Consider the following 60,948-nt stretch of genomic DNA (forward strand, 5'->3'; position numbering starts at 1 on the left):
TCTAGGATTCAACTATGGAAATGTGCTTGTTTTCACTGTTTCTTACTGAATAAACAAGAACATAATTGACTGGAAACTGGGAAAATGCTTTCCCCATAGTTTAGTTTGCTCGTGTCTATCTTCCCTGTGATCCTAGCCCGCCTCAGTCTTTATAGCATACTGCTGGTTCTATCCACCCAAGAAAGAGCACAACTCTGAAAAAAAAAAAAAAAAGGTCTGGAGCCAAAGCCAAAGTAAAGTAGATATGTGACTTTAAAATCATCCCACCAAATAAAGAAACAGTGCAAATATTCATTCATTAAAAGACTATTGGGGCGGCTAGGTGGCGCAGTGGATAGAGCACTGGCCCTGGATTCAGGAGGACCTGAGTTCAAATCCAGCCTCAGACACTTAATACTTACTAGCTGTGTGACCCTGGGCAAGTCACTTAACCCCAATTGCCTCACTTTAAAAACAACAACAACAACAACAAAGACTATTACTAGGAAAATTTCAACTCAGGTCTTAGTCTTTTTTTTCCACTAACACATTCTCATCAAGGTCAAATTCTAGCACCATCCTAGTCAGATATTCATGTCCCTACCCTCAATCCATATTTTCAGTTAGGTCACCCTATCCCTTATCTTCTTTAGGAAGCAAGTATGTTTGGATCAAGTGTTAAAATTCTGACTCTGTTTTTAGAGGAAAAAAGAACCTCAAGCACGGAAAGAAATAGATGAAATAAAATAAAATATTTTAAAATATTTAAATAAAATAAAATAAAATGAAATAAAATATTCCTAAGTCAGTATGTTCCAAGCCTACTTTAGACATTCATAGATTGTAAGCATTCTGTCAGCTCCCAATCCTTTTCACCTTTAACTCGCATTCAATACTCTCCTGGAGAAGGAAATGGCAAACAACAACAACAACTGCTGCTGCTGCTACTCCCAGTATTTTTGCCAAGAAAACCCCAAATGGGGTCTTGGAGAGTCAGACACGACTGAATAATAACAACAAAAACAGCAGCAGCGGCACTCTCCTTTTAGTTCCAATATGACCTATTACCTTTCCTATCCAGGAGAGGTGCAACAAAGGGGAACAGAACAATTGCTGAGTCATCAAACAGTTATTCAACACTGACTGTGTTTCAAGCACTGTACTAAGAACTGGGGGATATAAAGGAAAGTAAAAGACAGACCCTGCTCTCAAGAACCTCATGGTCTAAAAGAGTGATGCATTTGGATTGAAACCCTACCTGTGCAATTTATTAGCTGTGGGACCTCGAGGATTGAGAAAAGGAAGATTTGGAAATAGATCATTTGGGCTGGTGGATTTGGCAATCGGGGATAAGTGACATGCTCAGGGTCACACAGCTAGTAAATGTCTGGGGCTAGATTAGAACTCAGATCCTCCTGACTCTAGGGCTGGTGCTATCCACTGCGTTATCGAGCTGCCCCCTCAAGAGATCATTAATAACTTTGGAAAAGTGGTTTCAGTTGCGTGAAGAGGTTGGAAGCTATATTACAAAGGAGTCAGAAGTGGGTGAGGGAAGGAAGCAGAGATGAGTATAGAGAGTTTTGTCTGTATCTTTTTCCTGATTTCTGGCTCTGATAGGGAAAAGATAGAAAGGATGACTGCTTGGGGGAATGGTATAATTTATTGAGTATTTTTTAAGGACGGGAGATTTGGCCATGTTTGGAGACATCAGGGAAGCAGCTAGTAGACAGGGAGAAATGAAAGATTAGAGAGAGAAAGGATGATTTCAGGGACAATCTGCTGGAAAAGATGTGAGGAGATGGGATTGGGCATATGTGTACAGGGGTTGGCCTTGCATGTGTTATCAGAGTAAAGGAAAACAACACAAGGGCTGACATCAATGGAGTTTGAATCATTGTGAAGGAGAAATAAAGAATAATAAAGAGAAATGTTTTTCCCTTTAAGCATTAAAAACTTTTTTAATGGTAACCATTTTGGTGAGAAATTCTTACAATAAGTTACACACTTGTATGTCTTCTTAGTAGATGCCGTCGGCTTAATTTCTTCTATAACTAGGGATCTGTGACGATTATCTATTGCTGTGCTGTGGTGCAATGATTCCCTTTGAGATTACTGAGACCTCTGTATATTTGCTCCAAGAGTGAGTGGCATGTCTGGTCTTCTCTCTCCTTCCTTCTAGCTGCCCACCTTATGTCCTCCATCTCCTAATGGGCACAGTGAGTCCCCTAAAAGAAGGCAGCCGTGGTTTTCCATCTGTCCTGAAGTAATGATTTCCAGCTGTGCCAGCACGAGGCAACCTCCATCTCCTGCTGCCAGTGTGAGCTCCCGACTGGAACGTGGAGACTCTGGTGCAAAGAATAGCAATCTTCTCTCTGACCTCAGACCTCCCATCTCCCACTGTGCTTGTCCCTTGAGGGAAGAGGAAGAGGAAAGCTGATGGGGAGCGGGCCTTCTTTCTCCTTCTTTGCAGATTTGACCTCTTGTCTCCTGCTGTGCCCTTTTCCCGTCTCATCTCCACCCTTTGGAGGGAGCAGTGGTAGTGAAGCAGGGCCTCCCAGCTAACTATTGTCCTCCCATCTCATGCTGCACTTGCCAACTCAGACCCAATCTCCAGCCTCCGTTGGAAAGAATGGGACCCTCCATCACTCAGTAACCTCTTTTCCTTTGAAGTTTATGCTATTCACACCAGCCATCCAATCAATATTCTGGTAGTCATTGTCTACAGACCCCGCAGGTCACTCCTCTTCTCTCCTCAATGAGTTCAGTGTGTGGCTCCCAAATCTTTTGTCTGCCCCAACTCTTACCCTCATGCTAGGGAATGTCGCCATCCATACTGACTCTCCTTCAAATACCCTACTCCCCTCCCATGAGCTTCTCCTCTACCCTACCCCAGCCAATGGAATCACATCCTTGAACTTCCCATCACTCACAAACATGCCATCTCCATGTTCCAGAATTCTGAAATCCCCTTATCTGACCATAGTCTATGGGCCGCCAGGTAGCACAGTGGAGAGAATGCTAAGCCTGGACTCAGGAAGATTCATCTTCCTAAGTTCAAATCTGGCCTCGGACACTTCCTAGCTGTGTGACTCCGGCCAAGTCACTTACCCTGTTTGCCTCAGTTTCTTCATCTGTAAAATGAACTGGAGAAGGAAATAACAACCCCCTCCAGTATCTTTGCCAAGAAAACCTTAAATAGGGCCTTGAAGGGTTGACTGAACAACATTGACCATAATCTCTTGACTTTACACTACTCCCTCTGCCTTCCCTTAGATGACCCTATTCTTCCTCTACACCATAACTACTATGACCCCTCAAAGCTCCTGCAGGTCATTTCCCCTGCACAGGTCACTCTCTCCTCCTTTCCCCATTTGACCCCTTGGTGGACCAATCCAGCTCCACACTAGCCTCCCTTTCTGAATCCCCTACCCCCTTCTATCATTTATATACCCCTTATATACACCCAGCCAAGTCTCAGCCTTGGATCACTCCCATCATTCATCACCTTTGTACTGTGGTAAAAAACGGAAGTTTGAGCTGAATCATTTGAGAGTTGAGTGCATGCTACTGAAGTGGCTTTTGAAGGACCTCCCTTTTGGGGAGGAGTCTGTGACAAACTTCTGGCACGCCAGCTTAAAACTGAGGGTGGAACAGAAGTTCTCTCTCTCTTTCTCTGGCTTTTCAGCTTAGCCGTGGGCGCACGCGTTTGGTGTTCGGCTCTGGTTCTCGGCCTGGCGGGTAGTTTGGGATTCAGTGAGTTTTATAAAGGAATATAGACTAAGCTTAGATCTAAGATTATTCATTTGTATTTCTACTTTCCTATTTCCCTAATTGGTATCACCTTTTGTTGTCTAATTAATTCCCAAGCAATAAAAACTAATCCCTCACTGATTAAAGCTCAGAGGCTTCTTTTTCTTAGTAGTCTGTGAGATATATAAGGGAAAAGTTAAAGGGGGAGTTTAATGCTCGTATATCCAATTTTAAATCTCATAGTACCTACAGACATACTGCTGAACGAAGATGGAGGAAGGCAAACCACCATTCCAACTGGGTCCACTACCGATTTGTGTCACCCAACCTCCAATGAACTCTCACTGCTGCTAGGCAATCCTACTGTGCCCTCTTCTTCAACTCACTCTCCCACTCTCCACCCAGCTTCTTCTGGGCCTTTCTCCTTCACCACGTGATGAAATGGCCTTCCTCCTTACCAGGGCTAACCCCTCCACCTGCTCAAGTGATCCCCATCTATCCTGTCTACTCCACAGATTGCCTCCTTCATCATCCCTACTCAGATTTTCAATTTTTCCCTTTCCATTGGCTGCTTCCCTCCTATCTACAAACATGCCCATGTCTCACCTAGTCTGAAAAAAACCCTCACTTGACCCTTCTATGCCCACTATCATCCTATCTCTCCTGCGCTTTGTAGCTAAACTGCTGGGAAAAGCCACCTACGATAGGTGCCTCCACTTTCTCTCCTCTCACTCTCTTCTCAACCCCTTACAATCTGGCTTCTGACCTTATCATTCCACCAAAATCACTCTGTCCAGTTGTCAATGATCTCTTGGTTGCCAAATCCAGTGGCCTTCTCTTAGTCATTATTCTCCTCGCTCTCTCTGCAGCCTTCGATGCTGCTGAACATTCTCCCTTCTACGTTTTCAGGATGCCTTTCTTTCCTTGTCCTCCTCCTACCTATCTGATTGCTCCTCTTCTGTCTCCTTTACTGGATCCCCATTCAGATCATACCCTCGAATCTCAGGGCCCTCTCCTCCTCTCCCTCTAGATTACTTCAGGTGGTGATTGACTCCCATGGATTTATTATCATTTCTATTCTCAAATCTACATTCCCTGCCCCAATTTCTCTGCTGACCTCTAATCTCATACCTTCAGTTGTAAAATGGATCTCCAACTGGATGTTCAACAGACATCTTAATGGGGCAGCTAGGTGGCACAGTGGATAAAGCACAGGCCCTGGATTCAGGAGGATCTGAGTTCAAATCCAGCCTCAGACACTTAACACTTACTAGCTGTGTGACCCTGGGCAAGTCACTTAACCCCAATTGCCTTGTAGAAAAACAAACAAAAAAATAGACATCTTAAGCTCAACATGTCCCTAACTGAACATATTATCTTTCTCCCTAAACCTTACCCATCTCCTATGTTGCCCATTAGAGTAAAGGATAACACCAATGTCGTAGTCTCCTAGGCTTACAACCTAGGAGTCATCCTAGATTCCACACTGCCTCTCACCACCTATATCTAAGTTGTTGCTAACGTCTACTGAGTTTACCTTTGCAACATCTCTCCAATAAGCTTCCTCTTCACTGGCACTGACCCCATCGCCTCATGCCTCGACTATTGCAATAGCTTATTTATTGGTCATTGCCATGAATCTCTCCTCCTGCTAATTCATCCTCCATTCAGTCACTAAAGTGATTTTCCCACAGCACAGGTGCAATCATGTCACTCCTACTGAATAAACTCCAGTAGCTCCCTATTGCCTCCAGGATCAAATACAAAAGGTTCTGCTTGGCATTCAAAGCCCCTTCTATTTTCTGGTTTCCTTTCACTTTCCTTCTCAATACATTCTCTTTGCTCCAATGAGGAGATTTAAAGCAAAATGGGGAAAAGAAGGTAACCATGGGGAGGAAATAGACCAGTGGTGGGATATATAATCAGACTTGGGGAGGTCCTACCATAAAATATCATCTGCAGGAACTGGCATCATTCTAGGGGGCATGATGGAAAAGGGAACTCCATGGGGCAAGCTCTACATGGCAGTAGCAGAAACTCCCTAGTGAGAGTCCAGAATGGATACCATGTTAGTTTTAATTCCATGAGGAATACAGATAATAGAGAGACTAGATAATTATAGAGAGCATGAACCAGAGAATAAGGATCTAGAATATACAGAAAGAGAAAATGGATAATTGAGTGAGAGAAAATTTCTCTGTAAAGGGGTACAATACATGAAAATTTTAAAGTTACTGAACAGGAATAGTTGAAGAGGACAAAAGGAAAAAGGAATTTACTTGACTGAGAGGAAAAGGTGGGGGGGGTTAAGAATTAAATAATTAGGGCAACCAAGTGGCACAGTGGATAAAGCACCAGTCCTGGATTCAGGAGGACCTGAGTTCAAATCTGGCCTCAGACACTTAACACTTACTAGCTGTGTGACCTTGGGCAAGTCACTTAACCCTCACTGCCCTGCAAAATAATAATAATAATAATAACAACAATAACAACAATAATAATAAAATAATAATTAGATAAAAGCAGGAAAGAAAAAGGAACTATTAAGTAAATCCCAAAGGGAAAAGGGTAATAAATTTGACAGGGTTCTGAGGGTGAGAGGAAGAGAGGCAGTGGGAATTGTAAGGAATTAATTGTGATTTGGGTTTTCTATGACCCCATCTTTGCTTCATTATGGTCATACTGAAAAGATGTAACCTTGAAAAGCCAAAGAGAAGATTGGTGTGTACTTGAAGAGATTATAGAACAAACAAAAGGAACTCTGATCAGATTTGTCATGTATATTAGGTGGGACTGAATAACACAAAGAACATTTACTGAGTCAAAGTATCTAACTAGGTACTCAAACCCCACCTAGGAGTTCCCCCACACCCACATGAGCCTGGCCAAATTATAATGGGGACAGCCCAGGGGGGATGTTGAACCAATTGGAGACTCAGCATGGCTAAGAACTTCCCTTCCTGTGGGAGAGGCAGGAAGGGGAAGAGAGAACCCCGGGAGGAATGGGAAGAAAGGTAGCGAGAGAGAAGAGCTGGTGGTGGTTGACCTGACCAAACTGGGAGGCACTGCACAGCTGATTCTCCTTGGAACTACAGATTCCAGGGGGTGGTGAGTTTGTGTTATTGAAGCGAGGCTGGCTCTTTAGGCCAGCTGAGCTGGAAGCAAGGTTAGGGTTTGAGTCAGTTTTTATTCAAGTCAAGCTGTTCTGAGTAGCTGAGGAAGCAGAACTTGTTCGAGGTACCTGGGGGCCTTTTTACCTTAGAGATTTAGATTCTAAATCTGGGAAAGAGGTCATATCTTTCCCTCTCTCTATCCCCTTTCTCATTATCCCTGGCTTTATTAACTTCACTTGTGTTGTAAATTTGTTCCCATTAATAAAACCTGATTTGTTGTGTGGAAAGGGGGCTGTTAATCTCCTTTCTTATCAGTCTGAGAGAAATAACTAAAGAAATGCCAGTTTGGAAGAGAGGAAACTCTGGACCTAGAAGTCTCCCATTATTTTCTGAACCCCAATATTATGGCAAGCTGCCCACTTAACTTTCCCCATACTGAATTTGGCCCTAACAGATGGCAAGCCAGCCAGGAGTTAACAAACCTGGTGGATCTCTTTAACCCCAACACTGCCTCCCTTATTTAGTCAATCTCCCTTATTTTTAAAAGCCTCTGAAAGCCTTACCTCAAGTACTAGCACTTATCTTGCTGATCAGATTACCTTTTGTTTGTTCTCTAATCTCTTCAAGTACACACCCATCTTCTTTTAGGCTTTTCAAGCTTATATCTTTTCAGTATGACCATAATGAAGCAAAGATGGGGTCAAGGAAAACCCAAATCACAATTAATTCCTTATAGAATAGAACCACCTTTAAAAAATATTAAGCCACAGTAACATAAACTATAAACTCTGTTTATAGCAAAAAACATAACTTGAAAAAATCCTAATATTAGAGATAGATGGAATTGGATTAAACAAACCAATAAAATGAAAAAGTTACAGAAGGCATAAGAAAATAAACCCCTACAATTTCTTGCTTACAAGAAACGCATTTTAAAAACAAAGATGAGGGGCAGCTAGGTGGTGCAGTGAATAGAGCACTGGCCCTGGATTCAGAAGGACCTGAGTTCAAATAATCCGGCCTCAGACACTTGACACTTACTAGCTGTGTGACCCTGAGCAAGTCATTTAACCCCCACTGCCCCGAGCCCCCTCCCCCCAAAAAAACAAAGATAAATACAAAACAAAAGTAAAGGGTTGTAAAAAACTTACTACACATTAAGTGAACCCAAAAATGTAGAAGTTACAATCATGCTATCTACCAAAGCCGAAAAAAACATTTTTAAAAATTTAAAAAGCATAAACAAGGAAATTGCATCATGCTAAAAGGAATCATACACACCAAACCAGTACCAGTAATAAATTTATATACTACAAATACTTTAGTATCCAAATTCATAACTGAGCTACAAGAAGACATAGATAATAATAGTAACAGGAGACTTCAAAAACTTCTCTCTTAGTTTTGTATGTCTAACAGAAAGATAAACAAAAGGGAAAAAATGAAATTGAACAAATTGCTGGAGAAACTAGAGTTAAAAGACCTATGACACCTTCTAAATGGGACTGCAAAAGAATATACATATTTCTCAGCACCATGTGTTATTTTTACAAAAATTTTTACAAAAAAAATACGAGCAGAAATATTATAAATGTAAAAAGACAGAAATAGTTAATACATCTTTTATAGAAAAGAGCAAAATGAAAATAATCATTGGATCAGGGACCACAAACAAAAGATACAGCCCTGAACCGAGGCTTAAAAATGAATTCTCAAATACACAAAAAGGCAGGGGTGATGGCAGAAGTCAGGGAGAAGTCAGGTAACAGTGAAGAAGATGATCTGGAGCATTATAGACAGAATCTACCAACACCCTATCTATGGGCGAATCAGTGTTTTTTTGTGGGACTACATTACAAAACCGGAGGGTGCATGAAGAGGGTAGGGTGTATAGAGGAGATAAGGGGAGTATGTGGTATACCCAGGTCAAATGAAGGGGTGGGTCAAAGAACAAAATGTAGAAACAGTGAATGATTACATGAAAAAAGGATAATGATCAAATAATATACCAAAATTTCTAGGATGCAACTAAAGCAGTCCTCAGGGGAAAAATATCATCCCTTACAAACATATATTAAAAAAGAGAAAAAGAGAAGATTAGCAAATTGAATATACATTTAAAAAAAATAGAAAACCAACAAATAAACAAACCTAAATTAAGTACAAAAAAATATTTAAAATTAGAAAAGAAATAGATAAATTGGAAATAAAAAATAGAAATAATAAAACAAAGCCAGCTCTCCAAAAATACTAATAAAACTGATAAATCCTTGATTAATCTGATTAAAAAGAGGGCAGAGAATTAAATCAATAAATTAGAAAATGAACAATGTGAAATCTCAAAAAAAATCAAAAGAAATTAAAAGAATAATCAGAAGATATTATGCACAGTTATATGCTAACAAAACTGAGAATGCAAAAGAAATATAGGAATACCTTCAAAATATAGAATACCCAAACTAACCAAAGACTAAATAGAAATCCTAAATAACCCAATTTCAGGAAAGGAAATAGATCTTCTTTTAAAGGAAGTATCGGGGGACGGCTAGGTGGCACAGTGGATAAAGCACTGGCCCTGGATTCAGGAGGACCTGAGTTCAAATGTGACCTCAGACACTTGACACTTACTAGCTGTGTGACCCTGGGCAAGTCACTTAACCCCCATTGGCCCACAAAAAACCAAAACCAAACAAAAACAAAGGAAGTATCAAAGAAAAAACTCCTTGTCTTGATGGATTCACAGAATCAACAAGTAGTACCCACACTTCACAAATTATTCTCAAAATTGAGGGGAAAAAGCACCCTACCAGAAGCCTTTTATGAGACAAATATAGCCACAATACCTAAACCAGGGAAAGAAAAAATATAGGAGAATCATAAACCAATACCATTAATGAATGATTTAAAAATTTTAAACAAAATTCTGTCAAACAGAATACAGTGATTTATCAAAGAAATTACCCATTATTACCAAGGGGTGTGTTTTACCAGGAATGCAAGAATGGTTCAACATTAGGAAGATAATCAATATAATTAATTACATTAAAAACTAAAACATTCACAACCACGTGATTATTTTAATAGATGTAGAAAAAAAACCTTTGACACAGTATAGTACTCATTTGTGCTTTAAAACTCTACAAAGAATAAACATAAAGGGTCTTTTTAATATCACAAGTACCTACCTAAGACCAAAATCAAGCATCACATGTAATGGGTATACAATAGAACATTTTCCAATAAATACACGAATGAAGCAAGTATGCCCATTCTCCCCATCATTTTAAGTATAATTCTGGAAATGTTAGCAACAGCAATAATATAAGAGAAAGAAATTTAAAAGCATAAATATAAGGAAATAAGAGAAAAATCTTCCCTTTTGCTACTGATATGATGATACACTTGGAAAATCCTAGGAAATCAGAAAATATACCAATAGAGACAATAGCATCAGCAAAGTTGTAGGCTACAAAATAAACCCTAAAAAAAAATCAACAGCATTTCTACATGCTAATAACAAAACACAAGAAAAAAAATAATAGAAAGGTAAATCCCAATCCAAATAACTACAAAATGCATAAAATATATGAAGACTGAGCCATTAAAGGACAAAAGACTTGCACAAATGCTAGAGGAATATTCAGTGCTCATGGCTAGGCTGTATCAATATAATAAAAATGACAATACTACCAAAATTAATTTATAATTTTAATGTTACACCAAATTACTTTATAGAACTTGATTAAATAATAATAAAATTCATTAGGAAAGACAAAGAATCTAGAATATCAAAGGAAATGATGGGGGGAAAAGATGAAGGGGTAATAGCACTTCCAGACCTCAAACTATATCATAAAGCAGCAGTCATCAAAACCATCTGGTTTTGGTTAAATAATAGGCAAATCAATGAAACAGACTAGACAAGGGAGAATAAGAAACAATGAACTCAATAACTCTATGTCTGATAAAGTGGAAAACACAAATTGCCTAGGAATAAACTGCTGGGAAAACTGGAAAGCAGTCTGGCAATAGATCAGGTTTAGATCAACACCTTATACCATATCCCACAATATATTCTAAATGAATACACAATCAAATTATTTTAAAAATTAGATCATATACCTCTCAGAGTTATGGGTAGGAGATATATTCTTAATGAACCAAGCAATAGAGGCAATTGCAAAAGATAAAACAGATAACTGATTACATGAAGCTGAAAAGCTTCTACACAGACAATATTAGTGATTAGAAGGTAAGTGGTCAAATGGGGGAAAAAATCTTTGTATTAAATTACTCTGATAAATGTTTGGTATCTAAGATATAGAAACAATTTATACATAAACATATGTATGTGTGTATATATATGCATATATGACTAATAGTTATTCCCTAATAGATAAGTGGCCAAAAAAGAACAGTTCTCAAAAGAATTGCAAAATATTTATGTTCACATGAAAGACTGCTTCAAATTACTAATAAAAGAAATGCAAACCAAAACAAATGTGAGATTTCATTTCGCGCCCTGAAAATTAGCAAAAATGACAAATGGGTCATGGAAAGATAGACACACTAACACATTGTTGATGGAGCTGTGAAATGGTATAATCATTTTAGAAGGCAATTTGGAATTCTGCAAATAAAATTACTAAAATATCCCCTTTGAACCAGAAACTCCATTACGGGCCTTTTACTTAAGGAAACCACACATAAAAAGAAAGTCCAGGGGCAGCTAGGTGGTGCAGTAGATAAAGCACCAGTCCTGGATTCAGGAGGACCTGAGTTCAAATCCAGCTTCAGACGCTTGACACTTATAGTTGTGTGACCCTGAGCAAGTCACTTAACCCTCATTGCCCTTCACCAAAAAAAAAAAAAAAAGGCCATAAAAAAAGAAAGTCCACATGCACACCAAAATATTTATAGTATTGCTTTTTATAATAGCAGAGAGTTTTTAACAAAATATATGCCTGTTGACTGGGGAATGGATAAACAAACAGTGGCACATGAATGTAATGGAATATTACTGTGCTATATGAAATGTCTAGGACATATGTGACAAATACAGAGAAGCAGTGTAACGATTGGAATGACGCCACCTGCTGGAGACTTACTGTAGGAAAGCTCTGCCATGAGGAGAAGGTGTCTGAGGGCAAGCCATGTGGCTTTTCTTTGGCATCAGGAAGTGACGTTTGCTTGTGGGAGGAAGAAGGGTTGAGGTTGGCTCTCTCTCTTTCTTTCACTAGGACTCTCATGGAGAATGGAGCAGGAGAACTGTAGCTCCCCGAGATAGATAGATAAATCTAGACCTTTCTCTTTCTCTTCACCAAATTCATATTCTCCTTAATAAATGCTTAAAAGTCTAAACTCTTGCTAAAGCTTATAATTTATTGGCGACCACTCATTAGATATTTTAGACAGACTAGCTAGAATTTTAGCCACTTACAAAAGAAAGATCTACATGAACTAATGCAGAGTAAAATAAGCAGAACCAAGAATATATATAACGACAACACTGTAAATGGAAGGAACTACACACAAAAAAAATCAAAAGTGAACATAATAAAATGATAAAGATCAAGCATGATTCAAATGAAGAGAAATGACACCCCCAATGCACCTCTTTTTGGAGGTGAGGAGTCCACAGATATTATGCATTGAACACATTTTTGGACTTATGCAGTTGTGTTTTTTTCCTCTTTGAAAAATGCTGTTTGTTATATGGGATGGTTTTCTGGGAGGAGAAGGGAGGGATACTGGAGATACCTATGATGATATAAGACTTATGAGACATCAATTAAAACCCCTTTAAACAGAGAAATCTGGGACTACAAATCACTACCCATAATCTGTTTAAGTCTGGGACTAAAGAGAAATGGTGGACTACAAATTTAACGCACGCCAAAAATCTTAAGCAATGAAGGTAACTGAATAATTCAAATGTACTCTCTTCTCTGCCTTGGTTATGTTATATCTGAAATATTTGATTCAGTTTGGGCTATTATGCTTCAAAATGGATACCGAAAAGTTAGGGTGTGTTCAAAATGGTGACCAGGATGTTGGAGGTACTCGTAACCATTCCATATGAGCATCAATTGGAGAAACAGGAGACGTTTAGTCTGGAGAAGAAAAAATTTAGTTGATAGGTATGTTCTTCCCTATTTCAAAGATTTTCCTTTTAACATTCTTCTCCATGTTAAAGATCTTCATAAAGAAGAGGCATTGGATTTATTGTGTTTTGTCCAAAATAATAAAACTAGAGCCAATACCTAGAAGATAAAGGGAGGCACATTCCAGATATTTAGATATAGATGTGTATACATATATATTATAGCTGGAGTTTTGTTTGAAAAGCATAGTATCATTTCAATGGAAATATTAAAAAATATACATATATCTCAACATCTCAGTATCTTTATAAAAATAGAACATTTTTAGGTAGAGAAAAATTGTAACAAGGGAAAAATACTGAATATTCATATAAAATACTTAATGTTTCATATAAAAGGAAGCCTTTCCAACAATTAGAAATGTGGAAAAGTTAGAATGGCTCTTCTGAAAGTAGTCACTAGACAATCACTAGAAGTGTTTAAACAGATGATGGAGATTTAGCAGGAGGTTGTTGAAGGGAAACAAACTTCATGTAAGTTTGTAATAAATGACACCAAAGATCCCTTATAATGCTGAGGTTTTAGGATTTGGGTGAAAATAAATCTCTGTCATCATTCCATCCTAAATCTTAGCTTAGTTGATTTACTGTGAATTATTTTAAAGGATTCTTCTGTGGGACAGATAGGTGGCGCAGTGGATAAAGCACTGGCCCTGCATTGAGGAGGACTTGAGTTCAAATCTGACCTCAGACACTTGACACTTACTAGCTGTGTAACCCTGGGCAAGTCACTTAAAACTCATTGCCCCATGGCAGCTAGATGGTGCAGTGGATAAAGCACTAGCCTTGGATTCAGGAGGACCTGAGTTCAAATTCAGCATCAGACACTTGACACTTAACTAGCTGTGTGACCCTGGGCAAGTCACTTAGCCCTCATTGCCCCACTAAATAAATAAGTAAATAAATGAATGAATTAATTAATTAATTAATTTTAAAATCATATAAATAAATAAATAAATGAACAAATGAATGAATGAAATAAATAAATTAAATTAAAATAAAATAAAACTGAAAACTATCAACAGTCATGAAAAATAGCTCTAAATTTCTAAAAATAAAAAAAATGCAAGTCCCTATCCTTCAGCTTGACACCCTAGTTTTCACGTCAATTGGTAGAAATGACAATGTTGCTATTTTGAGGTTTTTGGTCATTGCTCTGATTTTTCTCTTATAACATGACTAATACAGAAATATGTTTAATGTTATTATGTGTATATATATATATATATGTAACCTATATCAGATTAGCTGTCTAGGAGAGGGGGGACAGAGGGGAGGGAGGGAGAAAAATCTGAAATTGGAAAACTTATATAAACAAAAGTTGAGAACTCTCTTTACATGTAATGCGAAAAAATAAAATACTTTAAAACTAAAAAAAAATAAATGACAATGGTAATAACCAACACTAGGTGGGCAGAAAGCAAACAGCTGATTGTGCTGCAAATTGGCCCACATCTTCTGAAAAACAATTGAAAATAATGTGAAAATAGCCTCTGACCTTAAAGTATATGCAAAGCAGTGGCATCTCTGGGTCAAAGGATACATGAGCATGTTAAAGAAAAAAGTCTTCTGTATTAAATATTCACCGCACACTTTTTGCAACAGCAAAAAAATTAAAAACAAAAGTAGATGCCAATGGAACGAAGAATGGTTAAACAGATTGAGATATATAGGGATGCATGAATAAAATAGCATATTATATTATGTAGTAAATGTTTTAATATTATGCCAATATATCACATATTAAAATATGATATTATTATTAAATATGAGTTATTCAGAGAAACCCAGGAAGACTCATGAATTGATGCGGAGTGAAATGCAACTACAGGTTAAACAAGGCATTCACAAAGCTTCCCTCCCTGGTTCCAGCTAAACACATGTGAGCTCAATGGTCAGGCACTTTGGGAGTAATAAAGTCAGCTGATTCTGGTCATGTGTGACTAAGCATTAAAGGACTCCTGATAGGGAATTCCCTTACTGGCTCCTGAGCAGAAAGAGATGATGACTCAGTGAACCCTTACAAGGGGAATGCCATCAATCCCTGACTCCTCTTTATTCCTTGGAATTTCTGTGTGGCAAGAAGCTCTCCCATGAGGAGGGAAGGAAAGGGCCACTTCTTCCTCCACCCCAGAAAAAATGTCAAACCACTAAGCCCATACCCTGTCCAGGTGAGTCAGATTCTGGTTTGGGGGCTGCCTTATTTCTTTCCTTATGTTGAGTGAACGAGTATTAATCCTGAGCTGGCTGTGTGCATCTTGTGTCCATCTCGACAGTCCTAGGTCCCTTGATCAGAGCTAATTGCTCATAAGTGGAAGTATCTTTAGCAGCTAATTCAGCATCTTAGAGCAAATGACCAGAAGACGAAAGGGATAATATAGAGATGACGTGATATGTTCCACTCATCAGTCCCACAAACTGCTTTAACTTCTGATGATGTCTTAGTCTCAACTTCTCAGCAAATTATTGCTGTTCCTTTTTTTGTTGTTGCTTAATCCAGTTTTAAGACAGTCAGTGCATGCTTGTCTTTTGTGTTTAGTGATTGTACACTGAATAACTCTCTACTCCATCCTTTCAGGAGGACCCCAGACATAAACCTTAAGCAATTTTTCTCCAGGGCACTGAGAGGGGACATAATGGGTTGAAGTCTCACCCAAGACTGAATTTGAACCAACCAATGTGCATGGGTCCAAAGAAGAAAGGAAATCTGAAGTGGAAGGGGTGTAAGCATAGTGTCTCCAGCCCCTTGGATTTGCCAATGGTAATTATTTAGAGAAGGAATCAGAGGACAGTAATACATACAATGAATGCCATTATGTGAATGAGAACACTAAAATAAAGCCTCATTCTTATGATCAATCTTGGCCCCCCAATTATGCTTCAGTTGCAGGTCAAATAAGCTTATCTACGGTCTTTGTTTATAAATACCTAAAATTTAACATTTTTGGACTAAACTAAAAAACTTCATTTCTTAAAGTCCAAGTTAATTTTTATCATTTGTTTTTCTGATATCTTTGGGACCGGGGAGTTATATTGTACTGAATTTAGGATACTAGAATGATATAACTGTAATCCCAAAGAATAGGAGACACTATGCACACTCTACAATACACTATCTTCCAACTCAAATTTTAGGTCAGGGTTACAAACATTAAGAAAGATTCAAACCGTACTTTAAGAGAGATTTTAAACTGTACCCATGAATATTTCTAAAATCTTATGGATATTCATTTTAAAAATTTAATATATTTCCATTAAAATATTAAAATAGAACAGCTCATGGATGCTACTTAAAAATCTTAAATGCATTCATCCACACAAAATCACATTTAACATGCAATTTCACTGCATTTCAGCCAAAATTTAAGACTAGGAAAAAATGATAGCAAATAAGAGTGATGTAGTCAAATTAGAATTCTCTTTTATGTTTAAACAAATTAAAATTATTATTTTAGAGAAAGTATTCATTAAAATATGTAAGTTTTAAATGGCGACACCAACCTTGGGAACAGGAAGCATTTTCTGCTTTTTTTAATTGTCTCTGTCCATGGAAAGAGAAATCCAGCCTTGAACAAAACTTAGGTAAAACTTTAAAAGATGATTTGGTTGTAGTAGCATAACTAGTGAAAATACTTTTTTTTTTTTTCAGCCAAGAAGGTACCTAAGTGATCAGCCTATCACTGTTGTGTCTGCTATAACCATTAAGCTGAGCAGAGTAAGATTAAAGTTGACACTTCACAGGATGCCATTTGGATCAAAAGGTCTAAAGAGGAAATTCACCTATTTCCTGTTTACCCAACAATACCCTGTCATATCTTAAATCAAACCATAATTACTTTTATCTAGATTCATCTATTTCAGTTAGTTCTCAAAGAATCAAACTTGTTATTGAAAGCCTACCCATATTTTCCCTTCATATACAGTGAAAATGGAAGCTGACTAATGTGTGCATTTTCAGTACCTATGAGCATTTTTGGGTTCTACATTTATAAGCATAGAAAAGCAAACATACACATGTACACGTTACATTAGAGATGAGAGACAGAAACAAAGCTTAAAAGTTCTACAACTCTGTTTATAAAAAACTAACCTTATCTAAAACAAAATACTCTTATTTCTTGTTGCACTCATTACTCGCTTTGCTTGTTACAAAAACCCTCAGTTCCATTTGCGTAAAACCACATCTAAGCCACACACTTGCAACTTCCCGGCTGAATCTGCTTTGCCTGACCATTGTTCTAATTCTCATACTTTGTTACAGGGGGCCAGGGAAGACATTATGTCAAATAGGAGAAGAACACGATGTCAACTAGAAGGAAGAACTTGTGAATCCCTCACAAATACACAGAACGGAAGGAATAGTCAACTGATACATTACACCCTTTCACATTCCAAAGCAAATAATAGTATTTACAGAAAAAAAAAAGAGTCAGATAGGAGTCACAGCTCATGAGCAATGCTCACTTAGCCTTCAAGCAATAAACCAAATGAATAGAGAAGAGGACAGGAATTTCTCCAATGCAGGGAAAACTGACCATAACAGGAAGCTGGGAGCTGAAGAGGAGAGATACAAAAAGGTTTTGTCCCAGGAATGAAGAAAACATCAGGTCAGAGGAATAAAGGACAAGGATCATTTGATGGGAAAAAACCTGGCAAGGACCAGAAGATTGTAATAATAGTCCTAAAGCACTATCATCCGCTGGAAAGAAGATAGGACTTTGGAAGAATGAAGTATCATTTCAAAAGAATGTATCTGTCTAGTCTACCACATTTACCTGAACAATTCCACTTGACCACAGCCAATTTTACCAAGTAGACTGTGTAAAATGTGATGGGGAGAGGGGAACTATCAAGCAAGGTCGTGTAAGAAGGGGAACAGACCACGGATGGCAGATGCTGGGGAGCCAAGGAGCCAACTGATAAAGGTGAGGTGTGACGAAAGAATATCAGTCTCCACAAGGTACATATAGGCCCTGACTTCAGGGAGGGAAACTTCCCAAATCAGCTCATCTAACACTCACATACACACAAACCAGATTTAAAGGCTTTGCTGCCCTAAAGTCATGATCTGTACCTCACATGGTGGTGGGAAGGGCACGAAGAGGAACAGATTGGGGGGAAAGGTGTGCCTTGGACTGCCCTAGAAGTTGTCGGGAAGGCCTGACACATGCTGACGGGGGAACCCAGGGCAAATCCCTCAAACTCTAGCTACTCCAGGAACCTCTCTCCAAGCCTAGAAGCCAAGCAAAGATCTCCGTAGGTCAGCCGCCGCCGCTGCCGCCGCCACCCCCCAAAAAAACAACCCTGTATTACAGTATGTAGTGTGTGTGATCTCAATAACTTAAACGAGTTCAATTATCTCAAGTCATCACATGATTCCTAGATGTGTGTGTGTGTGTGGGGGAAGGGAGGGTGTATAGATGTATGCATTTGCATACACAAACAGCTATAGACAGACAAATCTATTGCTATCCTTAGTTTACCTGTTGGGAGTTTCTAATTAAATTTCCTACAGGCATTTCCAACAACCTGCCTGAAACGGAACCTAACCTCGAGTCCACTGAATTTCCTTATGACCATGATACAGGAACTCCTCAGTTGGACATATAGATAGGCACAAAGAACAGAGAACTCCTCCCAAAGCCTCCATCTAATGGGAACTTCCAGGCCACCCATCTCCATCATCATCTCCAACCAGCAGCCTCCACTGCACTGGCTCCATCATCCCCTCCTCCCCACTCAGACTCCAGCTTCCTTCTGTGTCTTGCCCTCCCCTTCAGAGTGTAAGCTCCCTGAGGGCAGGCCCTGTCTTTTTGGTCTGTGCTATCCTCGCTTTTAGCACTGTGCCTGGCACACGGACTTCACAACTGGGCCCCAACCTTCCTTTCCAAGCATACTGAACATCACTCCTTCACACTCCATCTGTGCCATTTCTGGAATCCCCTTCTCGCTCATCCCATTCCTTAGAACCTCCAATACCTTAAAAACTCTGGTCATACCCATATCTTCCACATGAACCCCAACTCCTAACACCTTCCCAGCCCCCAAATCTCCTTGCATTTATTATATGATTTTTGCCACTATATCCTAAGGGCCTGGCACATACCACAAACCAGTATTCAATGCAATAACACACATCTATGGTGATCAGAAGAAAATGTAAATGGTTAGAAGTAAAAAGTTGCCAAGAATAAGAATTCTCTTTTAGGCTGCAAGAGGGTGATGATTTTAAAATGAATGCAAAAAAATAAATGCAGAAAGTCTACATATTGAGTAAAGTAATTGCTTTACTAAAAAAAAAACAACTATTGGTTCAATGTAAATTGACATGAATTTTTACAAATTTTCAGCATTTGCAGGACATTGCTGTTGTAAGACACTGATTTGAAAGCTGAACACTACTGATATCTTTTCTTTCTTTTTTTAAAACATTTTTACTCGTCAAAACACACCAAAAAAATACAAGTGTTTCTACATGACACAGAAGGTCACATGCTGAACTGTTCAATGCAGGAAGACTTCACGATCCAGGACCCATAGCCATGCTGCTGCAAGTATGACTTCAACAAGGTTTTAGCTTCTTGATAGGATCCAGACATGCACTAAGGAAAGAAAAACATGCCACATTAGAGGATAATCCAACAGAAAAAGGGGAGAAGTTGGTGACAGGAAATTTCAGAGATATTTCTGAGAACATTAAGATCTTTAAATAAACAAGATAAGTCTACCTACTTCTATTTCCATTCAAAAATACTTTTTAAATACACCCGTGCTCAGAAATATTTCTGATTCTCATTATAAGCATAAATCCTAAAATTACTCTTAGCTGGGTTTTAATCTGGTAAAGGCTGACTCGAGAAATGAGTCACTCCTCTTTGGGACATTTGGCCTAATTCTTTCTAAGGCCCGTGTGACTGGTGGTCACCAGGCACAGCTCATGTCCTCTGGCTTCCCCTAGGGCCACCACCAGCAGATTCATTCCCTCTTCACATTACAGAATGAACAAACAGAAAATTCCTTTAAGAATTTCCATTAAGTCCCACCCTCCACTCCTTTTTTTGTCCTAAGGGATCACAGGAGTGCTGACGGAAGAATTCTGAGCTCAAAAAGAAAGAAAAAAGGCATCAGAGCTCAAATTCCCCAGTGTTCAATGACTAACATACTTCAGATGCCACCCTACCCCCATCAATCTCTCTAGAATCCAATTAAAGAAGAAATATTATGGACATGTAATGATAGATGATTCTCACTAAAAAATAAGGAAAGGGACACTCTTAGGGTAATTCTCCACAGTGAACCACTCTCCTAAGAAAGAACTGCATACTGCCTTAGGGGAACTTTCTGCAATTATTTCTTGTAAAAAAGCAACCTTATGAAACTATGTAGCTACAAACTATTTACATTGCATTAACATACCCACCCCCAGCACAACTCAGAAAAGTAAATTTCCCTCACAACCCTGGGGAGTTCCAACAAATTAACTGGAGCTGACTACATCTGGGATTTTGACCATGGCAACCTCTTAAGGCATCAGTTTCATATTACAGATGAGAAAATTCAATGAGATAATCTTTACAGTTTCTTCCAATGATTTTAATGCATAGGAACCACATAAGCTTCGGTGATTCTGCTCATTACAATTACAAAAAGTTTTTAAAGATTTCCTTATATATATTAAGAAACACTTCATAACCAAAATTTTAGTCAAGAGGAAATGGGATGAAAAGAATTACATTGTGGATAGTAGATAAGTTTTTGAGTTTCCTTTTGGTTGAATCAGTCAGACATTAGAATCAAGTCATCACCTCCCAAAGTGATTCCAGTAAGTGAAATAAACTATAAGTCAGAGAAACTGAGTGACTACACTTACATTATCCATGTAAGAACTAATTAACCAAGTCCAGGTTTGCAGCACAATGATCATCTTAATATCTTAAATACATTTTCTCACTTTAAAAATACACCCGATTTCATCTGTAAATCCTCCAAAAGGGATTCATTCAAAGCCAAAGTGCATTCCTCTCCTTTAAAAAGGAGAGCTGAATCTGTGGATACATGCTCGCAGAAATGCACAAGCACACATGCAGCATGCACGCACACATTTTTCAGCAGTGAAGCATTGTGGAAATAAGGGTATAGCTTCCCAAGGAGACTTTCAAGGGCATCAAAGTTCTGTTGCTTCTGACATCATCTGACATTCTGTAATCTCTCCCCAACCCCCCCGCCCCCACCACCAAGATCCTCTCTCAGTCCTTAGTTTCAGAGAAGTCCTCTCCTGCTGCTGCTGCTTCTCCAATACATTCTCTGTCTCTTCATACTCTTCCCTACCCTTTCATGTAGGGATTCCCCCAGGATTCTATTTTCAGCCTTCTCCAAAGCAATTCAAGCATTTATTAAGCCCCTACAATGTCCCAGGCACCAGGGACACAAAGACATTTACAAATAAAGCTGCCCCTTATTGACTTTGTTCAGCTTCTCTTCTCACACCATTCTTCATGACTCCTGAATCTCTAGATCCAGCACTGGCCTCTCTCTCTCCTGAAATCCCATAGGACAGTGGTATGTGAATATCTGTCAGGGACCCCAAACTCTCCATGAAGCAACATGGAGTGGATAGAGCACTGAGCTGGAGTCAGGAAGTCCTAAGTACAAATCCTGCCTCAGACATTTACTAGCTAAGTGACCCCTGGGCAAGTCACTTAACCTTTGTTTGCCCCAATTTCTTCATCTGTAAAATAAGAGGGTTGAACTTGATCTCCTTTAAGATCCCTTCCAAGGATGGGACGTTTATACAAAAGCAAAGACACAAGAGATGGAAGATAGTTATCTACAGAAAACTCCAGAGGTCCGTTTGTATGAGTCAACAAACATTTATGAAGTACTGACTATGTAAGAGCCGGTGCTGTGCCCAGAACTGGAAATGCAAAGACTGGTAGAAAGTCCCTGCCTGAAGGAGCTTCCATTCTAATGGGGAAAGATGACATACAAAAGGAAGCCGAAAAGGGGAAACGTGGAAGTTTTGGGAGGAACTGGCCCATTGGAAGCAGCAGGAGCAGGAGCAAAGGGTACTTCTAGCATGAGAAGTGCGGGGCGGAGGTGAACTTCCAGGGTCAAGAGGTTTCTGCAGCATGTGTGACAGAGAAAGTCCAGCATGGACATGCAGCCTGGAGTGGGATGTGAGGGGAAGAAGTTTGAAATTAACCAGCAAAGGGGGCAGCTAGGTGGCGCAGTGGATAAAGCACCAGCCCTGGAGTCAGGAGTAGAATACCTGAGTTCAAATCCAGCCTCAGACACTTAATACTTACTCGCTGTGTGACCCTGGGCAAGTCACTTAACCCCAATTGCCTCACTAAAAAAAAAAAAAAAAATTAATTTGGGGGCAGCTAGATGGCACAGTGGTTAAAGCACTGGCCCTGGATTCAGGAGTACCTCAGTTCAAATCCAGCCTCAGACACCTAACACTTACTAGCTGTGTGACCCTGGGCAAGTCACTTAACCCCCATTGCCCCGCAAAAAAAAAAAAAAAGAAATTAACCAGCAAAGAGGAAGAAGCCAGGCTGTGAAGGGCTTTAGAAGTCAAAGGAACTTGCACTTGATCCTAGAGGCAACAGAGAGCCATGCAGGTTTCCTGAGGAGAGGAGTGCCACGGTCAGACCCTACTTTAGGAAAACCAACCAGCCATCTGTGCACAACATACATCTGTAATACTCCTGGCACACATAGCAAGCACGTAACAAATGATCTGACTGATTGTTTTGGGAACTGTGGGATTCCAGGATTTGTGACCACAGTGCATGAGCAGGAAAATCCTCATATTAAAAAGATGGGCTTTATAACCATTCCAAGTGATTTAGGATGAAAATGCTCCCCCTCCCGAGAGGGCCAACAAGCTCTGAGTGCAGAACGAGCTGTGCTTTGTTGTCTTTGTTTTGTTGGGCCTCTTTTTCTTTTCACAATGCAGAAATATGTTTTGCATGACTTCATAGGAATAACGGGCACCCTATTTCTTGCCTTCTCAATGGATGGGGGAGAATTTGGAATTGAAAATAAAAATTAAAAAAGATGAGGCTCATCTTGGGACCACTGACAGGGCTGCCACATTTCCAAATGGGACTGATCTGACCTCTCCTCCTCTTAAATTCTGTGCCCTTTTCTTTGCCCTCCTGCTCCATATAAATGGACTGAGGGATAGACTCAATGAACTGCCTCTTCTCTTGGCAGGCCTGTCTGGACAGCAAGCACTTTTTATCCATTTGGTAGACTGTGTAGCTTCTCTCTTTGAAGCAGCAGTCTCAGGTCTCCCTAAGGAGGGAGGCTCTACCAAAACTGGGGGATTTTTGCCATCAGCATAATGTCACCACCAATAAGAAGTCTTTCCTTCACCTGAGTTCTGCCTCTGTCCAGCACCTTCCATGGTAAGGACCAGCAACCACTGCTCCAGTGTATGCCTGCCCTGAACCCGACAACTGGATGGGGGTTAGGCTTATAGAGGAAAGTGACCTCATCTAAATACATGAATGAGAGATGCTTGGGTGGAAAAGATTCTGCAAGGTCACACTGTGCTTTAATGAGGTGAATGCTTTTTGGAGGGAAGCAAATACATGGCTGTAGAAAATGGAGAAAGCACGTGTATATTCAAAGAAATATGGGACAATATTATGTACAGATGCAGAGGGAAATAAGTAGAACTGAAAGAATAATACCAGGATAACAGTACTTATATGTGTGTGTACATAAGCATACACATATGTACATACATGTATATATTAGAAATCATGATTTTAGCATGACTTTTTGGCAATGTCAGACACCTTCAATGAAGATGAAAAAATAGCATAAGGTTAGCCATCACATCGACAGTAAATTATTTAACTTGAAATGGCTACAAGTCAAGACTAAAGTAGAGGGCGAATTGATTCATGACTTTTTGTTCAAAGATGACTGTGTATTCAATGCAGCATCTGAGGCTAAGATGCAGCCAAGTATGGCTTGATTCTCTGCCACCTGTACTAATTTTGGCCTGTCAATTAATACCAAGAAAACACAGGTGGCTCCACCAGCCAGCACCACACCATCCATACATGGAAGCAGCAGTCACAGCAAATGGAGATACGCTGAACTCTATGGATAAGTTCACTTATATTGGCAGTATACTTCCCAGGGATATATACATAGATGATGAGGTTGATGAAGGCATATCCAGAGCTGGCTTAGTGTTTGGGAACCTCCAAAGTAAAGGATGGGAGAGAAAAAATAAGAGACTGCCGACCAAACTAAGGTCTATAGAGCCGTTGTGTTGGACTCACTGTTGTATGCCTGTGAAACCTGGACAGCCCACAACTGTCGTGCCAGGAAACTGAATCACTTCCATTTGAATTGTCTTAAGAAGATTCTGAAGATCACCTGGCAAGATAAGGCACCAGAAACCAAGGTCCTTCTCTAGCTGAACTGCTAAGCATTCGAACTCTACTGCAGAGAGCACAATTCCAATGGGCTGGCCACACTGTTCAAACGTCAAATGTGTGTTTGCCTAACAGACTATTTTATCTTTTTTTTTTTTGGGCAGGGCAATGGGGTTTAAGTGACTTGCCCAGGGTCACACAGCTAGTAAGTGTCAAGTGTCTGAGGTCAGATTTGAACTCAGGTTCTCCTGAATCCAGGGCCGGTGCTGTATCCACTGCGCCACCTAGCTGCCCCCTAACAGACTATTTTAGAGAGAACTCACACAAGGCAAGTGCTCACATGGAGGTCAGAAGAAGCGATACAAGGACACACCCAAAGTCTTTCTGAAGAACTCTGGAATCAATTATGAGACATGGGAAACACTGGCTTGAAGACTGCCCTGAATGGCATGCCCTAATCAAAGAAGCCAGTGTGCTTTATAAGCACAGCAGAATTGCAACATCTCAAAAGAAATATAAGATATGCAAATTCAGAGACACGTCCATTCCAAAAGTTCAAATGGATCATTTGTGCCCGACCTGTGGTAGAGTCACTTCTATTATTGGTCTAATCAACCACAGATACACTGACCCCGACACAGTAATGTCATTTTGGTCCTTTTTGAGCACAAGGACAATAACCAACCAATGATAACCATGTAGTAGGAAAAAATAATTTAAGGAAACTAAACTGAGTAACTGAAAAGACAGCTAGAGAGCATAGCTCTGTTCTCATGTTCAAGAGCTGGAAGACTCCAAAGACAGGATATCTTAAACCTTGTTAAATATAGTTATTACTCCATTAGGTGTCTTTTTTTTTACATTGTATTTCAAGGGAGGATTCAATATGGAAGGAGGAGAAAAGTTTCAACCCATCTCTGATATGAGTGATGTAAAACAAACAAACAGATACCAATAAAAAAATGTTTTAAAACATTCCTCCTCTCACATCATTCAGGACATCTTCCTCCCCGTCTCAGATGGAAAAGTGGCTCTTTCTGACCAAGACAAACTCTTCCATCTGCACTCTTTATCCCGTCCTGTCTTCTTGTCCTTTGGATTGCCCTTTTTAACATCTTCAATCTCAACCTATTCACTGCTTTCCTCGTTCTTAAAAACCTTCACCTGATCCATTCCACTACTGATCTATAGCTCTCTTCCCCATCATAGCCAAACTCTTTGAGAAAGTCACCTATACTCACTGCCTCCTATCCCCTCACTCAATTCTAACCCTGGCTTCTGGCATTGTCGCTCAACTGAAACTATTCTCTGAATTTATCAGTACTCTCTTAAGTGTCCAAGCTGATGACCTTTTCTCAATCTTCATCCTTCTCAACATCTATGCAACTTCTGACCCTCTCAACTTCTTCTCTTAGCTATGTCTCTCTAAGTTTTCATGACCCTGCTCTTTGCTGGTTCTACTCCTAGACCTAACCAACCGTTCCTCCTCAGTCTACTTGACTGGATCTCCATCCATTTCGTGTTCTTTGTTCTGGGTCCTCTTCTCTTCTTCCACTACATTATCTCCTGTGATGGTCTCATCAGCTTCCACAGAGTTCAATGAACACAAAGCACATGATTCCCACATCTATATATCCAGCACTAGTCTCTTTCCTTATCTTTAGTTGCAGATCACTGATTGTCTACTGGACCTCTACAACTCTAAGACTTACTATAAACATCTGAAAGTCATTATGTCCAAGACAAAACTTTTTCCTGCAAAAATCTTCCCCTCTTTCAAAGTTTCCTATCACTGTTGAGGATACCATTATCCTCCCAGGCACAAACTCACAGTCATTCTCAAGTCTTACTTGCACTCACCCCACATATCCCCTCTGCTACGAAGTCTTGTCATTCATATATACTACCTCCCATCCCAGGACCTCATGCCTGGACTGTTGCAATAGGCAGGTTAGTCTCTCTGACTCAAGTCTCTCCCCACTCCAAGTCATCCTCCATGGGGTTGTCAAAGGGGCTTTCATAAAGTAAAGGTCATATAATCCCTAACCCAGTGGTTTTCTATTATCTCCCAAATTAAATAGAAAATTCTCTGGCTTTTAAAGGCCTACAAAACCTGCCTTCTTCCTAGCTTTCCTGTCTTCTTACACTTCCCTCAACACTCTCCTACCTAGCAACACTGACCTGGCCATTCCTTGCACATGACACTTTTTCTCCACGCTGGGCCTTTCACTGGGTGTCCCCTATACCTGGGAAGCTCTCCCTCCTCCTCTCTGCCTCCTGGACTCTGCCTTTTCCAGTTCCCTCACCCATATGCCTTCTCTCTGAGATTACCTTCAATTTGCACTGTATGTCTCTCATATCTAATTATTTGCATGCTGCCTCCCCCATTAGAATATGAATTTCTTGAGGGGAAGGATCAGTTTTATCCCACGCTTAGCAAATAGTGTTTAATAAATGTGTTGATCACTTGATCAACAGTGCCGGTTCCCTTGTCATATTGGAAGATATCTGCAATACAAGTGTAGATCATTCTCAAAGATTTTAGAATGGGTCAGCCTTGTGATGGGGATAGCATCTCTGATTTCTTCCATTCTCTTGATAGAGCCTGGCAAACAACCTTGTATAGAAAGCCTAGGTTGGCTGGGTTGGCTGGAGCTGTTCTTCCTGACTTTACCTCTACTTGCTTTTTGTGGTATTTGGGGTCACTGATGCATTATGAATTTGGGTACAGAGGTTCCACTCGCACTGTAGATTTTTCCTCTACTAGCTGCCTTTCTTCCAGTTTCAAATGTAAATGCTCTTGGAAAAATGTGTCTTAACTGGGTGGACTTCTTTTCTTTGCTACTGATGTTTTATATAAGGTCAAACTACTAATCTTCCACCATCCTTCTCTATAATCTTTTACACAGCCATTTTGCATTCTAAGTCAGGTTTGCCCCGAGTGGCCAATGCTTTGCTCTTGGCAAGACCAAGCACTTGCTGGCCCAGGGTTCCTCTGGGCTCTTTTGGTTTCATCATCGTGATGACTGTTTTATGTCAAGAATTAAGTTTCTGTAGGAAGTGGTCTTAACTTGGGTCAAAAGCTTCACTTTTTTCCACTTTCCATTTTTTGACGTCAACAGCAGGGCTGAGTAGGTCATTTTGAAACTCTTGTAAATGTGCATGGTGTCTTTTTATCTTTATCTCTTCTTCTAATCTGACAACAGCATATTAGATTAGAGGCATCTTAGTGGCAGAGTGATCAGCTGGACCTGAAGTCAGAAAGACCTGAGTTCAAATGTGACCTCAGACACTTAACAGCTGTGTAACCTTGAGCAAGCTGCTCAACTTCTCCATTTCCTCACGTGTAAAAGGGGGATAATAAAAGTGCTTCACTCCCAGGGCTGTTGTGCAGATAAAATGAGAACACTGTGAAGGTGCTCTGCAAACCCTGAAGCATTCCATAGCACTAGCTAAAAAAATAAGTCATTACTGAATTTCATCTTTCATCTAACGATATCATTGCATCACATATAAACAGCTGGTACAGAAACATCTCCAACATCAGTAACCTACCAGCTGTTTGTTAAAATACGTACAAAATGGTGGTAGCATAGGGTGTTGTTTTCTGCTTGTCACGGGCAGCACGGTAAGCTACTTTCTGGAAAAAGTGCTGATGATCCCCAGGGGCCTGGCTTCTGAACAATCTGTAAACCTCGGCCTCTCTTGTTTCTTAAAACCAAACCGTATTTGCCAATATACTTTTTATTCTCTTTCCTTTTGTCTGCCTTTGCATGTTAGTCAGGGAGTACCAAAGTCTACACTGACCTGGTTTGGAGCATCTTGTTAAGTTCAATTCATTTCTCTTCTACTTTATTCTCTCCATTCTTCATTCTTTGCATACAAACATAATTATTTCACGGTGGTCTTTTTGTCCATGCTCAACACGAAGACTCGAGGGATGACCAAGAATCCCTGATGTTCTTGTTGCCTTTGGGCATGTGATCAAACCAGTTGCTCTGCCTGACTCTCCAAGGAAAACCTGTGCACCATCCTTCCATTTAGAAGCAACTTCCTTGTCTTCCAGACTTGTATTTAGCAAAAGACGAAACGCTGACGTCACTCAGTTTTCCAATAACACGTCAACTGGTTAGTAGTCACTAGGCACTTCCCGAGAGCGACCACTTCCATATATTCTAACAGTTGTGATTGACTCCCTCTAGTCTTTTTTCAACATTCTGCCATTACCACAGCAGGAAAGTGTGCCCAGCACTCCAGAGTACGGCCAACTTCCCGACAATAAGCCCTCCAAAACTAGCTGCACTGAGCCTCAGAGAGCAAATTAACGTGCCCCCAGAACTAGACAAAAATTTTTCCCACTCTGCAGAACCTGCCAGAGCTTAAAACTCTTACTAACATAACCTTCGAAAACCTAGGGGTCACCTTCCTTACCCAAGAAGGCATGAGAGAAGGACTTCCATGAAGGACTCCAGTGTACTCATCATGAAATACTCTATATTATAATCATGCCTATTATGTAGAACGGGTGTCAAATTCAAATAGAAACAGATACCAGAAGATCACATATTGACTTAGAAAACCACAAGTTAACATTATGTAGGTTGTATAATATTTTAATTTACTTTGTTAAATATCTCCCAGTTATGTTTTAATCTTGTCTGGGCTGCACTTGAATATCACAGGCCCTTTGAGGCTAGCAGGCTGTAAGTTTAATACCTCTGATTTAGAGAAAAGGGAGCTGAACTTTTAAGTTAGAAGAGACTTAGGTTTGGATTTTGCCTCCAACATTTACTAGCTGTGTGACCACATGTATGTTACAAGCACTCAATTCAGCCGTAGTTTCTTTTCTTTAAAATGAGAATAGAACTTGTCATACTTTTCTGAAGATCAAATGAGATAACTCATGTAAATTACTTTATCAGCAATTATCTCTATACTTGCTGATCTATCACTATCGTAAGACACTATCTGACATAGTGGAACGAACCCTAGATTTCAACCCAGGAGACCCAGTTCAAAACCTGGTTTCCTTATTGCTTATGTTACTCAGGAGGTCACAAACTTTCAGAAGCCTGGTTTTTTCATCTATAAAAGGAAAGGCTTGGTCTAATTGCTCTCTGGAATCCTTTCCAGGTCTAACAACTCTAAGTAACAGGGTTGAGAGGGCAAGGACTGTCTTAGTTAGACTTGTTGTTTACCTCTAGTGCCCAAAACTGTGACTTGAGTGAAGTAAATTCCCAAGTGTTTACTGAAGCTGAAATGCTCATTTAAAAGAATCACTCATTATTTTTTATAGTCACACTTCAATGTATGCCATTCAAAAGGTATTTGCTAATAATCATGGTAAGTATTCCACTAAAGGTATGCTTATATTTTTATTTCTGTATGAACTTTAAAAATAAAATGGCCTACATTAAATTTTAAAGATTTTGTACATAGAAAACTAATGTAGCCGAGATTAGAAGGAAAGCAGAAAATTGGGGAAAACATTTCATAGGCAGTTTCTCTGACAAAGGTATCATATTTCAAATATGAGCCATTCCCCAATGGATAAATGATCAAAAGGATATGAACAGGCAGTTTTTGGATAAAGATATCAAAGCTATATATAGTCATATAAAATACTCTATCTCATTATTGATTCAAGAAATGCAAATTAAAACAACTTTAGGATTTCATATCACACCTACCAGATTGGCTAAAATGATAGAAGGGGAAAATGAAAAATGTTGGAGCACAAATTAAGACACTAATACACTTGAAAGCAATTTGGAATTATGCCCCAAAAGTTACAAAACTGTGTATATCCTTTGACCCAACAATACCACTCTAAGGTCTGCTTCACAAGGTGATTAGGGAAAAAGAACCTCTATGTTCTAAAATATTTATAGCAGTTCTCTCTGTGCTGGCAAAGAAGTGGAAACTGAAAGGATGCCCATCAATTGGGGAATGTCTAAATATGGTATGTGATTGTGATGGAACACTGCTGTTCTGTAAGAAATGATGGGCAGCTTGATTTTAGGAAAACATGGAAAGAGTTGCATGAAATAATGAAGAAGGAAATGAGCAGAACCAAGAGAACTTTGTAGATATAGTTACAGCAATACTGTTCTAAGAATAACTGTGAATGACTAAACTATTCTGAGCATTATAAATATTCGCTACAAAGGGCCTATGAAAGAAGACACTCTCTACCTCCACAGAAAGAAAACTGAAAAATACAAGTGTGCATAATATGGTTTTCTACATCTATGTGTGTGTACATATACATCCATGTGTATTTACATGTTTATATCTCTAAACATTTATTTACATACATCTATCTACATATGGGTAGAGAGATATAGCTGTGTCTAATGGAGGCCTTCTCTAGTAGGGCTGGGGCAGGGAGGGAGACCGTTCAGAACTTAAAATGCAACATAGAAATAAAAATAAACATAGCGGCTACTCCCTTCAGCTGCTCTCACCTTGGCTGCGTGATAAGTACTAGCTTCGAGCAAGTCTTCTCTTTTAGCTTCCTTGGCGAGCAGATTAAAGCGACTTAACATTGCGGCCTTACAAAGGCGACTCGCCATTGATACACCGCTTTTGAAGGGCGAACTAGATTGGAGGAGAAACAGACACACGCTCCGTGACTGATCAAATTATTGGATTTGCTCTGCTAACATTTACTGACACATTTCAACACACATTCAGTAGCTGTCTGTGGCTGAGTGCCTGCTAAGCTCAGGGCAATAAAAAAACAAAACATATGACATTTGAAAACATTTCATGGTTGCTCCAGCATTGCTGAGGCAAGGACTCTTAAAGGAAAACAATCCACTATTCTGAGTCCTTTCCTGGGCTTGTTCCTTTTTAGCATAACAATCAACCATGTAGACCGGAGAAATCCAAGTTAAGACTGTCTGCCCTTTATAATAAAGACTCTAGGAATATTGGACTCCCACATCTGCCTGCTTCCCCAACACCAGAAGGGAGGGCGGCTGAGCCAGGAAGTCCCCAGGGTTCACCCCATCCAGCTTATCTGTTCCCAGTGAGGAAGGTTCTAGAACTCGTTTTGTTTTTCCTGCTATCCTACATGCCCATAGAGTATCTCAGGGCCATGTGTTCCACCAACAGCCCAAAGAATCAGCCCTCGGGGAGAGAGGGAAACATAGTCCTCCATCACTGCCCCCTCTGGCCACAGACACATCAGCCTTGGGTGCCAGGACAGGGTCCCAGGGAGGTGGGAGGCTCCTAATACACATGCATGGAGCCAGAGGGAAATAGCACAAGAGTGGAGCACCTACTTGGAAGGCTAAGCACCTGTCAGTATGATCTCATAACGTACTAGGGGTGGTCGGGAGGGCTGAAGAAAAGGTTCCAGTTGTGGGCTCCCTTCTTCCAACACCACATATCAGGAACGCAAGTCCTAAGAAGTGGCCTGGGTTACTAAGCTGCTTGAGGTTAAATGGCTTGGCCCGGAGGTCCCAGAGCTCCTGAGCGAGGTGGAACTCCTTATCTCATCCATTAGAGGCACCCAGCAAAACAAAACTTTAAAAGAGGAAGAAACTTGGGGCAGCTAGGTGGCGCAGTGGATAGAGCACCGGCCCTGGAGTCAGGAGTACCTGAGTTCAAATCCAGCCTCAGACACTTAACACATACTTACTAGCTGTGTGACCCTGGGCAAGTCACTTAACCCCAATTGCCTCACTAAAAAAAAAAAAAAAAAAAAAAAAAAAAGAGGAAGAAACTCAAAGCAAAAATAGACCCCGTGTCACAAAGCCCCGAGAGGCACGGGTAGGACAAGCAAAGCTGCCCTCAGAAAGCCTGGTGCCCAGGCAGGCTGGGATCCACGGTACTGAGCTCTACAGTGTCCCCAGAGGGCTGAGAGCTCGGAATCAAGGGAGCTCACAGGCTCATGAGGCTTCCAATCGTTAGGGGGAGGAGGAATTTCCTACCCACAATCGCGTGTGGCAAACAGGGCAAACAAGGAAGTCTATGGGCAGAGGAGAAATAGCTGGCTAGGGCTGGCATTCTCAGCCTGGGGACTCTCTCCATTACATCCTGCTGCCCCTACAAGCCCTCCCCTCCCTCTATTCAAGTGAAAATATTCTACAGGACGCACTTGAATAGAGTCTTAAAACTACCAGCTGTTGTTGTGGAAGAGAAAGTGATGACTTTTTTTAACATTATGCATCACTTCCTAATAATGTAGGTAGTAACTCTGAAGAAAGATGTTTAAGATGCTACTATTCACCTGATGTCTGTGCCACATTTCAGAAATAAAATGGCCTAAGAGGCGCTCACTTTTCAAGTTGGGAGGCCTGGGAGAGGCAGGAGATGACTAAGAAAAAGCATCAATTCATCTCATGATTGATCATCCACGACACTCAGAACACAAAACTCGTTAAAGGTTCAAAACCGGCTTTCTTGGCTTAACATACAACTTCCAGAAGAAATTAAAGGTTCTCACCTTTCAGTGATTTTTCCATTTATTCCGTCTACAATTTCCAAAGAAATGTCCCCTTGTGCCCAATTCAGACTCAGGGACTTTGATTCCAAGTCTGTCAGAAGCGGATAAATAGATGGCACTAAGCTAATGTTAGGTCTATTGACCAAATAAAACATAGGAAGCTTGGAGGTCAGTGCATCATCAACACGCTGCTTTACAGCTATTTCTAATCCTCTAGTATCATTGCAGTTTCCATCCCCTGGAAAGGGAAAAAAATTGGACAACCAGGAATGGGGCAAGCAACAATCAACAAGCATTTAAACACCCACTATCAGCCAGCACCATGCTGGGCACGAAGAGAGCTCCCGTTGTGATGGGGGAAACCCCGTGTAAGCCATACAAGCACATGCGCAGCAGGTACAAAATGAAGACAAGGGCATCTTGGAGGGCAGGGCACCAGGGAAGGTTCTGGGGATGAGGGGGTACTTAAGCTAATTCAGGGCCTCTAAGAAGTGGAAATGGAGAGGGGAAGAGCATTCTAAGTAAGTACAGGACAAGGGCAGCTAGGGGGCACAGTGGATAAAACACCGGCCCTGGATTCAGGAGGACCTGAGCTCAAATCTGGCCTCAGACACTTGACACTTACTAGCTGTGTGACCCTAGGCAAGTCACTTAACCCCAATTGCCTCACCAAAAACAAAAACAAGACAAACAAAAAAACAAAGTACAGGACACAGCCAAAGGCACAGAGATGAGGGATAAAGAACCATGCATGAGGAACACCAAGCAGGCTGGGTTATAAAGGGTAGAGCCTGCAAAGATAAACTGAGACCAGGTTGTGAGTGAGGGGCTTTGAACACCAGACAGAGGTACCATCAACATTGACTGAGTGTGGGGTAAGAAGTAAGGCATTCAATTCACTTGTGTGCCCTCTCCAAGGATCCCCCTCAACCCCCCAGCTCCTCAGCTGTCTAGCAGCTGCTGACATCCTTGGGACCAGAAGAGAATGTGAGAAATACCCTAGTCATAAATCAGAAGGAATTCAGCCAGGGGATAGATGCCTTAAACGTTCCACAAGATTGTCATGGAGCCTGGGCTACTCTCTGGAGTGACAAAAGTAATGTTAAAAAATGAAGAAAAGGGGCAGCTAGATGGCACAGTGGATACAGCACCGGCCCTGGAGTCAGGAGTACCTGAGTTCAAATCCGGCCTCAGACGCTTGACACTTACTAGCTGTGTGACCCTGGGCAAGTCACTTAACCCCAACTGCCTCACACACACAAAAGAAAAAATGAAGAAAAAAAACAAAGAAAGAAATTGAGCATCTTTTGCCAGTTGTGATTTAGTGAATCTGTTGCACTCATGTGTAAGTAACAGCCTACACCATTGAAATCACAGTCTCAATTAATTTTGACCATAAATGAAGCGATTACTGGGTGTCAGGCACTGTGCTCGGTTGCTTGGGTTACAGAGACAAAGAGGCAACTGTTCTCACTGTCCAGGCCCTTTCATTCTCTTGGGAAGGCTCCACCACAGGCCCTGGACACACTGAAACCACCAAACACAGGGGAGAACTGTAGTGTATGTGTGTACTTGAGTACAGAAGGGAGGGATGCACAGAGCTGGCAGGATTCAGGGAAGCAGTGTAGACAAGTGGGTGCATTTCAGGTATGGAGAACAGCTCTTACAAGTATATGGAAGCAGGAGATTCAATGTCGAGCTCAAAGCAAGGGGTTCAGCTACACTGAAAGTTAATTCAATTCAATGAACATTTCCCATGGGCCTAGAATGTGCTAGGCCTCGTCTTCAGGGAGCATTCATTCTTTGGGGGAAATGAGAGGGAGAAGTCAACCCACACAACGAAATGAATTAAAAAGTTACACGAAATAAATACAAGGTGGTTTGGAGGGGAGAGGGGAAGGGGAAAACAAGGACAAGCGTTACTGAGGAGGTGGCCACTTGAGCCGAAGGAAGCTAGCAGGCCCTGAGAGGCAGGAGCACTGCAGATATGGGGGCTACACCCCTGCCCCAGCAGAGGGCACAGAGACTCACGAGGTGGTCTGTCCAAAAAGTGGGTATGGACTGTAGGACAGGCTGGCATCAGACGCTGAATGGGCTGAAAATGCCAACAGAGAAGTCTGTATATCTCATCATAAGAGGTCAAGCGAAGCACAGGCTGCTCGTGCAGGGCCTGACAAGGTCCAATGGGCACTCTGGGTACAGCCACTGGCAGCAACAGAGGACAGGCTGGACTGGAGAGAGGCTCGCAGTAAGATGCCTAACTAGGAGGCCGCTAGGCATGACGGCCTGAATCAGGGTGGTGGCCGTCGATCCAAGGTAGAGTGTATGAACAAGTCAGAAAGATGAAGGCTGGGAAAGCCGGGTGGCGTGGAGGTCAGTCAGCCTAGAAGCATTAATTAGGCACCTCCCATGCAGCAGGCACTGTGCTAAGAAAGTAAAATCACAGCTTCTGTTCTCCAGGACATCACCATCCTCATCTGGGGACCTGCCTGAGAGCTTTCCTAGGGCTTCTCCAAGCCCCAAGATCTAACGTAGAGGCCGGACCAATTCAGAGAGTGTAGGGCGCAGGTTCTGAACCCGAGAACATGGCCTGGTTTTGTGGCTCTATTTCACCATCTATCTTGCTAAGTGTCCTGCAGCACGACTGGTTTCCTTTGTAACACTGTGTATTCTGGCTCAGTGCATTGAAATGGAGTTTGTGGACTCCACCAGACCCACCCGGAAAAAGGCCAAGAACCGCTGACTCAGTCCACAAACTCACAGGTGAGCTCTGGTGGGAGACAAGAAAACCAACTCCAAGAGATCACACCGCAAGGGGTCCTGCTGTGGTCATTTCCCAGGGGCCCATGAATGACTACAAAGCCACATTAGAGAAGCCAGCTGGGGGGGAGGGGGGTGTCTGGCTCAAGCTGGAGAGTTCCTCGGGCAGGAGGCAAAGCTTGACATCTGGAATTTGAATAGCAAATAGGAGGAGAAGAGAATTAGAGAAGAGGGGCATTGAGAGAGCAGGACATTGCACAGAACACCTCTGCTCTGGCTCCCATCGCTGCCACACGCCAACATCCCAGCGCAGCCATGATTGTATTTCCAACGATGCAGAGCAAAGCCCATCCACCTCCCACACACGAGGTCCAGAAACATGCCGGGAGGCTGCTGCAGGTTCCCTTTAGAACAAACAGGCCCAAAAGGCGTTTCAGTCACCTTTCCCTATCACTCACTGCATGGCTGAGCTTTCGTTTTTTTCTGGGCACACATGTCTCTGATGAAATCCTTGTAATTCCCCACTGGTGACAGACATGTGGAAGATGGCTCACGCTCACCACACACCTCTCTCGCTCCCTGGGCAATGCTGATCTTGAATCCTTTGGGGGCTATGCTCTTCCATGATGCCCAGCCATATAATAACATTACTAGAAGAATTCTCATGTCAGAGAGATGCGCTTTTGTTTCAGAGAAAAGTTTGTAGTCATTACAAGCACACACAATTTCCAAATATCTAAGGAGAAATGAATCAGAAGCCCTGATGTCACATCTAAATTACCTAAACCAGGTACAAGCAAGTATTAAGTTTAAAAAAACCAGCACCACCAACAAAATCTTTTCCCCTATGTATAGAATGGGAGCCCTCAAGTGTATAATGTGGGTATTACATTAGGTAATATATGGGGCTGGGTTAGGAAAAGGAGACAATCCCATCATGCTCCTCTCTGGTCAACCTACATCAATGGCAGCATCATGTTCAGTTCTGAATGTCATATTGTATGGAGGCCCCTGACAAACTACCATTCAAACAAGAGGAAAACCAGAAGAAGCGAGAAGAGTGGGGGAAATGTGGCCTAGCAAAGGAGATACGGACAAAGGAGAAGGTGGTGACTTGTTTCAAATACTTAAAACAGTTATGTGGGAACAGAGTTGGTTTTTGTTATTACAGAAGGTAGTATTAGTCCCAAGCAAGGGATCAGATTTACCAGGAGCAAGATTCCTGCTCTATTTGAGGAACATGATAAAATGTCAGCTCCTCTAGAACAGGAATTGCCCATTTTGTCTCTGTATCCATAGAACCTATGCACACTTCAAACAACTTTATGCCTGACACTTCAATTTTAAAAATTAAATTGTGAACTCTCTCCAAGACGGTAGGCAGCTGTTACTTTCAACTCTGTACGACAGGACTAAGATATATACATATATATATACACTATATTAATGGTAGGATCACCCCTCATGTCTTGGTTGAAATAGCCTGGAATTTTTGACAAAGCAATTCTTTCCAGAGAGGAAAATGGAAAAGCAAGGAAAGGGAAAGCAAGCATAGTTTTTCATCAAACGTTTCTCTGTTTCCTCTGTTCCTGGCTACCAACAGTAGCAAGATAACAACCCAAAACAATCATGTCCAGTCTCATCCTTACCAACTGCACAGGGCTGGGTCACTATCAAAAGTTCATTAGTAGATCTAGAATTCATTAACATAAATGCAATACAGATAACTATCATGATGGAAAAAGACAACAATCATGAAAGAGCAAATGTCTCCCTCCACATGCAAAAAAGTCATGTCCCTTAATTAGTTTTACCTCAAAATGTATTAGAAACGAAGGAGAAATAATGAGAATTGTTAAAAAAATTAAACTTGAAGGAGGTCAAAAAGCCAGTCACAAGTTTGAAAAACTATCATTGTAAATAACTACTCTTTTTTTTTTGTTTTGTTTTGTTTTTGTTTGGCAATGGGGGTTAAGTGACTTGCCCAGGGTCACATAGCTAGTAAGTGTCAAGTGTCTGAGGCAGGATTTGAACTCAGGTACTCCTGAATCCAGGGTCAGTGCTTTGTCCACTGCACCACCTAGCTGCCCCAAGTAACTACTTTTAATTTAAAAAAACCAAGAATGACAAGAAAACCAAATACCAAAAATGTGTATGTGTGTGTCTGTATACGTGTGTGTATGTATGTATGTATGTATGTATGTATGTATGTATGTATGTATGTATGGCAGATCTGCTGGGAAAAGAAAACCTTCTTACAGAAGAAACCACCCCAAAACTTTGTGTAAAATAAATCAAACTTAAAGAGAGTGTGAGAGAGGAGCCTAATGGTGGTGAGATTGCCTACAAATAAAAATCCACAGCCCCATCAAGATCAAACCCTGCAGCAGAATAGCTGTGGCTCTCCTTCCAACAAGGAGAAAACAGAGAAGGGAGAGGGAGAGAGAGAAAAAAGAGGGGGGAAGAAAAAAGAAAGGGATAGAGACAGTCTCTTCTCATTAAGGTCCAACACTTGTCTCTCGTTCTGCCCTCCACAGAGCTGGGAATCTGCGGGCTAGCCTCCTCCTATCTTTTCAGAATGCTGGAGCCCACTCTAACTTCAAATTTAATCAGTTTCAAGGAAGCATTCGTTCTTCTCCCTTCCAAAAAAAACCCGAAACTGAGAAAAGACCATGAAATATACCCCCTCCTTTAGACAGAGAATGAGGGTTGAGGCAGAATGTTGCCTACATTGTCAGGGCTAGTTGCTAGATTGCTTGTCTGTGCTTAACTTGACAGTTACAAAAGAAGGAAGAGGAAAAAATACTCAAAAGTGATTGTGTTGTAAAAAACAAAACATATCTACAAAACTTAAAAAAAAAAAGGAACAAAAATGCTAAACAGAGTCTGAACAAAAGCAGACACTCAAAATACATTGTGGCTGGCTACAAATTACATACTATGAATTAGACCAAAGTCTTCCGGCTTGGGCCTCATAATTCAGAGGCAATGCTACTGTTTCTTCTATGTTGCAAACACCCCAAACTTCCACCACTAAATTCGCTCCATTGCTCTTGCACTTAGTAAATAACTAGTCAAGGTGCTTTTGAGGCTCGTCAGAAGGCCTCCAAGCCCTGTGCTTACCTACAAGTATACTGCTAATGTAAATAGGCTGGATGAAGTGGCTGAGCAGGGCTCCCTGCACCCCAAGCACCTCCCATCTGGTCAGTTTGTCACTGGAGGACATGCTGCTCACGCGATTAACCACTTCTCCAGGGCAGTAAACCGTGAGGTAAATCTTGCCTTCCACCGCCACGTGGAGACTCAGTTCCTCATTAGCTTCAAATGCGGATAAGGAGCGAGGATTGAGACGTCTAAAAAGGGAACCGTGAGGGAGTTAATTTTCTAATTTGTCTAATTCCCAAAGCTTACTTAATAGGAATAATATTTAAAGTAATGATTAATATTAAAAGAAACAAGGATATTTAACCACATTATTCTTAGGCTATTGCTCAAGAATACAACACACATGCCCATTTTTTACAAACACCAGAAAAATACTCACAGTTGTGACTTAATTTGGGCAGATCCCTTTGGCAGCTGGTTCAGATACAGATAAATGTTGATATTCTGCTTTAAAGTGAGGAGATTAGAAGCTGGCTCAGTGCAGAATATGGACTTTTCCATCATAGCTGGGTTCTTGCTATAGAAGAGCAGAAGTTGTCTGTAGAAGTACCTAGAATCAAGCAGGGGCACCTCAGAAGGAAGCAGCTCTCCAGGGACTCACCTCATGCAGGATGTGGGAGGGAGGCCCAGTCTGCCGAGTCTGGCACTCAAAGCCATTCATAATCGGGCACCATCTGCCCTGACCAGCACATTCGGGGCTGCCCTCTCCCACCTCCAGGTGAAATCCCATCCACACCTTCCAAGGCCCAGCTGAAGGCTCTCCACGAAGGCCACCCTGGGCAGGCTCAGGTCTGTCCTTCTTAGAGCTTCCAAAGCACGGGACAATGATCTCATTCTGTCCACACGTGGTATCCCATTCCCCTTCTAGACTCCAAGGTCCATGAGGCAGGTGACATGTCTCAATTAGTTCTGTATCTGCCCCAGACCCAGCACTGCACCTTGTTCCAGTTGCTGCCCCCTCCCCATATAAAAATCGCACTCCCCGGCTTGCTCCTCACCAGTTTTCTCCTCTGTCCCCCCCACTGCCTTCTTTTAAAAAGGACCTTCCTTAGGATAGGTTCCTTTTCTCCGATCCCCTGGGGTCTGCCTCTCTCCTCTGCTGCCAAGGGGCACAAGGGTCTTTCTCCTGCAGCAGAGGCAGGTGTCCATGAGGGTCCAGACAGGGAGCCCGCCCTGGATACAGCAGCCCCTATTGTGCTCAACAACTCAGGTTCAGATACTAACACATCATCACATGAAGGCAGATCTAGAGTTGAAATATGACCCCTCCAGAAATCACTTTTAGTGGGAAAATCTTCTGAAACAGCTAAATGAAAAACAAACTAATGTGTGCTTAGAATGTAAAATAACTTGATAGAATAAATTGAGTTTAATGAGTGTGTCTCATCTGGTCTTAAACTCAAAAGGGACAAGTATAAAATGAAGTGTGAAGCCATTTAAAAAAAAAGAAAAACAGCAACCAAAAATAGGTGATGACTCAAAGATTAAAACAACAACAACAAAATAAGCAAAACAACCTCCTCTTTGCCTGATTTATCTTTTAAGTGACTATGCTAACAAAAATATCTTAGGAGCCTCAGCTGGCAAAGATGGTCCTCGGGCACTTGCAAACCTTCCCAGGTTCCTATGAAGCCCCTGAGCTGCAGGAGCCAGGATGACCCCACCTCTGCCACAAGCAATCTTGAAGTGGCCCCTTAAGTAATAAGAAAGGCTAAGTGAGGTGAGAAAAAAAGCTAGCTTAAGTCACCTGGCACATCCCAGTCCCTGCAGTAACCCTGAGGGTTAAACTCGTCAAAAAGACAAATGAGCAGGGCAGCTAGGTGGCGCTATAGTGGATAAAGCACCAGCCCTGGGTTCAGGAGGACCTGAGTTCAAATCCGACCTCAGACACTTGACACTTACTAGCTGTGTGACCCTGGGCAAGTCACTTAGCCCTCCCTGCCTCACAAAAGAAAACAAAAATGACAATGAGCATCCATGGGTGACTGGCCACACAGACAGCCTAGACACCAACGCTTGTTCACTCATGGCCTCACCTGAGCAGAGAGCGCCTCGCAGTAACCACAGCATGAGTGTCGTGAAGAACACGCCCATCCGGCTTGATGCACTGACTATAATTGTATTCACCTGTGCCCACAGCTACCACTTCATGTTGTCCAGCTGAAAAGGGACATGTCAACAACAAAAGCTCATTATTTTTTCTTCTCTCTTCCCTTATATCGACATCAAATACTTCAAGGAGCCATGATTTTGAGCATGTTATTCCGGACTTCCTACTGCCCAGACACATTTAAAACGTGTCAAACTGTCCAAAAAAAGATGGGAGAATAGTAGCTAACTGTGCAAGCCCGGCTTTTAGGTCCCCACAAATCTAACTAAAGGGCAACACTAAGGTGATAACTGATGTGTTTCACCACAACACCACAGGTGTCATCATTACAAATAATGATAATCATGGCAAAAAGCCCACATTCTGTAGGGCTTTAAGGCTTACAGAGCATTATGTAGATTATTGCAGAATTTAGATTATAGGCAGAATTTGGGAGCATCTCCTCTCCCTTAAGACACACACAGGCCTCCTCCTCCTCCACCTCAAAAAGACTTTGCCTTGGCCCTGGTAGGCCATCCTTCCTTCTGCTAACAAACTCCTCAGGCAGTATTCACACTCACTGCCTTATTTCTTCTCCATCTCCATCTTTCTGATCATTTACCATTTACAACACTTCTCTCTATCAGCACCAGATTTAAAAGTTATCCATCAAACACCAGCTTCATCCACATTCTCTGGCCCCTAGTGCTAACACGCTAACACACACACACACACACACACACACACACACACACACACACACACACCCCGGCGCTGTGCTGGGTGCAGGATTTGGTTCTGAAGCCAGAACAAGAGAGCTCCCATCACCCAGCATTTCTTGCCTTGTCTGACCTGATTTTTTAATACTCCCAACTGATCAATCAGCTCTCGAGTGAGACCTCACTGTTCTTACCACATGGCTTTTCCTTGATGCGACTCCACCTTTTTTCAAATGTCTTTTCCTCCCCTGACTATCCAAACCTTGTCTTTTTTTTTTTGTTCTTTTTTTTAAGACTGAGTGTCCCTACCTTGCTCAGACTGGACCCCACTACTGACTGGCACAGGAGCTTCTGCTCCTCCTCAGGTCCTTGGGGGCTCCCCCCCATACTAATGCCAGACTTCATGCAAATGCCTCCTCCACTTATCAACCCACTGAGCTCGGAACTCCCGAGCTCAAGAAATCCTTCAGCCTCAGGCTCTCCAGCAGTTGGGATGCACTTGGGCAAACTGGACTGACCTTGTCTGTTAAATCTTCCCTAAGTCCTCCAAACCTTATGGCTTCCTCCGAATTTCTCTCTCTATTCAAGTTGGTGCCACATATTTTAGCAATTAACTTCCTGTTAGTGTTTCACACGGTATCGTGTCTCCATGAAGCTCTCTGAGGAAAGGGAGCAAGTCTGATACTTCCATCTCTGCAATTAATTCCTAGCACCAATTAAGTTCTCCAATGCTTCATTATTTCTGGGCTCATCATTTCTAGGAGGCTTAATGAAGCCAAAATGGAAAACGAACAAAACTGGCCTTGTGAAAAGAGTCATAGACAGACCCACTCTCCCACAAAGCAGCATAACATTCAAGTCAAGGCAAATATTCCCACCTTTCAAAAACATCAAGTGTTTTCTTTCAGTTTAAAATGAGGGAAACATAATTACAAGAAGGTTTCGCTTTTTTCTATGAGTCCAGCTGGATTGGCTCTGTGGCTACTCAATACCTGTGGGCCGGGCTTTCTCCACAGGTAGAAGGCCTTCAGTCTTATAGCCTAAGACTTGCCAAGGACTAGTGGTGGTTCCATCTGACTGTGGTTCCCCCCCCCCCAACCCCCTTCACTGCTACTTTCCTCCCCACGTTCTTGACAATGACAATGGGTGGCACTAGAAATCCTGCTGTTGCCATACGGACTGACTCAATCTGCAGGATAGAGAGTTAAGGGTCAGTAAAGACCACTGTGGGGCAGAAGCCAAGATTTCTGTCTGTCAACACATCCTGAACTACAGTTCAGCCCATGAAGCAATTAGGAAGAGTAAGATATGACACTTTCCATCTTTCCCTTCAAAGCCCCCTCCTCCAATCAGACTTACCTCTTTCAATGACAAAAGCAGCCAAGGAGCTGCTACAATTCCAGTATTCCGAATGCTTGGCAGTTAGACGATCAAAGGCCTCCTTTATTGCCTCTGAGATCTTTGTGTGCTGGATGTGCCTCCCTTCTAGGAAGAAAATATCCAAAACAATACAAACTAGAACATCAAACTTGCTCAGTTTGGGGGCCTTCATCATCACTTTTATCTGTACCTTATAACAAATAGAACACAGACTATGATTTGGGCTCTAGGTAAGAGCAGTCATCATACACTTCTGTTATACGCTTAAACTAAAGCTCCAATTGTAGCTGATGGTATCAGGCAAACCTCATGTCCACGATTTTTGAAAAAGACAAATTAAACTTTGTAACATTTTGTCATTAAATTAGTATCACGAAAGGAGAATTAAAAGGGGAAAACAAACCAGATTTTGAGGCTGGCATTTAATACCAGTGTTAGGAAGAATTTCAAGTGTACCCAAGTTGAAGTTTCTCACCATGGAGGGATGCCAACAAAGGAATGATAACTGAGAGAATTGGGGAGGGAATTAACCTGAAGATACAGACCTGGAGGTCGTCATATAAGGGCTTCAAATTCAATAGCTCCCTCTAAGTCCTGGCTCCTTGCTCCCATGTCTACAGTACAGCAGAAAGAGCTCAGTGTTTTCTTTTATCCAGTCCTCAGTAATGTCCAAGTGGTGTCACACAGGCTCAGAAGGGGCCACTGCACATCTAGGGCCGTGTCCTCCTGCTTAGCGCCATCATCTGAGGCTTCCTTTATGAGAGGAGTTCTGGAGACAAGCACTGAGGGTAGGAAACCAAACTTTGTGGCATACATCTCCCTTGGTTATGATGCCACTATGAAGGAATGCACCCCAAGCAAAACCCCACTCATCTCCTCCTCCTAGTCTGGTAGCAACTTGAAGGAAAGATAATTTCAAACTGGAATAGTCAAGAATCAAATCCAATTGCTAAGCTGGGAAAATAAATAAGATTGTCTAAAAAATGCACCAGACCGAGTCCTGATCAGCAAATTCAAGGAGAAAAAAATCACAGCGAGTCCTATTTCCATCTCTGGTCAGCACAGGGAGGCAGACAGAGAGAAGGATGGACCCTGAGGACCAGGTCTCTCCAGGAGGACATCATGCAAAGCCTTCCAGCACAAGATCAAAGCTGTGTGCCAGGTCAAGAAGAGGTCTCAGGCCTACACTAAGGGGCCCAACCTTGAGTAAGATGCAAGAACCAGTGCCAACGAATAGCTCCCTACTTCCAAGTCGCACACCCAGGGCAGACTTGATGAGGAGAATACCTTACTGAAAGGAAACAACATATGTTCAAGGAGGATAGGAATGGGGAAGTACTACATATCAAGAAAGCATAGCCACATGTGATGAAATCCAAGGACCAGAGGGCCTGAATCATAATGGACAGCATGTGGGTGAAGGTCACTGGTAGAACAAACAGAAGCGATCTGGTGAAGAGCACACTAGAGTTCACCTGGACCCCAAGACAGCCTCTTAGAAGAAGTTCCTAGAGCACTCTGGTCAAACATCTTACACAATATACTAAAATAAGGTCAAAATGGGTGTACTCCCAAAACCCTTGAGGATGGTCTGGGTATTCTATCTGATATCCCTGACTCTCTATGGGCCACCTCATCCTCAGATGTTAAAAATCAACACTGTTAAAACCTGCCTTCCTGGGTCATCTAGGTGGTACGGTGGATAGAGCACTAGCCCTGGAGTCAGGAGTACCTGGGTTCAAATCTGGCCTCAGACACTTAACACTTACTAGCTGTGTGACCCTAGGCAAGTCACTTAACCCCAGTTGCCTCACTTAAAAAACAAAACAAAACAAAACAAAACAAAAACCTGCCTTCCTCTCACCATTAGAACCAAAGGAGGGGGGCAGCTAGGTGGCGCAGTGGATAGAGCACCGGCCCTGGAGTCAGGAGTACCTGAGTTCAAATCCGGCCTCAGACACCTAACACTTACTAGCTGTGTGACCCTGGGCAAGTCACTTAACCCCAATTGCCTCACTAAAAAAAAAAAAAAAAAAAAAGAACCAAAGGAGGATCACTACCATCTGTTCCCCAGTATCCTTTATTAAGGGAAGTTACTCAAGGTATTTCACCTATTATAAACTCTCTAGAGACCTGGGCATTATTGTTCCATGTAAATCCCTTGTAACACTAATATCCTTCTGGTTAAAAAACCTGAGTCAAGGGGGCAGCGAGGTGGCGCAGTGGATAAAGCACTGGCCCTGGATTCAGGAGGACCTGAGCTCAAATACGGCCTCAGACACCTGACATTTACTAGCTGTGTGACCTTGGACAAGTCACTTAACCCTCATTGCCCTGCCAAACAAAACAAAACAAAACAAAAAAAGAATCAAAGTAAAACCATTGAGGAAATGTACCCCGAGCTAAAAAACCCGAGTCAAGCCTTGGTGCTGAAGTGGTTTGCCACTTTATGCAGGATTTACATGCTTACACAATCCCTAGACATCCAGTAGTCCCCAACCCGCCACTGTTGTCTCTTCCATTCCTTGTGACACTACCTGTTTGGCAGTGATAGATTTGTGCTAGCTTTCTTTTTGGTGTTCATTTGTTCCAGTTTTATGCGACTCTTCACGACCCCAGTTGGGATTTTCTTGGCAAAGATAATAGAGTGGTTTGCCCTTTCCTTCTCCAGCTCATTTTACAGATGAAGAAACAGAGGCTAAAAGGATGATGTGTCTTGCCCAGCGTCATAAAGCTGGTGTCTAGGGCAAATTTGAATTCAGGTTTTCCTGAGAACAGGCTGCTATCTACTGTACCACCTAGTTGCCCTTCAGCTTTCTTTAAGAACTGCTGATCCAATAGGGAAAAAAAACCCACCACCACCAAAAAACAAAAACAAAAAGAAGTGCTGATCCAGAAGCTCAGAAACTGTTTGCACTTATCTGTAAGAATTTTAAATGGACATGGACTCATATGCCTCAAGGGTATACAAAAAAACCCCATTCTGTTCTCTCAAATATTTTAGCTTCCACTATTTTAAATGCTTCTCTCTGGTCCTGTACTCAAAGCACCCAGGATGGAGACCTGCCTCGATGACAGCTATCAGCCTCTTCTGCTTCATCAGAGGGGCCACAAAGTCTCCAAATGAAAGGTCAGCTAGAAATCTCTCCCTTGAGATTGAGAAGTTGGCCCAAGCCATAGGGGAGTCCATCTCCTCCCTCCAAACTGAGGTAGACTCTTGAGCATAAATGGTCTCACAAAAGCATATGGTCTCAGACTGTCTTAGAGCTTCATGAGGAGAGGGCTGTGCTATGATCAGTCTTGTTGTTCCTACATTAATCCCTTAAGAGAGATCGTAATTGTCTCCATAACATCAAACAGGTTATATCAGAAACTCCTCTTCCTGGTTTTTTTGGGGGGGCAGGGAGGGGCTTGGTTCTTCTTTTGGTTTTGTAACCAGGAGTAGGAGTACTAACTACCATAATCAAATGTTATTTTCCTGTACCTCTGGCTTGTTAGGTATTTTAAAATCTGCTTAATATTTTCCTAATAATCTGATGATGGTTCAAAAAACCAATCCTGAATACACAATGACCCTTGTGCAACTGGCATCCGATAACTGATCTATGGGGAACAGGTTCCCCAGGGATCAAAGCAGGGAACTGAAGGAACTAAATCAATTCCACATTGTGAGCAGCATCTATTTTGTAACTTAAAAATTTTATATTCCCGTAAAAGCTTGGTTCCTAGATTTCAGGGAAATAACTGCAAAACGTTCTGGTACAACTTGCAATTTAGTATCCTTGGCTTTTGTCGTACTTCGATCAGAGAGAAGAAATGCTCTTGTTACTCAAGATCACAGGTCTTAATTTGTTCCTCATTAATGACTGTAAGAAAGCATTGTTATCTATCATTCGGTGCCCTTGTGCCTACAGAGGGGCCTTGGATCTGATTCGTTATGCAAAATGCCTTACTAATAAATCCATTTGCTTGGGTTAATGTCCTCAGCCTGGATCACTTTTTCACTCTCAAGAGAACCAAGAACCACTAAAGGGCTTTAAGCAGTCATGGGTTTAGGAAGAAAGGGCTTCTGAGGTCTCCTAGTCTGACACAGCACACTGAAGGCAAGACTTGCCATGGTGGCACAGCAGTAAGCAGCAGAGCTGAGGAATGACCACGGGTCCTTGGAGTCCAACTTCCCTGCCAATGTCTTCCCCAACCATGGGGCTCCTTTGAAGATGGCCCAAGTCAGGGCAGCTGGATGGTGCAGTGGATGAAGCACCAGCCTTGGATTGAGGAGGACCTGAGTTCAAATCTAGCCTCAGACACCAGATACTTACTAGCTGTGTGACCCTGGGCAAGTCACTTAACCCTCATTGCCCTGGGGAAAAAAAAAAAAAAGCCCTAGTGTCCCTCTCCCACAGGCATGGCCTCCAGTCTTTTCAGCACCCAGGGACCCTTCCTCTGGACATGCTCCAGCTCATTTAGATTGGTCCTCCAGTGCAGGGTCCAAAACTGAACACAACCCCACAGAGGCGGTCTGGAAGCACATCGAGGAGACCAAGGATTCATGCTGGTGACCAGTGACATCCCAGGGTCTCACCTGACTGAGGAAGGCCTTCAAAACTAAGGAGAAGGGGGCGGCTAGGTGGTGCAGCAGACAGAGCACCGGCCATGGATTCAGGAGCAACAGAGTTCAAATCCGGCCTCAGACACTTGACACTTACTAGCTGATTGACTCTGGGTAAGTCACTTAACCCTCATTGCCCCACAAAAACAAAAACAAAAAAAAACAAAACAAAGCAGAAGAGTTCAGGCTTCCACCAGGACGGGGGAAGTCACTTGAGGCTCAGAAGCAAGGAAGTTCCCCAAAGAAAGGAGAGCTTCTATGAAAATAAGCTCAGCCAGGCAACAGCTGAAGGCTCCCACCATGTTCATTCAAGATCTAAGGTGAGAACAGGGCTATCTTGGGCTAGAATGGCTGGCGAGGTCTCAGAGACCGCCTGTCTGACAGCACGGCACACTGAGGGGCCTGCTTATCAGCTGTGCTTCTGGCACGTTTAGGCCGATGGAGATGAAAGCCTGGACTAAGGGGGTGGCAGCAGAGACCAAAGGATCAAACAAGACCAGGTTTTTCCCACCTAAGATGAATCTGTTTCCCCCTTCCAAACTCCAGTGGTTCCTTGTCACCTTTGGGATCAAATACTGAATCCTTTAGTTATCATTCAAAGGTCTTCAGAATCCGGCCCCTTCCCGCCCTTCCTGTCTTCCTCAACTTTATTCCCCTTCACGGGCCTTCTAATAACCCTGCAGTGCCGGCCTTTTCGCTTGTTCCTCACATTTGTCTCCCCCTAGACCTCGAGTGCTCTTCCTGCTGCCCTCTGCCTCTTACAATCCCTGCCTCCCTCAAGACTCGGCAGCAATGCCCCCTTCTTCCTTTCGATATCCTCCAAGGTTCTAGAGCGTTCCCCTCCAAGGTGACCTTCCATCTCCTTTGTTAGTAACTTGCATCATCCTATTTGTGTATGTGTTACTTCTCCCCACTAGAACATAAGCTCCCTGAGGGTAGAGACTGTTTCTGACTTTCTTGGCCCATAGTGAGGACTTAAGAAATGATGATTATTTAATTGGAAGCAATATGGAATCAGCCTAGAAGTGGGAGACAGTCGAGGCAGGTGGACCTGTTAAAAGGCTATTATCGGGGGGGCGGCTAGGTGGCACAGTGGATAAAGCACCAGCCCTGGATTCAGGAGGACCTGAGTTCAAATCCGGCCTCAGACACTTGATACTTACTAGCTGTGTGACCCTGGGCAAGTCACTTAACCCCCATTGCCCTGCAAAAAAACCAAACAAACAAACAAACAAAAGGCTATTATCCACCTTCCTCCCAACTCCTTGGCAGGGGGTGGTCCACGGGTATGGAACGTTGCATGTAATGTCCAATTTCTTTTCAATATATTCATCAGTTTTGCTGAATTTTTTTCTCTCATTTTTTCCTTTCAAAATTATTTGTTATCAGGGATGGATCTCTTGGAGGGATCAAATGGATATAGGGAGAAAGTTAGGCAATATAAAAATATAAATAAAATTCATTTTTTAAAGAAAGGAGATATTTGACCTCCCTTCTTTTCAGATTTTGTGAAGAACACTGCACATACTGTCAGGCTCAGCTGATGAAGTATTGCTGAACTGAGGCTTTTTTCCCCTTTTGGGAGGGGCTCTATTTTTGAGAATGTAACCTATCTGAAAAACCTGAGAGGTCATAAGATGGCTAAGGGCCTAAGGTATTCTCTCTTCTTAGATCTGCCTCTCTGGCCTATGAGCCTAAACACTGATATCTCTGCTTTCCTTTCTGGCATTTCTAATCAATTTGTACACTATTGGCAACAACAGATCTATCCCACATCTTTATCTGTCTCTGATTCTAGTCTGGCTCCCAAGTGGGCCTTTCCCATTCCTACTTGCACGTTCATGACCATAAACTAAACCAGACTCTAATTATTGACATGGGAACAGCTCAGCATTATACACTTTCTATCTAACAGGAGTTAGGGTTGGCTTTTCGTGCTCCTTTGAGATTATCAATTTCTATTGTTGTGGCATGACCCCAAGGCCAAGGATTGGCTGGTCTTGCCATAGTGTGCTCATCTGCCCCCAGTCTAATAGGATTTCCAAATACTGGAGGCCCTTAGTCCATGAAACAGGGAAGAGCCAACTCCTCTGAATCCAGTTTCCTGGGCTAAGGAGAGAAATGGTAAGGTACAACCTAACTGCTTTCTGCTGCACAGTCAGGTGACAGTGTTCCCCGGAGAGTCATTGACACCCCACTGTCACTGGGATACAGGAGGAAGTGTGCCATACAGGTACAGCTCAGGAAGTCCTAGAACAACAAAAGTTATTTATCTGGGGCCTAAGAACTTGACTTTGTTTTGTTTTTTTATACTTTGGTAACCATTTCGATGCAGTAGGTTTCCACTGTAATCTTATGCATTTAAAGACATTCCTCTGAGAAGGTCCTTGGCATCACTAGACACCAAAGGGGGTCAAGGCGCACACAGATGGTTAAGAAGTGCTGCTCTGGCATCAGTCTGGTCTAACCTCTGTAACTTTTAGAAGAGTCCCCTTGGCAGTGGTCTTGTGCTGCCTTAGGAAGCTAAGGCATGAACAGCATTGATTCAACTTCTCATATGTAACTTCCAATGGACTTCTCTGCCACCCAAAAATCCATCATGCCCAGGGCCAAGCTGACCCAAGGGTTACTGAAGGCTATGCCCGTGGAGACCAAAGTTTGGAAGCTTTTCTATGAGGCTGGAAAGGCCTCAAGCCTGGTGCACTAAGAGACTACCAGGGCTGCCATTCGAGGGCCAGCCTCACTAAGGGCAAAATGATGACACCAGGTTGACCTCAAGGGAAATAAAATTTTGGTCACATAAAGTCTTGCAAACTTATCTACCCAATCAGAGTGATCACATCTTTCTCAACGGATCCTCCATACAACAAAAACACAGACCTTTGAAGCAAGTTTACACGTCATATTTCTTTAGGTGGCGCAGCTGGTACCAAACAAGAATAGAAAGACTTTCCTACCATAATGCACCTTGGAAACATAGTTTGACTCAGCTGAAATAATAGGTTCTGCAGGGATGAGAGGAGGACCTATTGAAAGAAAGAAGTCAGGAAACATAAAGTCCTTAAAATTTTAAAGGTAGCCATTTCATATTTTTTATAATATAGTAGTATGTAAAATATCATGGCAAAAGACATTTTCTATGAGAAAAACAGTATTTGAACAAGATCAGAAAACTAAATCTATTTTCTTTTTTAACAGTTTGCAGTTTATTAATTTTAAGTTACATAATTTGCAGTTTATTAATCATAAAATTATCTACACATGAAAAATAGTAATACAAGTGAACATTCCTTGATTACAGCATGTCTTTGGTGGGCTAACAGCTGGGCCTACTTTACAGGTACATAAAGCTTTTTTCAGAGTTTTTGGTGTATCCTACAGCCAAAGCTTTCTGGTCACTTTTCTACAATTTCTAGCTCTCTGGTGTTGGTCCTCATCATAGCTCATGATGTCACCATTTTGGAGAATCAGATCAATATGAGCCATCATAGGGAATCAGTCACGAATAAGAAAACAGAGTCATTTTGGGAGCTCTGTCTAAGGGTTTTCATTAGGGGCTTGAGGCCAAAATGGTCAAGTCTAGAGAGCTACAATTACAAGAAAGACAGAGGAAATAACCAGGGTAATACAGTACCTGCTCCTCTGCTCTTCATTCTGACCAAGACTATAATCTCATGTATATTTACTCAAGGGATACTTGGCTAGAAAAATAAATTTTTTTTTCGGGGCAATGGAGGTTAAGTGACTTGCCCAGGGTCACACAGCTAGTAAGTGTCAAGTGTCTGAGGCCAGATTTGAACTCAGGTACTCCTGACTCCAGGGCCGGTGCCTTATCCACTGTGCCACCTAGCTGCCCCGAAAAATAATTTCTTAAAGGAGGGAGGGAGGGAAGGAAGATATCCTGACTATACAATCCCAAAGAGTCCTATGAAGAAACTAAGAGCTATACAGGAAGCTCTATGATGAGTTCAATTTTTTTTAAATGGAAAAAAAAAAAAAGGAGATTTAACCAAACCTGAAAAAGAGTAACATGAACCAATAATGATGTCAGAAGAGGCACAGGCTTGACTGAGAAGTTCCTCAATAGAGGCTCCCTATCCCAAAGAAATATCAGGCCCAGTCCCTATTTATGTATTCATCTAGGAGAGGTGGGGAAGGGAGCGGGGATGAATGAAGGAGAGAGGAGGAGTGAGAACTACTATTCCATAATCAGAGCACTCACTCACCTGAGATTTCTACATTCCTTGGCTCAGGATCATCCAACTGCAACAGCTCGTCAAGGGCTAGCTTGGCCGCATTGGATCGAGACTCTTTTTTATTTTGTCCCAGTCCAGTTTTATATTGAATCCCATCCACCACAGCACAAAAAGCAAAATAAGGACCCATAACATTACCTGAAAGAGATATTCAGGGACACTGGCATGAATTTCAACTGTGAATACAATGACCAGAATCTGATCAAATAGTAAAAAGAAAGAAAATATTACTGATATGAAAATAATCTGCAATTAATTTTTCCCCCATTTAGAAAACTTCTAAAAATAAGACAGCATTAAGTCCATCTTGCTGTTTAAAAAAATGTAAGTAGATATGTCAATAGCAGTGGTGGGATGACTTCTAGTCAATTATCCTTCTTCACTCAGAACCCCGGAAGCTCAAAGTCTGAAGACAACTCAGAGGCTGCCTAGCCCAACATGGTCCCAAGAAGCCCCTTGACAACATCTCCAGGAAACAGTGATACAGGGCTTTGCTTCAAGCCTTGCAGACAAGGGAAACCCCCTAACTCCCAAGGCAGCCCCTCCCACATTCAGCTAAATGTAACTCTATGTGGCTAAATGTTTAGTGTGTTTTACTGTGTAAACAAAAAGGTCCAAGTCTGGGTATTCAGATCTCAAAAGATACTTCCTATACATGTCTCCAACCCTGGTTTTGGCTCCTTGGATGCTGCATCATTGGAAGTGATCAACACCATCTGCCCTTCCCAATTTGTTTACAATTAAAGTCGCAAAGCAAGTCTGTCAATGTCTGAATACACCAATCAGTCTAGCAAATGATTTGATATGTTGTGTGAGGGAGAGAAAAAGCAAGGATAACACCAAAGTTACAAACCTGGTAAGGGAATTGATGATAACAATTTTCAAACTGAAAAAAAGGAGAAAATGTAGACTCTCTCACAACAAAAACAAGTGGAAAAAAAAAAACAAGTAAAGATGGTTAAAGAATCATTGAGCTACCTGAAAGCCATGATAAAAAAAAAGGGGGGGAGGTGCTTAGCCTGGGCATAGCTAAAGAAGTCACAGAAGAAAACCACCCAAATCTATTAGAGGACAAAATGACCATGGAACCCATGAGTCTTCTCAAAAACACCCAAGCATCATAAAAGAAAAGGGCTCCAATATCAAAGAGCCCCTGTCAGGATCATACCGGGAACTATTCAAAAGGCAAGGCCTAAACAAAGGTGACCAGCTTCCATTTAAATGGGGGAATTGGTACAAGACAGCCTTCAGAATCTTCATGCCATGGAGAGTCATAAAGTGGGGGGGGGGGGGGAAGACAGAGTAAAAGAAATTTTTAAAGGACCAACAAGAGATGGGCCGCTACAAGAAAGAACAACCTGCTCGCTCCTCAGATATCTAGCTGTGCAGAGGGATTCTGGGAGTGGTTCTATTATGTTCTGGTGATATTAAAAAAAAGAAAGAGTGGGGGAATAAATACACTAGGAAGGGAAAGGAAAGAACTTCTCTCATAGAATTGGGGCACACAAGTCAAGATGGCACAGAATCTCTCTCCGCTTTCACCAGTGGGGTATATTTTGAGACAGAGTGGGAGGGGAGAACCCCTACACTAAGAGGCGTAGCTGATCCCAACCTTCAGTGACCTCTCTGATCCCATCCCATTACGTGAAAGTCTCTGATAATTGTAAATCCCAGATCCAGATATTTGAAGAGTAACTTGCTCTTCTTTGCATGGTTTGGCTACATCTTCAAGCTCAATGAGACCTGCTTCCTGGTCCCAATAATGGTATTTACCCAACAGAATCCACAATTTTTGGCCATCTGGCAGTCAGTAAAGCCATGCCAGAATTCAAGGGATTCTTTTCATTAGCATGACTCGAAAACCATGAGTCCAACACATCACAGCCGGCTGCCTCCCCAGAGGGAGGGTTCTTTCTAGTCTGGTACAGTAAAGCCCTCCCGATCACAGTGCCACTCAAGGCAGTCCTCTTCCAGCCTTTTGCATGCACCCACTAACTGCGGGTAAATGCCATCCTCATGGGCTTTCTGTGTTATCTGAGAAGCTCCCCCAGGGGTCAGTAAGCAAGCAGCTCTTTTGTGTTTTGCAGCAAGACCTGCCCCTGTGCCGTGCTAGCTCATTCGGCTGACCTGGAGGCAGCTCTCCATCACGTACACCAGCTGAGAGCTGCACCAAACTGATCTGTCCCTGGTCTAAATTCAACCTACCAAGCCCTCCAATTATTTCTGCCCTCCCTGACTCCCATATTATTTGTAATTGCATGTATGCGTATGCATATATGTATATGTGTTTGTGTATACACACGTATATAGGTTCCACCACTTGACTGTAAGCACCTTGTGGGAAGGGGCTTTTTCAGGTTTTGTCTTTGTATGCCCAGTGCATAGGAACATAGTAGGTGCTTAATAAAAAACTTGAATGAATGAAAAAAGAATGAAATTAAAAAACTGACAAGTATTACTACCCCAAGTGCCTTCCTTAGAAGGTACCAATAATTCAAACACGGCTTTTTCATTGAGTTCCCAGATGTTGCTAAAAAACAAGAAGCCATAATTAAGTCATGCCAGGCCTATCCCTGCATCACGCCACCTTTCCTGCACTACAGTAACGGTCCAGATGCCAAGGACCATGTCTAAACATCTGTTGTAAAAGTGCAGAGATTTCACACTCAAAATAAGCACGTTAGTCTAACTAACCACAGGCTAAAAGCAAAACTGCAACAAAAGGATAGCAAACTTAGCAGCTCTCAGCAATACAGTGATCCAAGCAGATTCCAAAGGACTCGATGAAAAATGCTCTCCACCTCCAGAGAAAGAACTGAAGGCGTTTGAATGCAGATCGAAGCATCCTCCTTTTAACTTTCTTTTTCTTTTTTTTTTTTGATCTGTGTTTTCTTTCACAACATGACTAATATAGAAACATGTTTTGCATAACTACACACAGGTATAACCCATATCAAATTGTCTGCCTTCTCAATGGGAGGGGAGAGGAAGGAAGGAGGGAAAAACTTGGAAACTCACAATTCTTGAAAAACAAATGTTAAAAATTGTTTTAGGGGCAGCTAGGTGGTATAGTGGATAAAGCACCGGCCCTGGATTCAGGAGTACCTGAGTTCAAATCCAGCCTCAGACACTTGACACTTACTAGCTGTGTGACTGTGGGCAAGTCACTTAACCCTCATTGCCCCGCAAAAAAAAAAAAATTTGTTTTAGGGGCAGCTAGGTGGTGCAGTGGATAAAGCACCAATCCTGCATTCAGAAGGACCCAAGTTCAAATTTGGCCTCAGAGACTTGACAGTAGCTGTATGACCCTAAGCAAGTCGCTTATCCCTCACTGTCCCACTCCCCCCCCCAAAAAAAAAGTTGTTTTACATGTAACTGGAAAAAAATAAAACATTTTTAAAAGGATGTCAAAACTGCTGTTATTTGACAAAGCCTTCTGCCTAACCTCAGCAATGGGGTTACTGTAGCAACAAGGCTGTGGTATTCAATTTAGCACCAGTGGCAGTCTTGCTTTTAAAGTCATCACCCAGGGAAGAGATCCAAGAAATTGCCCCCAGCCAGTCCCTAGGAACCACACACTACTGAAGACCTAAAAAAAGAGAGCTCTGTTTCCCAAAGTCCTTGGGCCTGCCAATGGTTCAATCAGTGGAATGGGCCCTAAGAAGCAGCTTTTCCATCCCCATCCCCAAGAACCCTGGGGCCTTTCCCTCTGACTTGCAGCCCAAAACTCCTGTTTCTTCTTTCCCCCATGTCCCCATTATGAGAAGAGCGCCTTGTCCAGACAGTGCCCAGCACCTAAAAAGCACTTCTTAAATACTATTTCATTCATTCTACTTTCTGACAGGTACAGACAACCTCAGCAAACACCTGCCTGTTGTTACAGTTTCCTTAAGGTCAAGCTGCACACGCTGCATTTGTGCAAACTGATGGAGGGCTGACACTGGGTTTATCTCTCCACGTTTGTACTTCATAATGAACTCCTTGGGAATCTTCTTTGGAGGAAGGACAGTGTTTGGATTAGGCAGGACTACTTTGGAAAGCAGCGGCTCTGGAAAGTTACCTAAAAAACAAACAGCAGCTTCAAGTCAGTTTAAAGAAGAGGAAGAAGCAAAATAAGAAACCTAATGCCCTCCCCCTCAAGACTTTTCCTCAAGTCGCCAAACTAACGTCAACATCAGATGCAGATCTAGATACGTAAAATTCAATCACATCTGCTCTACCGATTTAGACAATAGGAGGCCGGTAAACTCTTCTGGTACCCTGAGCACAATCTATGAAAACATTTCATCAAAAGAAAGGTAATGAGGGGCAGCTAGGTGGCGCTATAGTGGATAGAGCACCGGCCCTGGAGTCAGGAGGACCTGAGTTCAAATCCGGCCTCAGACACTTAACACTTACTAGCTGTGTGACCCTGGGCAAGTCACTTAACCCCAATTGCCTCACTAAAAAAAAAAGAAAGGTAATGAGAAATATTAAGAAAACCCCTTTCAATTAATAAAGTTACAGAATTTTATACATGGAAGAGATGTGGTGACGAAAACTGGAAGCTTAGTGATTTCACCCACAAAATAGAAATACTACTCCTCTTAGGTGTGCACTTTAAAATATAATACAAATGGGGGCAGCTAGGTAGCACAGTGGATAAAGCACTGGCCCTGGATTCAGGAGGACCCAAGTTCAAATCTAGCCTCAGACACTTGACACTTACTAGCTGTGTGACCCTGGGCAAGTCACTTAACCCTCATTACCCCCACCAAAAAACACAAAGAGAGAAAAGGGGGGGATATATAATACAAATATCTCTTCTATCCCCTCTTCCAACTTTCATCTGTATCTCCTTTGCCCCAATTCCATCATGTGTGGGAATCAGAGAAGCTCCAGAGGCTCACATTCCAGTGGGCAGCATTGGCTCTGGAGACAAGTGGCCCTGGAATGGGCACTGACATGACCTTGGGGAAGTCGCTTCACATCCCTAAGACTCAGTTTCCTTATCTGTAACATTTGGGAGTTGGTCCCTTCCAGCTCAACATCTACAATCCTATGGTCCCAAGGCCGTCTAGTCCAGCTACCCCCTCCTGGTCCGGCCTCTGCTTCAAGACCTCGGAAGGAATAGGGGCGGCCCCTCCCACTTGTGACCAGCTTCAGATGACAGGCTCTCCCCCCACCTCACGTCATTTGTTCTCAGAAATCTGTCTTTGCTGTGGTCTAGAAGGCTCCCCTGATGGGGTTCTGCAGCCCATAAGTCAGCGGGACCCCTTTTGCTGGGCACAGGATACACAACAGTACTGGGAAAAGGAGGGAAGTGGGGAGAGGGCCACTCTGGCCACCATCCATCAGCTCCCTCCCTGTCCCACGAGAGGTGGCCAACGCTCAGGCCTTCGGGGCCGTTCACCCCTCCCATTCTGCGGCTTCCTGAGGCTACATTCGTACGGCACCCACCCTGTCCTGGTGTGGAGGGCAGATCCCAGGCCTTCCCAGCTCACACCAAGAATGACCATCTGTCACGGCATACTGCTGATGCACAGTGAGCTTGCAGTCTACTAAAATTCCCAAGGCTATCATTCTAACAACGAGCTTCTATTTAGCCACAACTCCCCCAACTTGTACTAGGGTCTTAAAAAAAAAGCACCTATAAGTATAGTGCTTCGTATATACATACATATATATGTATGAACATATAAAGTCACGCATAAAAACACCTGTATATGAATGTGTGTACACATATGTTATATATTTAATTTCATCTTATGGAGGCCCACATTTGGATACTGAATTTGTCATCACACGCAGAGGTGTCAAACTCACCACTCAAACCAGATGAAAATGAAATGATGAAATATTTAACAAAATAAGCGCACAATAGAACATAGATATTGTTAACATGTGGTTTTCTAAGCTGATCATGAGACCCATGGGGATCCTTATTCTGTCTGACTTTGACACCTTGATCTAGTCACTGATAAAACTGGCACATGTATACACACACACACACACATCCCAAAGGGCCAAGCCTGACATCATTCCACCACTGAGGACTTTGGGTCCAGTCAGGTCTGAATTCCCCCAATAACTGGTCCATCATCTGGTCTCTCTCTTTCCCCCTTGCTCACAAGGATAGCATGAGACTCTTTGTCAAATGAAACCCAAGCAGACTTCAGCTCCCACATTTTGTTCACAGACCACAATGGGAACCCTGTCAAAAGGGGAAATAAGCCTCTCCTTGATGAAATAATGGTGGCTTTCAGGAACAGTGGCTTCTTTTGCCAAGTGCTAGGCATACTCATATCATAGGATCACAGAGCCAGGGCCAGAAAGAACCCCAGAAGTCACCTGGTCTGAGCCCATTTCACAAATGAGCAAACTGAGGCCCAGGACGTTAAGTGACTTGCTCAAACTCACACAGGCAGGAAAGCATCTGGGGCAGGATGTGAGCCCAGAGCCTCTGAAGCTAGGGCTCTTTGCACCATTCCATGCTGTTACACAGCCAGGCCAGGCTCCCGGGAGCCAAGAATTCATGCTGGTGATAGGTCCATCCCAGAGTCTGAACTGAGCTGACTGGGAAGAGCCTTCAAAGCCGTCAGCAGAACTCAGGCTTCTGGAAACCCAGAGGCAACAAGGAGTCAGTCACTGAAGGTTTTTGAGTAAGGAAATAACCAGGTGAAAGTGGAGCTTTTAAGAAGTAAGGGGGGAAGGGAAGGAGGGATAAAATTTGGAACTCACAACTTTAAATAAAATTGATAAAAAAAAAAAAGCAAGCTCAATGCAGCAGCTAAGTACACCGAGTCTATATACCATGGAAATGAAAGGGACTAAAGACACCAAGAGCAGAGAAGCAGGGCTGCAACAATGTGGCTGGATTTGGTTACAGAAGCCAGCTGGGGCTGACTATGTCATGACAGGGTAAATTTCTGTTTTATTAGCTACCATTCTGATATCTACAGGGCTAAGAGAAGGGACAGGGCCCCGGACCTTGGGGGGTGAAACAGGAACACAACGGACGTTAGCAAGTTTGAAAGAACCTGGTATTACTGCAAACAAGTACCTGTGACTTGTGTAACCTTAGAAGCTAAATTGGACACACTGTAATTCTCTGGCGATGAATATCCCGGGGGAGGGTTCACTGTTGTTGAAGAAGGTTGAACTGGCAAGTTCTTTTTTAACATCTGAGCAAAGCTAGGAACCTGGGAACTCTGAAACCAATCATTGTTACCAGACATTTTCTTGGGCCTAGAAGTCAAGAGAAAATCAGGATTAAAAAAGGAGAGAGAGAGAGAGAGAGAGAGAGAGAGAGAGAGAGAGAGAGATAAAGTTTGCCAACTAAACAAGAACCATTCAATAACTATTTATTAAGCATCCCCTAGGCACCAGGTGCACTTCTGCCTCCAAACCCATCAATTTAGAGAGTCGAGAGCTGTACAAATAGATAAATACCCCTGCAGCCATCATCTTCCCCATTTTCTAACCCCCTGGAACCAAGAGCTAATCAGTGTGGGGATTCCCTCCACCGGTGCTAACTGCCTGCTCGTTCTGGGCGACTCACACCCACATCCCCCTGCCCACGTAGAAGAGCCAAGCCATTTGTCCAGGTTCAGTACAACGCTCGGACCCTTTTGCATCTGAAGACAACCAAAACGGGAGAGGGCAGGGGTTCAAGTGCGGACTCTACACAGGAAGCGCTTAATTAATGCTTTTTCTACCTAAAACTCTGAATTGCAAAGAAGGTGGGTCCCCGGGGGTGGGGGTCTTCTCTCTGGGAACTCTGGGGTCCGGGCCACATCTCTGACCTTGCATTTGGGAGCCTTTAAACGGAAAAGCAGAGCCGGCGTTCGGGCCGGGCCGGCACACAGTAGGCGCTTCATAAATGCTCCGCCTTCCAACCTCCCGGGATGGCCCCCTGCACGGGCGGCGGAGTGTAGCCCCGCCCTTGCACTGCAAGTTCCGAGCACCCCCACCACTCCTCCCGCCCGCGGCCCAGGCCCAGCCGCCGGCCTGGCGGGCACTGCCTCACTTTCCTTTGGGTAAAAGCGCGGGGCGTGAGGGGCCGCTGGGGGGTTGGGGTCGGGTTCTGGGGCTCATATCCCCGGTGGTCGGAGGAGTAGGCCAGGGCGGCCCCAAGTGGGCGACGAGGAGGGATTCGAACCCAGGGCCCGGGCCTCCAGCCGCGGTGTCCAACCCGCCCCCGCCGGCTGGCTCCGCCTTGCCTCGGAGCCGCCGCCGCCTCCTCCTCCGTCGCCTCCTCCGGCTCCGTCGCCGCTTCTGTCTCCGGCTCCGTCGCCGCTTCCGTCTCCGGCTCCGTCGCCGCCGCCTCTGGGACCGGGGTGGAAGGTGGGTCGAAGGAAGCCCCGGGACGCGAGGGAGCGTCTTTCAAATAGGCGGGCGCCCCCTGCGGGACCGGGCCACGCTCGCGCCGTCTCGCCCAATCACCAACCGCCTCACGCAATTTTCGGCCCGCCCTCGCCGCCATCGCAGCCAATCAGGCCTCAAGCGCTCGGGACCTCGGCTTCGGCCCGCCCCGCCCAGCGCGGACAGCACGCGAGGGCACGAGGGGAAACGGGGGAAGGGCAGGCACGGGCGCGCGCGCGCCCCCTCTGGCGTCTCCGTGCGCGCGCCCCCAGACGTACGCAGCCCCCGGCGCTCCGGCCCGTGACGGCAGGTGCCTCACAAACATGGATTAAACGCCTACTGTGTGCCAGGCGCCGGGGATACAAAAAAAGGGCCAAACTCTGCGGTCCAGGAGCTCACAGTCCGAGGTGGGGAGGGCGTGAAACAGCGTGCAAACAGGGTACTCCCGTGGGCAGGCTGCGCACGGAACAAAGCGGAGGTCACCGGCGGAAGGAGGCGGTCCGCAGGACCCTCCGAGGGCAGGGGCCCGGGCCAATGCCCGCGGGGGGAGGTAGAGTCGCGTCAAAGAGCGGGCGCGAGCGACGCTACAGACGGCGAGGAAGCGGGAAGCCCCGCCCCGGAAGCACCACGTGGGCGTCCGCGCGGGCAGCCCCTCCCCCACCGCCTGCACACCGCAATTGACCGCAGGGGTCCCCTCTAGGCCTAATTCACCGGGCCTGGCAGCGTCCCTGCCAGCCAAACCGCTAACCCTCTTAAACCCCGGCT

At 42.9% G+C, this 60,948-nt stretch overlaps 1 protein-coding gene across 1 annotated transcript; it reads right to left on the bottom strand.

Annotated features, from left to right (window-relative positions):
• Nucleotides 1-19,366: 19,366 nt before the first annotated feature.
• On the bottom strand, nt 19,367-59,060 carry ADAD1 (adenosine deaminase domain containing 1). The gene is made up of 11 exons (XM_043972393.1): nt 58,883-59,060; nt 55,712-55,900; nt 51,811-51,978; nt 50,542-50,610; nt 42,955-43,080; nt 40,824-40,947; nt 39,167-39,337; nt 38,746-38,975; nt 32,863-33,100; nt 30,875-31,007; nt 19,367-19,607 (listed from the first exon to the last, which is right to left on the bottom strand). The coding sequence occupies exons 1-11, from the start codon at nt 59,055-59,057 to the stop codon at nt 19,494-19,496; spliced, it is 1,737 nt and encodes a 578-aa protein (XP_043828328.1). The 5' UTR covers nt 59,058-59,060; the 3' UTR covers nt 19,367-19,493.
• Nucleotides 59,061-60,948: the final 1,888 nt, after the last annotated feature.

Source organism: Dromiciops gliroides, chromosome 6, assembly GCF_019393635.1.
Source record: "Dromiciops gliroides isolate mDroGli1 chromosome 6, mDroGli1.pri, whole genome shotgun sequence".
Classification (NCBI taxonomy): Eukaryota; Metazoa; Chordata; class Mammalia; order Microbiotheria; family Microbiotheriidae; genus Dromiciops; species Dromiciops gliroides.

Coding starts and splice junctions, on each gene's coding strand:
- ADAD1 (XM_043972393.1), bottom strand. CDS start 59,057: ATGTCTGGTAACAATGATTGGTTTCAGAGTTCCCAGGTTCCTAGCTTT. Junction 40,948..42,954: donor TGCTTTTGTCATTGAAAGAG/GTAAGTCTGATT, acceptor GTCCCTTTTCAG/CTGGACAACATGAAGTGGTA. Junction 31,008..32,862: donor AATGGAAAAATCACTGAAAG/GTGAGAACCTTT, acceptor CCTCCAATCTAG/TTCGCCCTTCAAAAGCGGTG.